We start from the raw sequence: 58,065 nt of genomic DNA on the forward strand, positions 1-58,065 counted from the left end.
AACATTTGATTAAAATACGTGAGAGACGAATATACATGAATGAGACATACTCGACATACAAATCAGAAAGGAAATTTAATTAAAATTGTATTAACACTAAATGAGAATTTTTGAAAATATTGAACTTTCGTTCTACTGTTAAAAGCTTAAAATTCCTCCATTTCGTTAATTATTGAATGAGGATTTTTAGAAATATTGAATTTCCGCTCTGTACAGCTAAAAGCTTTAAATCTCTTTTTCCCCCATCCATAAAATGTTCCCGCAGAATGAAAATATCCCCATTTGATGTATTATAAAGAGATTCGGTTATGATACCTATTGAATGATTATAAATAGATTTTATATCGAAAAAATTGATTTTAGGACGCCATATTATATATCTCTTTAATTTTCCATTTTACTTCTGTTTATTTTACTTCCGTTCACTCAGTTAAAATTATAGTCCCTAAAGATTCACTTTATCCTTACTCTGTGAACACCTTATAATACTAAATTTACATAGTATACGTACTATGCAATTTTACAATTAGGTAGCGTTACGGATGTCGCCTCGTCTTTCGAGTCGTATTTCACTTTATTCGAGGATAAATTTCACCAAATGTGGAGGATACGTTCTGTTTGGCCATTTAACAAACGCGAACACTCCGTTCGGAAAAAGTTACAGATTTATTAGAGAGAATACGATGATATATGTTCCCTATCCGTACGTGACTTCGTTAAACTTACTTATTTCCAACTTCTACGAAGAGATTACGTTCTTTGAGAGGAAGAATCGTATCGTATTTGGTTTGAAACACTATTCTTTGATCTTTAAGTAAAATTTGATAGCATATTAGAATCCGCAGAATCCATTTAAAATTCAGCTCTAAATATATCACATCAACGACTTTTATTGTGAATATATGAAATAATGAAAAATAGCATTTTTCACGTCTTTATGTTAAGTCTGGAAATATCTTTCCAGAAAAGAGGACATATTTGAATAAAAATTGAAATCTAATTACTACGAGTAAAAGAATGATAGTCAGCTTTTTAACTTATAGATATCCAATAGCGAATCGCTTGGATATAGTAATGAGACAAAGAATATTTTTGCTCCAAGGTTATACGTCCCATAAATTTTTCCATGATGAAAACGAACAGCCGAAATGAAGTTTTCCAAGAGTAATTTATCGAAGGATAAAAAGCGTTTCCTTCTAAAAATTCTTACAGTGAAATTTATGAATGGCCGATATTAAGTCATTCGCTCGCGATTAATTAAATGATTCCAAGTTGATTTCTCAACGACACTTTCGCTGCGAAATGAACGAGTAAAAAGTACAATTTCGTCAGACAGCTTCATTAGCTAACCGGACAGAAATTTTTAATATCTGTAATTATCCAGGTACAACCTTGATCTTTTTACAAAATAATAACATTGAAGAAATTTTGTAAAATTACAGACTAAAAGAGACAGCAATAAAAGCTGGTATACCGACATTCAAGTTTTCAACTATTCTTAACTGAATTATACAAAAATTTTTTTATAAACGAAATTTATGAAAATTCGAAAATAAAATAAGTTTTTCGTCGTTGTTTGGCTAAAGCAAACAATCGGAAATTGACGTTCACCGCATTTTAAATACATCGCGTGTAATATTTCGTTTGATCTCGTGCTGCGTTTTACCGGTAATTATTGCTCACATATACGACTGTCACGCAATCGAAATCTCTCCGTCCAACTCGTAACTATTCGAGCCTTGTAACGTTTTACACTTCGTCATAACGCCTGGCTGCTCAAATAGCGCGTATGTCAATCAAAATTTATGCAATACCAAGACTATTTATTTCTAGCAGTTCTATCGAGCTTCTATTACTGCTTCCGTAGAATTTTATTGCTTTAACACTACGTATCTTTAACGTCTGTTAAAAAGGAGAATCGATCCTTAATGACGCAATGAAAAACGTAAGTCTCACAATGAAATTGCGGATGTTTACGCACTTGTCGAGAAAAAGATGTAAAAATGTGAAAAATGAACAGCATATGCAAAAATACGCGGAATATTCAAAATAAAGTATTCGTTATGATACTAATAAATGAAGCAAATCTACAGTTAAATTCAATTTTCCTATTCATTCTTGCGCATAAAATACGAACGTATATCCGCAATTTATTTCTAATTAATATCAATAAATTTCTAATTATTTGATGTAGTAATTAGCGCACGATGTAATTGCAAAATCATATGTATGTATTATGAAATTCGGGGGAATTAAATGATAAATTAAATCAAATGTTTGAGAGATAGAAGTTAATTAATGACATACAGTATGTCTTGAATTGGTGTGTAATAAGAGAACATTTTTGAACATTACGCGTATATAATGACTGTCAGAAGACGAATACTGATTAACATTTAACGGTTGTTCCGGAATTCTGGAGCACCGCAGACGTTATGAATATTCTCATAATTTCACTCTCGAGTAACAGCTGACGTTAAGTAGTCTCAATAATTCTCAATTAGGTGGAATTTAATATATAATTATGACTTGCAGGATGAAATTTAGAACTTTTATTTTAAGATATCTCAGAATCTTGCTACTCAAAATATTTCTTACACATACAAACTATAATCTCCGATATGAAATGAAAAAAAAGAATAACATAAGAATAACAATGAAATATTTGGATGAAATTCTAGAATATATTAAATTCATATATGCGACAAGAGTTGTACGATAAAAACGTCAGAAGAGAAGATTGTGCAACGAGATTTATCCAGGTGTTTCAACCTTAAAATTCGCAGTAATTCATATAAAGTTTTCTTAACAAGCCGCTTTACGTAACGCTGGAGCAACGAGCTGTTAGGGGCAATTTTTAACATGCCTATTAAACAAGAGTACGTCTTTTACGTTTACTGAGAAAAAGTCTCCATTACTTCCACTTCTCTAATCGTACGTTTCAAGATTTATACTTCACTTTATGCCGCTATGGTCGCCGGATATCGGATGTTCCAATGAATTGTGGAAAATTGTTCGTACAAAAAAGGTTAGAGCTAAGCTCGTTTCACGGAGGATATGACTAGTATGAACGACTGAGATTTTTATCGCTGATCTAATTTATAGGACGAATATGATTTCTCAAGTCTTAGTCGTCATTTTATTTCTCGGATCCATTTCTTCATAATTTTTAACATACAACGTATAAGAATGATCATCGATTTAATAATTATCATCCTTCTTTTTCAAGTCTTTAATACGAAATTTATTTTTCTTAATTTAATTTAGTAATCTATTCCATATTTCAAACTCGTTTCCAAAGCTGGAAATTATAATTTCAATTTCAGGTTCTTGACTGACGCAAACCCAAATATATTTTCGATTCAACTGGAATACTCGTTCTGTGCTAAAAACTCGTATATACGATCAATATTACAGTGTTATATTATCAGATATTTTCGCGAATTTTTGAACTGATTTATTTGAAATATTTTAATATACATTCGACATTTTACCGATAGGAAGCGAAAAAGATACTTATTGTTAACTATTACTGTAAGAAAGTATAACATAACATAGTACACTATGCTAAGTACTTAGCACGGTTTTTATCACGATAAGTATCTGAGCTGGAGAAGATTAATATTCCAGTAGCGCATAAAGAAGTATGTAAAAGGCTGCGAACAATCTGTAACTGTATTTGCAAAACAATCGTGTCACATAATGTTAGACCTCGTTGACTCATGAGAAACTTCTCTCTCTCGGCTCTTTTTTCTTTCCTTGCCACTTAGGACAAAACTAGAATCAAGATCCAGTTACGAGAAATACCGCATATAGAAGTATCATGAACAATAACAAGTTCATACATATTCATGAATAATGATATCCCATAACACGTTTCTAATCCTAAATATCCCAGCGTCGAACTTTGATCAATTATAAAAATCAGCCGTTATATTTCTTCTCATCTATAATAAAATATCGTGCGTGAGTCCGTTAATGCGTGCTGTCAAAGAAACGAAAGAAAAAAAAGTAAAGAAGCGAGCCGTTATTTTTATATACACGGCCAGAGAGAATGTCAGACAAACAGTACGACGAACTTAGTGAGAATATTTCAAGGGAAAGGTAGAATGATTCCATGATTCTTAATGCCAAGGTATATTCGCGACGCAAGTCGATAATACTGTAATGGCATTATTGCGAGATGCACGCACGAAGAAAAACTTATTCTAACTAACTTTTGATTTCGACAGATTATCCGCTATAAACTTTACACGTTTATGTAACTTTCTGCAATGTTAAATAAATATAAATATTATCAACACTTTGTTTTATGATGTCAATTTATACTTTCGTCGTATGCATATGATTTCAATTCAACGAAGGCAAATTTGTATTTACTTCAGGTTTGAGCTAGAATTTTAACGTCAATTTTTGAAATTTCCGATTATTAATAGATAATGCGTATTTCATGCAAATTCATGTTTTTATTAAAAAGGAATGATTCCTAAATAGTAATGTGTTTTACATACTAAGTAGTGTAACGAACACTGTAGTGGAATTCAGTTAAAAATAAAGTTGATATTTTACATTTGAAAGTTGAAATTTTCGTAAAATTCTGCCCATGAAATTCTCCTATTAATTCAATACATCTTTCTTAAAGTATATTTTTCTGTGAATATTTTCTACAAACCTGTGTTTTCAAGGATCAATTGATTCAATAAAAGGAAAGAAAAAATAAACCGATACAATCTGCTTTACTTTCTACATAATATGTCGAAATAATATGCATTATTCATGAGTATTCGCAAATTTAACGTTGCTTCTCTGATTTTAGTTAAGAGATACCACGCGTAATATGAATCTGTCAGTTCAATTATCGGCTTATTTGATAATTTAACGTCTTAAAATCGAGCAAGCTTAACTACTATAAGTTATTCTTCCATCAAAAATTACCTCTGAACCTGTGGTGCAAAATTAATGAAACCGAACTTAGTTTCTATCAATTCTTGCAAATGTAATTCAGACATATTGCTATATTATTATGCATTTAAAAAATTGACGATTCTAGTTACAACGGATTAGAAATAGTGGTAATTGGAACGACGAGTTAACTCGTCTTTTCCAGGTGAACAGGTTACTTGTAATGCCTGTCTTGCGTTTGAAAAATTGACAACCAGTGAATCGTGTATTTTCCCACTCGATTGTGCTTCTTGGAAACAGAAGAAGCGGTGTGTTTTAACGACTCTGTTTACTGTGAGTTAGGCCAGCATTGTACAACGCATGTTGTTCACAGAAAATCTTTAGTATCCAAAATGTCAGATATTTTGTAATGCATGAAAACAACACATGAAGATTGTTCAGTGAAAGGAGCAAGATCTTCAATTAAAATTACGAAATACTTTCCAAAATTTCAACCTTGAATTTCAACGACGATTGTGGTTACATTATCATGCTTTTATCTTTTTAGAAAGATTTTTAATTTAATTTTTAATTTTCAATGTATATGGTGTGTTAAATATCAAGAGATCAAAAAATAGTTGAAAATATCATAATGTCAAAATATCAAAGAATAAAAATCAAGTATCAAAATATATTGAAAGAAAAGATTCTAAATTAGTAGACAATGCAATTCACTCTCAGAATAAGAATAATCTTCGAAAGTTGTTAGTTCGATTTACTCAATTTGGTGTACCTACGTAATTTCGTCTTGATTTTATTCTTCGTTAGAGACAGATGTTTCACATAACGTACGTATAATTAGATTCAAACTTCAGATATAGGTATACATTCCTCCTGATTATCTTGTCTTGTCGTTCTTTTCAACGTTACGCAATGCACGCGACTTCGTTTCGCCGGTAGGGCATTGTTTAATGAAAAATGTGAAAGAACGGAACTTGCGATTATAATTAACGTCTTACGACGTTTTAGAGAAAAAAAGACTTGTTCGCCTTCTCCTGTCAGACAATCAGCGCAACCGTCGACTTTTCACCTAATTCTCACTTCGCAAAATTTCATAAATTATTCCTTTAAGATTTTAAATGAAAACTCTACATTATCAGCTATTAAATGACAGAACTGAATCAGTTAAAATAAATGCAATGTATCAAACTAATACATGTGGAGCATATAAGACATAACACTTTACAGATTAACAATTATTTATTATAGATTACATTTATTATAGAAAACAAATATAACTCGTTCTGACTCAAATAGGATAAATGAATACGTTAGAGAAGATTCAAATTAATTGTTTCATTCAGTCCAAATTACTTTTGCGGTATAATTCCATAACATGTTAAAACTAACGCTTACTTTGTCGATGAATAAAGTTTATGTTCAATAAGTATCAATAATACATCATTTATTTGTTACTTGTATTTAGTATTAAGAACAATAACTTTAATAAGATCAAGAAGACTATTAAGATGTATTTTTCTGTTGTAAAAAGTATATTTTTTCATTGTCAAACTTTCCTCCGTTTTAAGCATACGTATACTTTTTCATCATATTCAAGTTACCAACTTGTAACAAAATATCACGAATTATACACTAAATACAGTCTCATCAATATCAAATATAGTATCAAAGTTGGATAAACTAAAAAATGTGGATTTTCTCAAGAAATACATAACCATTGAACAAAAATTCCACTCTTTCATTCTGTCGCTCGATAATAATTGATCTTCCATTCACATTCAATACTCACCTCTGGAAAGCCCTTTAATATCCTTTGGAGTCAAGTTTCACTTCGGTTGCGACACTGAGGATCCTCGGCGTGTTTATGCTCACGATACGCACGGGAGGAACAGGATCGTGGTTCACGGTGCCACGATCAACAGCAGACTAGCCCGATACCATTCTCCATCCAGGTTGTAATATTCGACAACTTCCACCACTTTCTTGCCTTCCCTTCTGCCATGGTACCAGCTTATGGAAATGATCCGAGCGGTCGCTACCATCTCGCCGTTTTCATGGCGCTGAGAATTGGAGAACACGGTACGAATAGCTTTTACAATTTCAAGAAGCGTAGGAACGCCTAGGTAAGCGACAGTATTTTGTTTTATTGCTGATAAAATAATTTATTTATTTTTGATTCGTGAACAAAAATAAGATTATAAATAAATCGCACATTTATCAGGTGGTATGGCAGGTATTTCAGAAGGTTCACAGTTTAAAATAATTCAGTCCTGTATTACAAGAACGACGAAACTGTCGAAGCAGGATTTCAAAGAATTACAAAAATAATTCTTGATTATTATATAAATAATTATCTTGTAAGCTACCAAATAGTTTTCTTTTGGTTTTTCGAAAGACTCGTTTGAGTTGCACTACTTTCGAAAGATACGCGCGAAATATCGTTACGCAATAAACCGTATCGATTAATCTTTATTAGATAAATATAATATTTTAACATTTTTAAAAAGTACCTTACATTTTTTTTTATCTTTTTAAACGTACTTGTCGAATTTCTACAAAGATCGCAACGTTTATTACGTTTCGTTCAATCACACTGCGTCAGTTAAAATGTATACATCCAAAGCTTTAATTAATTGAAATTCCAATTACGTAACGGGACTAACTTTTAATTGACAATTACGTGTTGGTACGTACAAAATCGCAATTTACTTGGTTCCATTTGGCATTTATGAACAGTTTCAATTTACCGAATCAAAGAACAAGGGTTTAACATTGTTATATTATAATTATATAATAATGTACATTTCACACAAATTTATTAAATATCTTTCGTTCGTTGTGTTTTTATTAGAATGTAATGACAGCGTTTTAAAAGAAAGTAATTGCCGTGTTCGCGGATATGTAAGACGGGAAATTTAATGACAGCATATTAATGACTGAACGGAAATATATATTCTTCAGTTTACGTTCCTTGCCGTTCTTTCGTGCTTTATTTCGGCTCGCACTTTCAAGGAGATTAGCCATTCGATGATATTTATTATAATGATATATCATTTAGTAGATTTACTACTATCATAATTATATTACATGTATATCATATTGTATCATTATAGTAACTATTAAATACTATTAGATGCGTATGTTTATAGAAATTTATATTTTTACGAATAATACGAAAAAAAACAGAACCTCAGAAAATATTTGTTTTATTCACTAAATATTATAAAGTATATTGTACTTTGAATATTTTGTATACTTTTGTATTCTGTGCGTTTTAATATCCCTAAATTCCCCAAAAATCCACCATCTGATAATAAAATGTTTATATAAAAGTGTATCTGTGTGTTGCAAAATTTATACAAAATTATTACCTTGTATAGATTGTTTCGTTCTCTCAGTGATTTTCTGTTCGTAATCTTCTATAAATAGGAAATTAAAAAATCACTGTTGAACTTTACAACTTAATTTCTTAAAAACAAATGTTGGACTACGTTATACATATAATACCGTCATATTGACTGTGACGTTATTTAGTGGATTTCCCATTACTAGTTTCGTACGACCATATTCGACGTACGTGTAATCCTGAAGACCAATGTCACCGTTTCCAGCACCGTAACTAGGCAGATTATAAAAGGACCGAATAGTAGGTTCCTCGTTTGCATAAATTAGCTCAGGTGTCCTCGATTCTTTTTCCTGGTAGTGAAATTAAAAAACCGGTTTAACTTGCGTCGAACAATTGGACTACGTTAAATCGTTATATAGTAGAGTACATCTGTCTCTTTGAAATTACCTACCAGTTTCATCGACGTTTTTCACGGAAAAAAGACAGAATATTTTTAATTCAAATTTGTATACTACTCGAAAATAGTCTAGTTTTGTGTTAGAAAGTATTTTAGTTAGATTTTAAGTATTAGTATTCTAAGCATTATACAATTTTTAGGATTCTAAATGTTAGAGATACATTAAGATTATTTTTAAAAGATACAAACCTGTTATGGTTTTAAATTCGATGAAGCTGTTTCTGTTTGATTCGTAGGCAAAATCTGGTCATATGTTTCTTCTTCTAAGATATGTGAATTATGCACATCATTCACATTATTTACAACATTTTTCAGAAAAATGTTGCTTGATTCAATCCCCGAAGATTTTGATTCGTTATAGTATTTGTTAGTTTCATCAACAATAACTTGTTCACTATTTAAGAAAGACGTGTTTAGTGAACTTTCATCGAAATTCAATTCTGTTTCTTCTGTATCGAAAGTATCATTCTCCTCATTCATCATTTCCATCAGGGTTTGTACGTAAGGTAAGAGGCTTTCTCTGTTCAGTTCAAGGAAAAGATTTAAATTCATTTCTTCGTTGTTTGTATTGTCGATTTGTGGGAATGATAACTGCGATTGGACATCGTTCGACTGATCTGAATAACTGAAAGGTTGAATGTTATCTGAAATAAATGTTATTTTATTGAATCTGACAAATCTTTCAATCGAATGTTGATTAACTTCTTACTGCTAATTTCGTAATTATATAATCAATTTTGTAATTAATTATCAATGGACTTAATAAGGCAATTGTTAATATAACAAAATGTCAAAATATATTATTAAATAAACATAAACTTAATTTACAATTTTTAACAAACTCGATTGTGAGAATTCAAGTTTATCTGACTTTTAAAAATTCGATTTGAGCTTTGAAATAAAAAATCGTAGTTATTTTTGTAGATTCTCGAATAACGCAGTTTAACTTCCAGTTCGCAATAGAAGTAGGAAAATAATGGGCATTATACCCGTAACGAATCTATAAAATTCCATCTCTGCTACAAGCAAGGCCACCTACTATGTATTCATTCTAGCGTAAAGATATTATAATAATTTGTGCAATATTGTGAAAAAACTTTACGATTTGTTGTTGATGGTAAAATAAATTTCAGCGAAGGAATTTATTGCAACGAGGAATATATCGCAAGGGACGAAGGGAACATACCTAATTTATTAAAGAACGTCTTAACACTTGGTTCGATCATGTCTGTGAAATTTCCATAGTCATCATTAGGGAAAGAAAATTGATTTGCATTCTCTTCAGCATTTTTATTCCTAAATGTATCCTCATTATTTTCACTATGAATTATCGAACTCCACTCGAAGTCTCCATCGTGTTTTTCATTTCGTGGAGCTTTAGGTAAATTCTGAAAAGATGAAGCTTGTTAGTGAAATTTATTCCAATAAAAAAAGAATGGGAAATAATATAGCGTTGAAGTTGTAGAAATTACTAAATTAAGCGGAAGAAACTATTTAATCGTTTGTATCTTTTTTAATTGTCTACTCGTACGTATCACGAGTATGAAACAATTTTCTTTCGAGAAAAACTTTCTCTCAGTTCTACCAAAGCTTTAGAAAACTTACTTCTTTGCGATATTCTTCGATAGGTTTTTCATCAAAAGTCTGTGACACATTTTCAATCGGGAAGAACTGCATAGAGTTAAGAAACTTAAGAAACTTCTCCAACAAATCAACAGGAATGTCATCAAAGTGTTGCGCCTTGACCATCAACCTTTTGTCTTCCGAAAGACCAATAGAATCTTCAACAGAGTGTGTTTCTTCTTTAGGTGAAGTCTTTTCAAAATTTTTGTGCAGTCCAGTCCACAAAGACGATAGCTCGTCTCTGGTTGATGATAAATTCATCTGTTTCTCTGGAACATTCTTCAAAAGCAGCTCTGATATTAATAAAAACAATTATGTAGAAATATTTTAAAATTAATTTATAATTAAAATACTTATTGCTTTTTCTTCTTTTAATAAGTAAATTCAATTGATTTTAATCAATTTTTCATTTAAATGTAATTGTTTTATTCGTGAAATTAAATTTACAACTATAATATAACATAAAAAATATACATAAATATAAATATGCATACAGAATATCTAATTAATTAAACGAAAATTAATTTTTTCTCAGTATCGGTTTATATATTCAAAAAAATTCATGTTAGCATATTGTATGTATAAAAATAAGATAAAAATAAAGCAAAAGTTTATGCGAATAATTTGATAAAAATAAAACTCACGAAAGAGGAAAAATTGTCCCGTACATCAGATACTTTTCCATTTTCTGAAATTGTTCCGTGATGATGTCGTATACTGGGATTATAATCGATAATCGGAGAATTGGTTAATTCCTTCATATTTTTCACAGGAACCACAAGATACTGTTGATCGTAAGCATTTTCGATTTTCTGTGGCCGCGACGATAAAAATTGATTTCCCACGTAAGGGGGATATTTCAGAAGATAATTGAAAAATGGCGAAGGGCTAGATTCCCTTACATTATTCAGCAGAGCAGCTTCTAAAGCTGCGTACGGCGGTAACAGGATTCTGCTTGGTACAAGAATCTTCTCTAAAATATGCGTCAAATTTCTTTCTCTCAGAAAAGACTCAATTTCCTCTATCCCTTTTTTATCGTCAAATGGCAACATATTCTGAAATAATTAATTTCATAAATCATAATTAGTTTTTCCTTATTCACGATTTCTCTGTGGATTTTTATGCATTTATGAAAAATTTCTAGATGCACAAAATGACATAAAATGTATCAGACATGCAAAACATAGTATCCTTTATAATATTTAAAATAAATTTTTTTTTCATTGTAATCTGCGTATGTGCAATCTATCATGCAATGATATAATCAGTACAGACTCTGATGACATAAATTAACCCGAATTTGAGTACACCCAGTGATGTATCACTATGATATTATTTAGCTTATATTGCTAAATCTCTATGGTAGATGTAAAAAGTGATGTCCCTTTAATCTTTCGCATTCTTCTATGATGTCCAATAATTTTGTGTCCAGGTAGTTGGTAATTCTTCGGCTGTTGTTGATATAACCTGCTGTGTCTGACGATTTCTTTCTTTACAGCGAGTATATCGGGTTTTTATTTATTGGTTCGTTCGAAATGTACCATTCCGCATAGGAAATGTATGTCAGTATTTATATTTAATAAAACAATTTTCTATCCAAGTTGCAGTTCTTTAATTATATTCCTAAAAAGTTATATTCCTATGAATTTGCATAAATATCCACAGTCCAGTTACGATAAATCTGACGATTAACTGGAATTCATATTACGGAACCAACGAGACAGAAGAGAAGATTCTCGTTGTTATCTTTTTCTTCGTTTAATTAGCTACGACATAATAAATCGCCACTTAAAGAGTTAGTTTGCTTAATTTTGCTATTCGACTCTTTTTCACCCTCCATTTCACTCGATAATTCCCTCTCACTATTATTACGAACATTTATCTCACCTTCCATGTACATACATATTGCATCGCACAAATCACATTTACCCTAAATGAACTTATGCAACACAATTTAAATAATCCATCTGCGCAATAAACGCAAATTGCATACTTGCGGCCTTGCAAAGCATGAATAACGGTAAAAGATTTGCCCATTTCGCCACACTTCCGATCAAAATTCCATCGTGTGCTTACCATCGTACCGCGAACTGAGTATAGATTTTCTGTCAATGTAGTAGGTCGTTCTTGTCCCGGAAGTATCGGTCCCATGGCATCCAGATTGCCGTGTGATGCTTGGAGCCATTTTCGCAACTCTTTGCCACGCGACGACAGAATTTCCTCTAGCCAGTCACCGTACGCACCAGAACCGAGTATTTCCTTGATAGATTGAAGCCAATCTTGAAATTGCTGGAAATAGCGGATGCTGGAGTGCTTTTATCGGGAACCGTGAAGGGCTTGAGAAACAAGTTTGGTTGAATTCCGTGGAAAGATTTTAGTAGCTTCGATGCTCACGTCCAAATAAATAAAGATATTTAACTCTTTATATTTTATTGATTTTTTATTATTATTATCATTATCACTCAAAGTAAAAAATGTTTAGCTTTTACAAGCGTTCATTTTTACTGTAAATATCGCGAGTGAAAATCAAATTTATAATGGGATTAATATATTATTTAAACAAGTTTTAATTTTTACTTAATTTGATTTTGAACGTTACCTTGAAATCTTCCTGTTCTTCGACACTTTCTCTCCACAGTTCTATCGCGTCCAATTCAGTTTTCGATTTTAGATGATTTAACCATGAGACAGGGATTCTATACCTCGCATTTCGTATTCAAATAATTGATTTTAGTTTGTTTATAGAAAAGTTTAAATATAATTTGTATAATTTAATAATTATTTAAGATATGATATTCACCCTCTTCTTTCAACTCCATTTTCTTGATCCGATTTTGTTAGTATCTGAAGAAATATTAGTCATTTCTATTATCGAACGATAAAGACCACAACAAAAATTAATAAATTACTAGGGAAGTTTTGAGTTTTATTTAAAGTTTACGCGAAGTCGAAATTTGTACATTTCACTCGTAGAATTAAGGAACGTTAATGAAAATTATGTGATTACGAGAGAAAAGATAATTATGCAGATCACATTTATAATATTAGAAACAAGATTTCTAATTCCTAATTGATAATCATTTGTTAAGTGGAAAAACGTGTCACCTCGTCATTTAAGCTGCTCCTATCTTGTATGTAACAATTTATTTATCGTTTCGTTCCTATTAAAAATAAATGACAAAAGTAAATTTTCACATTTTCATGGAACGAAATTAAGTAAATTCAGTTTATCTATATTAATTGTGAATTCAGTCATTATAGAAGAACCTGGTTAAAACGCAATTCAATTAATATTTAATAACTTAGTTAAGCCTAAGTTAATATTTCCATAAAATGTAGAAACGCGGTTCCATTTGACAATGTATAAAAATAATTCTATTCTATTTAGGAAGAAATGTACCTCGCTATCATTCCGAGGGTCTCCGTCCTCGTTCTTCAGAGATCTTCTTGAGAAAGATGAAGCAGAATCATTCGCTGCTGGCACATGTACCTCATGGCAAGTTCTTTTAATATTACAGTCGTCTGTCTCGCAAGATCCTACAATTTCTGCGGAACAGGTTTGCCTTTGTGGGCATATCCATCCACGACAACGTTCATTTGCCATTTCGTTTTCTGGAAAATGACGAAGAAAAACAAAAGATCTTTACAAATTTCCTTCACATGAAACACAAAATTCTGTGAACTCTACCTTTTGGCATTATGCAATCCGGTGTGTGTTTACAAAGTGGAATCGAACAGTTACCCTCTGGTCTTCGTAAGAAACATTCGTATTCTGATGAACAACCGAGATTTCGACACCTTACGAATAAATGCTGCACTTCTACGAAAACAATCATTTGCATCTTATTAAAAAGGATAATAGATTTTCGTTTGACAAAATTTTCACTATGAATGAAAAATCATATAACTCTTATTTTATTATTATTATTAAATTTATTACTATTATTGACATATATATACATACTATATAATATATTACGACTATTTATGACAGAAAAACTAAAATGTACTAAATATATAAAAATCTTGAAGTCTGTGTGACTTGTCATCATCACAATGACTTAAAAGACAAGAACCTTTGTTCTTCATGCAGCTTTTTATTAATTTACAAGGAGGATTCGCACAGAACGATTCCCGGAGAATGCAGTGGTTTCCTTGAGGACATTTGAACCCGGCGCAAGAAGCGGGACCTTCGTAGTACTCTTTTTGGGTTACGCATCTTGCTATCTGTTGCTCGCACTCTGAATAAAATGCAATTCATTATCTACTAATCCACAGTAAAGAACTTTTAATGAAGCAACGAAGATATCGATAGTCTTTCTTTTGTTTTTTAAATTAAAAAAAAATAAATTATTGTAATGCTCACTTTCGTCCCAGTGACAACGACGAACTTTCAACATGCACACGTAACCATTGGTGCAGTGCACAGTATCGCAGGTGGAGGGTCCTCTTAGAGATTCTTAAAAGCCACACGTGTAATGTCGATAATTATATAAGGAGGAATATAGCATATTTTTAATAAAAAAAGAAGCAGTAGAAAATACATAAAATTGTGGAATGAGAAGATTCGTAAATAAATTTTGAAATAGGATATTCTCAAACAAATTATATTTTAAAACAAATCCACCACTAGTCCCAAGCAAATAACGTTTTAAATAAAATCTACTACTAGATATTGCGCAGAGAGTTTCAGCTAGAAGAGATCGAGACGAAGATAACTCGCAGAGAAAATCTTTCGTTTTTGAAACGTGAATCGTCTCACTGAGAATGAAAATTCCACGAAATAGTTCGCTTTTCAGAACGGTCCGCAATATATATGTTCATACGTTCGACCAAAAAAGATGTGCACCAGACAGGAATTTCATTTCTCCTTTGTGTCGAGCAATTCAAAACTTACTGTATTCCTGTTCACAGCAATAGTTTAACGCAAGATGTTGAATTTCCTACTTAAACAATTGTTCGATAAAATAGAAAATTGCATCGATGCGATTAATTATATTCTTTGTACGGTTTATCTCGCCACGTAATTCAATTTCGACAAGTACCATCCAGGCACTTACCTGTTCGAGATCTCGCGCAGTATAGCATACTGGGACACGGAGGGTCTTTACATCGAAATTTTCGATGTACGCAGACGTCATCCCCGCCGCAATGTAAATACGCGCATCCTCCGAGATTGGTATCATCTGTAGTTACTGTAATCAGGCACAGAATGGATTACTTTCTGAAGAATATACACGTTTCCAGAGATAACGCACGCAATAACTCTGTAACTATAATATTCTTTTTAACATTCTATGCACTAGCAATTTCATTTTACGTTACTATGCGATAGCTGTTTAACAAAAACAGTATTCTTTATAGAATTCATAATACTTGTTGTATTATTTAATTTAGTTCTCCAGCCATGTGCAATGTCGAAATCGCATTCTACTTATTCTATTAGTTTCGGCGGACCATGCTATTATCGTATCGCGTTATTTGTGTTGCATATTAGAAGTCTTATGACGAACCTGCGATTTTGTATAGAAAAGTATGAAAATCGCCCTCGGTTGGAGGGTTAAATAGAACAGTGTTAGATTATAAATATGATATTGCATAATTTGATGGATAAGAGATTTTGAACAAGTAGATGCTTATAAAAATGATAAAATTGATAGACGCGGCTAGCCGGGGGATGAAAGTTAATAATATAGAAGCGTAATAAAATCACATTATCATATTTCTGCGATGAAGGACGTTCTAAACTTGTTCGTTTTTGTCGCTACTATTAGTATATGAGATTTAATGAATTATTTTAAAATGCACCTACCTTCGCCTTTAAAACCATGAAGATAAACCTCTGTGGTCAATAGCAACAGAGGAAATAATATAAAGTACATAAACACGACACATTTCATTTCCATAGTGATAGGAACATGATAGCGAACGTTGTTCGATAGTGACTGCACCTGAAGTAAAGTAAAGCAGCTGACGCAATTGATATGGAAAAATCGTGTTTCGATATAAGCTGAGTAACTGGAGACCGTACGGAACAATCGGTCAGGAATGTACTTACTCGATATACGTGGGCATAATAGCAAGCGTTTATCTATCCACAAAATACTCAGGCGTTTTACAATTGTTTAAGTAAAGATTTAAAAAAATTTCATAAAATATTTAGGTGCTTTAAAAGATATATATATATATGTCATATTTATGGCAATTTTATTAGGGTATAACTGTTCTTCAGGTCTAATTCTGTTAATCTGTTAATCTGCGATACTAGAATTTTCTGAAATCTTAAAATATCAATATTGCAAGTGGATTTCAAAAGAAGCAATATCAATTTTTCCTGAAGGTGTTGAGAACGCGAACCTTCAGATCTCAAGGACGTGGGAAAATTCTTAGGGTAACAGAACGAGCAAGGAAGCTCTCTACCTTCAGGACATTCTAAGTTATAATCTGTCGAACCACCGAAATGAGCTAAGGAGCAGAACTTCCATTGGTCGTGAAATTTCGCTCAAGGCACTCGAAGATTGTGAGATTTCAACCTCCTCAATTCTAAGATCTACTGCTTTAGAGTTAAAGTCGCGACACCTTTTGAATCGCTTTATTTTATTTGCTTATTATTACTGTATTTGATTGTAAATAAATATTGTATTTAATACTAAATTACCAGTAGATATTACTACCGTATTTAATAATATATTATTACACTAGCATGAAATAATTTATTTAGAACGATTATAAATTACTAGGTTTCGAATTGAAGTGAAAAGCTGTATGTAAATTTTTAAATGTTACAGTTATGGATTTGTTCCACTATAATTACGATATCGAGAAATACTCAAACGATATCGTTTAGAATTTTGAATTGCTTACTGGAATTTTCACGTATAAATTTTCATGACCACCGTAGAGTTATGGAAAATATTCGACTATTTATTTATTACAATATAGGATGTTTTCAGTAGGTATAACATTACATAGGTCTAGTATATTGGGAAGCATATAAATTATGCAAGGTTAAATAATTAAGATAATACAGATACACATTATCTTGCCTATAACAGGAACAATTACTTTGTTCTTCGTTTACGTTAGTTTCTAATCGCATGTATGTTCGTAACTATTGTACATAGTAAGCTCGTCTTATATTAATTGAAGCATAAAATAATAAGAAATATTAGATATTTATTCAGAAGTAAATTATAACCGAAGATGAATATAAAATTTTAAGATATTGAAATTTTTTCAAATGCGCGCTTTTATGTAGTTTATAATACGCTATATTTATAGAACTATTAAATAGACGAAGAAACTAATTTTTCATATTATGTACATTATAAAGTATTTTTTTAATAAAAAAAGCCTTAACAGAAGCAAGAATAGCGCGAATAGTGGGATAGAAATTGACGTATCAATCGATAGTATCCCTTATCTTAAACAAGTTTTTCGAAGAAAGTTCTACAAGATATAACTACATAATATTCTTAATTATATTAATTACCGAACAAGTTTTATGTTTCATACCTAAATGTACTCCTTTCTTCTATTAACCCTATACATACCTTATACCGTTACATTATATATGTACATTTTCCAATCGAATCTATTAAAGCCATACTCAAGCGCGTCAAGCTACACAGCCTAGATATCGTTTCAATAAAATCGTATGTTGAGAACGAAAATAATTTCACCTTCCCATCAATCAACGTTACATCAATAAATTACATTTAATCGTTCAATCGGTACAAATTTCTATTCATCATGCATAAAACATCTAGTCAATCTTACATAACGGCGCTTCAATCATGGCTGCAATTACTTAATTCATTTTCTTATTTAATTAATTCATAGTCATGAATACACATTTGCCACTTTCCTTTGATTATCAGAATTAATTACTTGTCTATTCGATTTCTCCATATTACAGATGAGAATTAAAAATCGTTCACTTGATATTTACTTCAATATAATATTCACAAAATAATAATTCGATGAAATTACTAGTAGTAGGTATTTATCAACCTAAACACACAATCCACTTAATTTTTTCAGAACGATTATTTCACCATAAATCTCGCTTTTGATACACTACACCACCAATAAGGATCAAGAGATCCTTTACCCGATTCATTTTCACATAAAAATATAATATTAACGATAAGTTTCGATAATCGACTGAAAGACACTACTATCCTGCATCGAACTTCTCAAAAACGATCACCTAACAATCCATCGATTCTCTACAGAAAATCTTGCAATTCCATTCAATACATTAATCACCACTAACAAGAATAAAAAACATAAAATTATCAATTTTTAGCTTTCAAAAAATAAAAGTCAAAAGATAATCCTTTTCCGAAAGATCATTTGACAATATCTTCGCAACATCTTCCAATTTATTTTGTATTCACAGATTATGTATGAATTACGAAAAAGTCTTCTTTCGTTATTTTAACGCGAACTATTTCGTTTTGGAGGGTAAAGTAATTCCTTGGTTCGTAGCCAAAAGCAGCGAACTGTTATCGCACGTTACGTAGTGCTTTTAACTCGTAGTTGCAACAATCCGGCCAGTGCACTCGTGAATCCGGCATTGTAATCCAATGTGACTTCCGTGTATACGTAATCCTCTCGATGATCGTGAAACTTGTCCGCCTCGTCGGGGCCGGAGACCAGGGCACCATAAAGGATTTGAGGGTTTGGTGCGTCCTTGTCGAATTCGGGCCATCCACAAACGGCTGGTCTGTCGGGGCAGGATGACGCAGCATGATGTGGCTGCTTCGGTGGATTTCGACCCCAACCGACCACGTAACTCCTGCCTAATAGGGGTGGAAAGAGTTTTGCTTTAATTGCCATGCGAGAAACGAAGAAATTAGGGTAACTATACAGGATGTTGGAAAAAGTGAGTGCGATACTTGAAGGTTTTATTATAGTACTCGTGGAGAGAAGTAAAAAGTATGTAATCAGTAAATATATTGTATATGTACACTACTGACCATAAGCATGTATTTGGATTCTTCGTAATGTTAATTTAAGTTCAACGTTTCCCACTATCTTTATTCTTCAATTATTTTATTACAAATCTATTAATTTATCCGTGTAGTGTAGTATAATGTAATGTAATCGTGTCTTGCAACGTAGAATACTAAATAAAGTAAAATTTGTTAAAGTTTTACAATAATTGTAACGAATAGGTATCTTAATCAGGCTGACCTTCTCAGGTTTATACGACCCGAAATGGATGTTATATTTCAATAGATATTATTAAAATACGTATAATTTTCAAATGTTTGATTTTATTATTCAATTTAATGTTTGTACCTTTAGTGTATTCCATACTTTTTATGAAGAAAACAATTTAAGAAAGAAACGATATCTTAAGCGATACAAAAGCGAAGAGGAGGTGAGGAGGAGAGCAAGGTTAATACTCACGTTATACTATAGTATATATATAGATCTCAAAAACAATTCTTTCAATGTAAAATCAATTTTCATTATTTATTAGCGTTCGATATAAAAAACAAACGTTTGAGAATAAAGTTTTATCATGATAATTCGTAAAATCATATTTTACTCGGGACCTGTTCCTTTGAATCAGCCTATACAATTTCCAATAGAGCCATATCGTATTATAGCAAGCTTACCGCCTCCTCCCAACATATAGTAAATTTGTTGTTCGGCAAATTCACGATATTCCTGGGGATCGCCGATACCGGGTGAGTCAGCCGCCTCCAGGCAAACGAACGCTACGTTCGCAGCGTGGCAGAGGGTGCCGAACTTGTCGATGTACAGCAATCCCTTCGGCGTGCGTTTTTGCTGGCGCACCGAGAAGTCGCAGAAAGCACGAGCCGCGTTCTGATATTCCGGCTGCCCTGTCATCTGTGCCAATAAAACCTGCCAAAATTTTGACTTTAATTCATATCATCCCGATACAAGTAACTTTTCGCGTTTTAATTTTACTTTGATTTTCATGATATTTTCTAGTAAATTATCTTGCTGAAGATTTTTTAGAAGAAATTAATTGTTTGTAATCTTTCTACGGATTTATTGGTATTTTTAGGAATCTAATTTGAGAAACGGAACCTAGACGGAAATTTGGTTCGTCTGCTAGGTATATTGTAAATTGCAAATTAACTTTTTCTGGTCGAAGTCCGGATATTTTCCGGCATTGTAATGCGGGGGGAGACAAATATCCTCAGAAATTACAGCCGGAAAGTTATAGTTATAAGAAAAATATAAAAAAAAAAGTATTCAATGAATATGCATCTCTTCTTTTCTATCATTTTTCAGTATTTAATCAGGCGAATGAATTTACCTGAACGCCCGCGACCTTCTTGTTGTAAAAGAATTCGTTCGGTCTCTCTTTGAGATGGAAATGCTGGTAATGATGTTCGGCATCCTCGAGATATATTGTGTCGTTCGTTGCCTTGAACAGCCACACCGCCGCCCAAGCCAATTCGTCACCATAATCCGTGCTCTCGTAATACTGAGCTGCTCCACGGATCGCTTCGTGATAAAGCCCTCGATATTCATTAGCAAACTTGTACAATTCCTTGGCGTGTTTCAAACATTTAGCACTGTATTCTGAATCGTGATTGCGAAATACCATACTGGATGCTGCGAGGGCAGCAGCGGTTTCACCTGCTAGATCGGATCCTACAAAAATAGTTATAGTAATAAAATAATAGAATGTAGATAAGATAATAGTAAAAATAAGAATAATAATGGTAATTATTATAATAAACAGTATAATTATAATTGATGATAATAATAAATGAAAACAAATAGAACTACGCATGGAGGAAATTGTTAAATAATACGAAGTACAGAAGTGAATCATCAAGCATTCTCTTTATTATGTTGTTCGAATAAGTTTTTTCGCAGGTCGAGAACTTTCTCAAATTCTACAATAAAAAGAAACCTATGAATGTTACAGAGCGTATATGGACCTGGTGAGAGCCGTAAGAGAAAAGAAACGGAAATCGGCTTTCTCAAATACACTGGAAAGAGAATAGCAGAAAGTATGAAATGAACGTACGAAGAGATTACTTGACTTTTCAAATCAAAGGAATTCATAATAGAAGTAATAATTATTTTACGTTAAATAACATTTGTCGTGCTGATTACTAATTCTTGAAAAGAATATTTAAGAAATTGTTCTTACACTTGTTTATAAAAACAAAACATTTTCCACAGTATTGCAATTCTTTGACAAAGGCTCTTCTAATTTGATGAAACGAATACTTTGTTCGATATCATACATTGCTTTGCAGATGAACGCTGCCTAGTTAAGAAATATTTCTCTACGTTTCGCTGCCAAACAAGTTAAATATATAGGAGAAACGCAAAACTCGCAATATACGTATGTTTGACGAAAGTTTTACGCGAAATTATGAGCTTTCGGGAATTTCACGTTGGGTTTTGGCTCGAAACTACGTATGAACTGCCGCGAAATTTACTCATCATATTGCTTGTTCGTTCGAAGTTGATAGCATGTAGTAGGTACATCTGCAATACATGGGATTGTAGGCAGATTTTCTGCGAAAGGGAACTTTGACTAGAATTATCAGTTGCAGTTCTCAAAAACTAGGCTATCGTTCCCCCAAATAAATAATTCAATTTATAGAATTGTATGTGTTATACATACTACAACAATATAGTGTTGTAGTAGCATGTACTATAATATAGTTATAATATAGATGATATTCGCACGGTATTGTAGTTAATAAAAAAATAAAAGATATTACTTAATGGACGTTTGTAAATGAATTTGTAAATATAACAAAAACCTGGTGACAGAATTTTTCACGATCGATCTAATATTGTTATTATTAATATTAGATGTTATGATATCATACCTGGGTGTTCCGGGTCAATTTTGTAGGCAGGTCTGGTGGTATTCAGTTCTTCTGGTCTCCCCCAAAACGTGTGATCTAATGAGAAATCACCGACTTGCCCGTAAAAGACATATTCGCTTACATGGCACTTGATGAAGTAGTCTGTAGCCCATTTGATGGCTTTACGAAGTTCGTCGAGTTGGCCAGCCGCGTTGTAAGCTTCTGGCCAACTGACGGCGCCCCAAGCCAGAAGGGTAGTTGTCGAAGCCATAGTAAAGCCGAACTTCACGAAATCACCAGCTAAAAATATTTCGAATTATTACATTCTAACGTACTATGTCTTTATCAGGTATTTTTGTTACAACTTTTTAATGATTCAACGTACATATTTTTCTTCGGTTTATTAATCAAGATGATTGTATTCTAGAATATCGAAAAACAACTTGCAAATGGATGTGTAATATATCTTTTATAAAATGTATAGATATTTTAGTATATGTATAATTATTTATAGAGATAAACGTATAAAGATCAGTGGTAAAAATAATTTGCTAAACTAAAGAATTAAATCTACAAGTACGCTCACGTGTATACGCCTGTTAAGTGGCTAATAAAGCTTCCAGTCAATTATAATCCCTATTTTTGTTAGAAAATGATAAGAACATATTTACTCTCAAAATCAAATTAACGATGTTGAATTTTGAAATTGCTCTTCTAGAAAAAATTAAGAAAAATGCGACTTTCTTTTTACCTACAGTCTTCCTACATTAATAAATATTACTCGTGATATTACTTGAAAATATAATCCTAACAAAAAAGGAAAAAGATGTACAAGCACTTTCATATATCAATATAACAACAGCAAATTTACACAATCACGATATCGCGTAGGTAGAAAATTTTATCTACAGAACTTCATTTCTAGTAAGTATATTTTCCACTGATCATTTTATCGTTGCCTGAGCGATGCAATCATTCCTATATACTATGTAGTTCAATATACCATACTATATACTGTTTTCAACTACCATCATAATAGCCTCCGGTCAAATCTTCTCCGTTCAGTCCTCGATCGTCGAGCGCCGAGTCCTCTCTCCATGGGATTCGATTGTTCTCCGGCAGCTTTCCCGATCGTTGTGCCTCGTAAAACAAAAGCGAAAGCTCCAGCACACGAGCGTAATCGTTCTCGTCCTCGATGGGTTTCACGTAGTACGGTGGGTTCGCGTTTATCGTATCGATGAAGGCTATCGATGCTATCGCCAGGGTCTGTAACGTGAATCACTCATTGAATTAAGTTTTTCGCGTAACTATTGAGGTGAGTTCATAGCACACGTGATCGTTCATCAGAATGAACGAGAATGTATGTATTTTTTTATTTTTATCAATGATAATATTCTCCTTTACATCGTTGTTGTTTCTTATTTTCCTTATTTAGTAAGGATTCTGTCTTTTCGAAAAGGATAAAAAAATTTTCCTTCGATAATCCTACGAATTCCGCGAACGTCTTGTAAGTTCTCGAAGTTAGAGGTTCTTATCAAATTTAACGAAAGTGACATATTCTCGACACTATAGAGTTATGTCGAAACCACAAAGTATGACTGCGATAAATCCGCAAGGCACGTACACGTGTTGTACGTGACGGACTTTCGTAAAGGCCACCTAAGAAGCGACAGCTAAACTTTCGTTATGACCTTAGGTAGTCGATAGAAGCGAAGCCACTCCTCTTTCCGATTCTATCGCGGAAGAATACTCAATTTTTATCGCAGACAGAAGTTCTCCGATGGGAAAACATAAATTCACTCGGCTATCATATTTTATCGTGTTCAAATAATTATAATATTCGAAGCTCCAAATCTGCTTTTTTTCATTTTTATTTAATACTTAGGCAAGATAATTTTAAATGTTATTCCTTAACTGTATGTTTATTGAAAATTAGTCCATTTCTAATACAATTATATAAAAAGTTTCGAGATGTATACGAAAGAATTCCTAGTATCGCCCCGAAGCAGCGAGAATATTCGATAAAAAATCTTCATTTTAAAACACATTATGTACATCCATTCATATCTTTTACCTTAAAAATGTTCTTAGAAAAATTTATTATGGCACAACCTAATATAAGAAGAAATACTACAATATTTTATTGGTCGAACGAACAACTCTAAACCGAGCATTTTTAAACTTATCACAGGTTTAAGAAGGTCCAGCAGCGTAAAAGAGACATCGATAAACGTCGATATCATTCCGTGACATCGATCGCGAATAAAACTCCGTGTTCATATCGGCGATATCGGTCGATTTGTACGTGAAATGAATTTGGAACCGCGTTTGGTGCGACGTGTACTTCGTAGAGTCCGGCGTTACATTCTTTCTAAGAAATTCTCAAGGTTCGTCGACCATGTAATATCTGTATGACAAACGCCAATACCCTTTGCAAACACGAAGCTTATTGTAAACTCGTGTTCTCGCATTTTTACCACTACGGCCGACGACGAAATTTGTCCACACGCAGCTCGCTGCTACGCGGACTTTAATATTTGCGATCTTACGCGGGGATTTCGTTGCAAACATGAAACGTAGTACCAGCGTCCGTTGGTACATGCGAGTTTCTGCAGTTTCTGTGTAATAGAAAAAGTCGACGAACTGAAGGTTTTCTCTTTTTGCTACGTTGAAAATTATTTTCACTGAAAGTTTCTTTCTTATACCATGTAAAAAATTACAGAAAGAAATTAACAGATGTGAAAAATTACTTTTACTAGAAGTTCGTTTGTTTCGCTACGTAGAAAATTATAGAAAAAAATGAATTTTATGTATATTTAAAGTAACGTGCAAAAATCTTAAACCACTTACAAAATAGAACCGTTTTGCTCTTACGAAGAGAGATTGGTATGATTTAAGAATTATCGATTAACACAAAAGATTAAAGATAATTAATAGTAATTAATAAAAATGGAAAAGAAATTTTTTCTTTTTTCACATCTGGTTGTTAGCAACGCCAATATGAGCAGAGATAGACACTTAGCAGTTAGATTTTTCAAAATATCGATATCTCTTTCAGGAAGGAGAAAACGATTGAAACTTGATCTTTATTACAGAGATCTTCACTCGAAGTTCTTTTGATCTGGTGTTTATCGCGAAAAAATTTAATCTGAAACAATTAATATTTAAAGTGACCGTCTTTGACTTTGCGAGCTTTCAGAAATTCATTTACAAATGTGGTGGTTGTCTTATGATATTCAAGCCACTGAATCGCAGGGAAGGTGAATTAATCAAATCGATCGATACTTTCTTTAATTAGACGATTTATTTATGCGAGAGTAATCCCGTTCGAAGGTCGATCCCATCAGACAGTAAGAATGCAGACTCGCGTGATGGTAATACACGTCTGCCTAGTAAGACATGGGGACCGGAAGTCGATGTCCCGGCTGCTACTTCCGGCCACACGAAGGAGTCTACAGCTCGTCAATGTCAGATCCAAGGAGGGAAAATTCAATTTCATCGTATCGAAATGTCATTTGATATAAAATTGGAAATGGATATTGAACATTTTCAGAGACGTGTAATATAATATGCATAATGTAAAAAGTATAGTAAGTTATTTACACTTTACACGTTTCTCATCCATTTCTTTTACAACTGATGATATTTAATTCTTTTTAAATGTATTATTTTTATACCATGCTATATTATATTTGGATATTTCTATACTATAAAATATTTAACAGTTTAATATTATGTTTATGTCGTACGTATATTTATATATCTATACTAGAGCTTTAAAAGTGCTTACGTTTAGGAAAAGGAGGAATCATACGTTCATCGATGTTTACTTTGCAATTTACTATTCTATCGTAAAGTTATTTTTAGAGTAAAAATCACGTTATCATCTTCAAAGATGTAATAATGTAAAATAAATTAATAAAACGAAAGTTCAATGGCAACTAGTTTGTCGAAATTGAGAGTGAGCGTGTTGTGTTCGATGAAACGAACGTGGAGTTTTTCGGCGTTTGATTTCGCGTGAGTTAATTCGAACGCGTTGCATCGCGTCTGAAGCAACAATAAGTATTCAAAACGACGTCTCGCGTCGGCATTTTGTTCGATGAGCAAGCACATATGTAAGTGTGTGTACGTATGAATCGAAAAGACATGACGTAACACGTGACGATAGAATGGAATCTTACGTGTATTTGATACGAAGCGATAAGAAATACATACATATAAAATTAGTAACGCTCTTATAATTCCATGACTTACAATTAAAAGTGATATAAGTAGCTATGTATACATATATATATATTTTTTCCATATTAATTATTATCTACTGTAATATATATCAAAATATTTAATTGTTAACATTGCAATATTATAATAATCCGTTAATGTAATTACTCTACTATTGTGTGCTATTAGTTATGGTATTGCTATATTGGTAATAATCTTGTTACTGTCAATTTATCTTTTAATCTTTTGTATCTTACCTTCCTTCCTTATATCTTATAATTATATTTTAATATAATTAATATAATCTTCCTTTTAATAAAATTAATATAAAATAAATATAATCTTTCATTATACGTGATATTATGCGCTAATATAATAACTATAATTTATACGTGACAAAGTCAAATTATTCGGTACAAAACTCATATGAGGAACAATAGATCAATTTTTCAGGACGAGTGGTTGCAAACATGCTGATATTATAAACGTTATGAAATGACTGATGTTGTACAACAACACGTGTCATAAATTAATTTGTTATTTGAAGTTTCTGGATATAATCCGTGTCAATCATCTTATCTTTACGTTCATCCGATTTTATCTCTGATCCAAAATTTGACACTATGAAAATGAAACGTATATCACCTGATAAAAAGAGGAACGGTTCATTGGAAAAGAAAGGTACGTGCCAAATTTTTTGTAGCCACTATAGAAATTAGGTAGTTTGACGTCTGTTATCATAATGAAGAATGATCACTCACCGCAACATAGATGACAAACGCGTTCAGTTCCATTCTCGATTTTTCTCCCACAATTATTTCTGTGGGACAACGGACAACTGTTAATCACCTTTTCGCGGCGTTTGCCAACATCGATGTAAAACGTATTTCGGGATGTTGCATGTCGATTATTCACGTGCACCTCTTCATCAATAATTTCCACTTCTGTGAAATCGTTTCTTTAATCACAAAAGCGTTTCTTTCCTTGTTCCGATCTTGAAGAGTTCTTAACGATTTGATCAACGTTTGTAGTTAATATTTTTCTAGCATCGTTCACAAAGTGGAGGAATTACTTGATTGATTATCTTGACTTTGAATAAAATCATCCACTGATTCTGTAATATGTGAGAAAACGACTTAGTAAATTGAAAATAACTTGCAATTTTATTGGATTCTTTGAGAAATCTTTCATTAGTAATTACTGCTTTAGAAGCTCACAAATTTTCTGATTTCTACGTTATATCAGAATAAACCTAAATATCTTCCTTTTTGTCTTTGAACTTTACGCAAGAATAAATTACCTTTCCTCTTTGCTGACAGCCAAGTTGCAATTGTTTAATTTATGTGTTCACAACTTTGTTACATTTTGTACTTAATATTTTATTAGAATCTCTAAGAAACATATCATATATCTGATGTTTCGAGGAATTGGATCACAATTATCGTCACAGAGACATCAAATTACAGCGCGAATTATATTGTGCAACCACAAACGTGCTGTATTTACTGCGATGTTTTTAATTTATTATTTGATCTTAAATGTACGAACAAAATTACTTTATTATTCTAGAATTGATCTCATATAATATGAAGAATGTGACTTATACATATTTTATGTTCTATCCCTGCAATCCTCATATTAAGACATACTATTAAAAGAAGCATTTTTAATACCTTTTAAATCATACTTTTATCTCCTTTCCATTCTTCGTTTAATTTATTCACCATTTCCTTAAAACTCAGACATTAAAATAACATTTTAAATATTCTTCACGAATTTTAGATATTCATGCAAAATTTCATAAATATCTTACAAAAATCCTGCACAGTATTTAAATAGTTTCTATGAGAAAATTCACATCGTAGAGTTATATTTTCTCTCGTCTTTTCAAACATTTCTAACGAATCTTTTACTCAAGAAGCGATGATGTATTAAACGGCCGCCGTTTCTCTCGTTACGTTTTTCCTCAGTTATGTAAGAACCAATCGATGCGATCAGGATGTTTAAAACGCTTCTTTAACCATAAAACATAAGGAAGATAATCGTTTCCAAGCAAGAAAGAACGATTTTTATATCACGCACGGCGCGCGGAATTTTTACTGTTGTGTTATCAAGAATTTTCAAAACGAGTAAATCATATTACGTTCGCGAACGAGAGATCATTGAAGAGGAAAATTCATGAACCAAGTATTATCTTCTTTTTGTAGCTGGTTTTATTAACGATTCGCTTAAGAAGGTTGCTCTTTGTACTATTGGCATATATACAGAGCTAAGAATATTCCATCTAGTAATTCTGTGTTTGGTTTATCGAGTTTCTTAAAGTTTTCCTTAGGCGAAAATTGCCTTTACTTAAATTGCAACATAAGCATGAATTCCACTTTTGAATTAATTTGTGGGGACGTCAAAAATCTTTCGATGTGACGCGTGTTCTTGTAATAGTTTTGATCTTTTTATCTAAAGTTCTTTTTGCTCTATATTAAAATATTTCTTTTCAAACACACACGAAGTGGCTTAAAAATAAAGCGAATTGTGGTCAAAAAATAAATAACATCAAACAGACCGAGAAAGTAAACAAATATATTTACATCGTGTTTTCTTTACTACGATCTTCATGTATGCTTCTATTTTTGGATAAACGTAGTGATCACGTTCGCACGACACCATTGTCTTAAAAACTGTTATCTGTTCGTGGAAAAGCGCGTCTGACATATTCGTATGGATTCCACAAAGGGACCGACGTTAATTTCGCGATAAAGAAGAACGTACGAGCCGAAGATTCGGATTGTTCGTCCGTGCGCGTTATTTGCATTCCACCAGAGGGATTTCTTGGTAAAACGATCTCACAGAGGTACCCTGGAAGCCGAGCGCACAGGAAGTTTGGAAAGTCGACGTTTACTGTCGACGCTAAATATTTTGTCTGCGTGCTTTCCGACGACGACGATTCATAAAATATATGGCACGAAGTATAGCACTCGTTATACTTACTCGTAGTACTCGTTACTCGTAATATTTAACGAGTGAAAGATATTGCTTAATAATGTTCGTATTAATGTTTGCACTAATGTTCTATTTTTCCTATTGTTTTCATAAAACTTTAAATTCTTATAAACATGCACAGTCTATCAACTACTTGTTTAGTTGAAACTGTTTCTTTTTTTCCTAACAATTTGACAAATCCATAATTATTTCTTTAGTAATATTGTATCTCGCTCGTTAAACTAGCATGCGTGAAAATTCAAACGGAAATGAACGAGAAAGGAGCAAGAAGCGAAATTCTTGATTTAATTGACAAGTACATCAACCGACAGCTTCAGTTCAATACGAAATAATGATCGGTTGTATACTCTCGTTATGACAACTTGTACAGCAATTATGGACGCGTTCCATCCGTTAGCAAAGTGGCAAACAACCAAAAGGAAATTCCGCTTCGTTACCGAAACTTCCTACGAATAGCTTCTATGGTTTAATAAAAAAAAAAAGTTCTTTTGTAGGAAGGGGAATAAACAATCCCCCATCTCTAAGCGGTGCTTCGAGGAAAAAGTGTTTTAAAATAAGATTCCAGAAGCGAAATATTTAACGATAATTCTAATAATAAACTTCAATGATTCAATGGTATTCCAATGCACTTGTTACATTTAGCAGGCAACATCCAACTGCACGAAGTTCTTTTTAGCTGTCGATTTCGTGTGAGTCATCGAAATCATGCATATTGCATATAAATTATAAATACGTATGAAAGATACTTCGATGGTTGTCAAGTCGACATTTTCAATGCAGACGAAGACGTTGTTTACCACTGACTCATTTAACGCGTTTTCTATTAAGAATATTAAATGCCAAAGGGCGGTCAAACATATCGCCTAATCGCGAAAATGAAGATGAAAGTGGTACCGATACATAGACATTATTTTTGATAGTTTATAATACTTTAAATTTATGTGCATAAGGCTTTTTTTACTAATTGTTATTTTGCCCTAATTTGTATATTTTTGAAGATATATTCATTGAAATATATCGTATTTCATTCATATATCGTATTCAATCACGAATATTTAATAATGCAATTAATGTAATTAAGCCATTTATTATAAATTGAAAAGAAATTCAGATTAAAATCAGTTTATTTCAGATATCTTTTATAATTCTTGCAGAAAGTTGATTATAAGATAATTTTACTTTTTCCATCCTTTTTTCTATGAACGGTATAAATAATATTGCAAAAAATTCATTATATTAATCATATTTCTCTGTAAAAGGAAAATTCGATGGACATTTAAATCTAAATCCCGAATATAGGATTAGGAAAGGAGAAAAGAAGATGCAATATTTAAAAAGAAATTCTGAATTATGCAGGCGAAGAATAGGAAAAGAAATAACTTTTCGAAAACCTCAATTAATTCGCAGATTACTATCCAATCGTTTGGAAAGCATTTCACATATCGTAGATACTCGTTTATATCTCCTACCAAAGCTCGTTAACGAACAGAGCAGTGTATCTTTAAATGAAAAACGCATGAAATGAATAAACATTCATTATCGTAATTACCCGTAATTTAATCTTGATTAGATGAAATGACTTTCTCAATTGAATCTCACCTTTCTTTTCTTCAACACCTTTAAGCAGTGACAATCCACTTTTTACATTCTGCTATTGTTTACAAAATCCTGCCCTGTTCAAGTAAATTTCCACAATATTCAGAGAAATCACAAAATTCTTTATCGCGAAACAGATTGTTCGCTGTTTCGATACTCCAGCTGCGATTCACTTCGACTTTTGAACTACACTATGCATTTAACGAGGTGAACGCACTTGTCAGTCAGAAAGTTCATGAACCGAGAGTTTGAAAGAATCCAGCGTTTGATGATCGCGTTTCGATCGATTCGTCGACTGATCGATTATGTGTCTGACTGACTGACTTACTGACTGACTGACTGACCAACGATTGTGACTTGCCGACGATCTTCCAACCGCGAACAGGTGGGGAAGGAAGTGGGGGTGATCCCTCGGAGAACGAAAGTACTTGTCTCGCGTTTAATTGTTTGAGAGCGATTGGTGTATCGAGGAAAGACCGCAGACAGTGGAAAGACGAGAAAGTGCGAGAAATTGTATCTTCTGTTGCGATAAGCAAAATATAGAAACACGTTCAATCGTAAAAATTTCTGTTTGAAATCAAAGTAATCGTTTCATATTTACTGTGAACAATTGCGTGGCGAGGAAAGAATTTGTAGAACGTACAGATAGGATATGTAGGAATGTATCGAATAAAAATAAAGTTATTCTTGGCCTAAGATATAAACATCATCGTCTGACGCAATTGTTTCGAAGATAATAAATAATGTAAATAAAAAGAATTATATCTTCGTTGGTACACGAAGAATGTAACACAGATATATAGAAGTGATATATAGAAATAATACGAATAAACAAGTCCTTTTTCCTTTAGATCAACGTATAGCATTTTAGTGATATGCCAATCGTAAGAGAATTGATATGACTTGTAACCTACGGTCATTTCTACGAATCAGTCAGAATGTTGAAAAAGCCTGAGAATGGAGTATTGGATCGATCCACGTTACGTTCGATTACTGAAATATCCTAATTACATCAGAGTAACGAGTATACGAAAACGGAAACTCGTGCGATTTAAAGACTTCGTTTCGGAGCTGTAATTAGTCGGTCACTTTCTTTTTTAGTCAATTTTCTTCCCTTTTTTGACTGTCTCTCATCGACGAACGGGCAAAATTAATTGAAATCTCTGGACGAGATTGTAATTCGATGCTTGGACCGACAAAAACTGACAAGTTGGAAAAGGGAATTGTTCGGTGCGGCTATTTCAGTGTTTTCTCAATTTTCATCCTGGAAATCTGCAGTTTCACCGTTGTCCTCGTTTCCATTTTTTCTTTTTCAATTGTTTAAATTTAACGAGCTTCCAGCTTCAAACGCGACAGCGTCACTTTTTCACAAGGGTTTGATGAAACATTTTTGTTCATTCTCTGAAAAATTCCAGAAATTATATTTTCTCTGTTTTCATATCCAATACAAATATATTATTGAATAAAAGGAAAGCTTTCAAGATGTTTTAAAATTTAGACAAATTGGTTTATACTCTGCGAAAGGACAAAGAAGATAAAAAAGAATTGATCTCCATCGTTTTCAGAATTTTATGTATAACAATTTGTGTCTTTTATTTCCGCTACATTGTCACGTACAATACGCAGTAAGAACTGAGAATATATTTTTCCACGTATGATTGATTATAACGAATTATGATTATCCTAACAAATTATTGTACACACGTATATCTTATTTTACTATTTATACAAATCAGTTTAAAAAACGCAATATAATTTGTCAAATTATTTTAAGGTCAATTATAAAATCTATTTTATAATTACATATTTTATTTAAAAATGAAATATATTTATATATTCTTCAACTGTCTATTGTAAACCCGCTATACAATCATGATTAAATAATTCTAAGGTATGAATAATTCTAATAAATCCAACGAAACACGAGTATTAATTAATCGAAATTACTAATTTACATACGCGATTAATTCATACAAACCATAAATCTATGTATAAAGCAGAATCAAAATAAGATATTAATCTGTGTATACTCAATTTCGTCCTTAACTATTTTACAGGATATTGCTACAAATCATATTTAATAAAGTCGTATAAAAGTATAAATTACGTATTCTATACGTATACTACATTCTTACTGGAAATTTACAATCACATATTGCGTGATAGGTTCATATACATATATATTGCTTGTCAATTAGACGAAATATTTTGTAATAATATTTATACAATTGTATTTTATGAGCACACTTAGTTGCGAGTTTCTATATTTGAGTATTTACGTTACTAACAAGTATCGATGTTAACGTGTAAAAGTGAAGAGAAAAGAAATTTTCAATTTAATCGAAAGCTAAATGATTAGAAGAACGGCGGAAAATTAACTTTTTACTCGTTTCAGATATTTAAAATAAATTCTTTCGAATATTCACTAGAGTAAACTTTAAAAAAGGAAGATAAAAGGAAGAAGTCTTTTTTCATTCATTTCTTACGCTATGCTTCGCGTGCGTTGAAACATAAAAGAAAAGTATAGAAACGCTATATCTGTTTCCTAAGTTAACTCCACAATTGAAACCTTACGCGCACGTTTATACTTTATATAAAAACAATATGTATGTATACTATAATAGTATTCCTTTCGTACTAAAATTATGGGGTAATTGTGAGAGAGATATTTCCTCACGTCCATTAGTTTTTAAAGGTATACACATTATCGTACATTGCACATGAACCGAGCCTATTTTCCACAATGTGGGACATGGTGTAGTGTTGAAAAGAAGGTACTTTCAAAAATCGAAAGTACTACGCTCTACGTATGCAGTCTAACCTACTTTCGACGCGGCAATTACAATGAAATAAACGAATTACCCTACGGATAATCACCTGTACAATTATATCGCGTTTGAAACGAAACTCTACGCCTATTTTAATGTTATACTTACAGGATGTCTTTTTCGTAATTTCTCGGAAGAAAAATCATCTACATTATGTGAGTTGATATTAATTACCAGATAAAAATAAATACGTGTAAACTTTACATGTTTCACTTGCGTTTTATTTAAATTTTAATTTTTGTTCGAATAAAATAAATATTATTTATCTTATGTCGCTTTTTCCTGTAGTGAAACGAAGTTAGATTTTCTAAATCATAAGTAGTTATTATATTCATAAATAATTATTGATTTGATAATCTTAAATTCAAAAAAGAATCAAGAAGATATGAAGGAAAAGGTGAAAGCATGGATATACTCCAAAATTTGTCTAACTTTTCAATTAATGTTTACTTTCCTCCGTCTGATTATTCTATTCTTACTATTAAAATAATTACAGCATCGCTTTCCCCATTTCATCACTGATAATCGATGAAACATTAAATCTGTTTTGTTCCAAATGTATAATAAATTTTGCGAATTTCAGGCAAAATCTGTTAGTCTATTTCTATGTACTTCTTTTCAATTGGCTAAATATAATGATAAATGATTCTCTTATTATTTCTAAAAAAATATATTTCCTTATAAATAATAAATCTATGATATAGTCGATATACTTGAAAAAGTTACTACAATTAAGGACTATTGAAACATTTGTATCTAATAAAATAATATTTTATTCATCACATGAAAAAAGATATAGAAAAATATGCAATGTAAGCATCATCAACATTACTTTAAAGCTTTACAACCTGCTCGATAACTGTATGTATATCTCCATTATGTACGAGATCGATATAAACAAAAATTCTATTAAATAGAACTTATTCAACTGCAAAGAACCACATCTATTCTACTATAACTAATACTCAGCTCTCAATTAGATCAATCAATTCCTATTAATAATTTTTCACCGTCGAATTTGTGCAAGAACGACGGTATATCCATCGAAATCTATCAAACGTCTAATGAATCAATTTCTAGTCAGGAAAATCTTTTAGGAGATTCGATATACATATGCATAGACAAATAATTGAAAACTGTATATCGAAAATATACATATTAGTAACATGATGTTTCTTGTTGATGAACGTCATGACGTGGATGCACATATTGTCTCTTCCCTTTCTTCGAACTCATTTTCTTCGTGTTAGCACCAGGATGGTGGTTGGTGAAGTTGTCACGGATCGACAATTGGATGAGTTGTAGGTTTAATCGATCACCAGTTGTCGGAATGATCCATCCAAACCGAACAAATCATCGTGAGTCTTTGGTTTTCCTGGCCGAAGCGCCTCGTTTGCTTTCACTAATTCCTGCTCCGCGAACCAAGGGCCGTATTCTTCTAATTTCTTCACCCAGGTTTCTAAAAAACAAACAAACGATGACTTTTGCTTGATCACTGGAGATCGATAAAATAAATTTAATGATATATTCGACGGTACGATTTATTATCTGACACGTTCACAGACGTGTTTATGTTGAAACGTTGCAACAGGTGTTCCTGTATTGTATACATGAGATAATAGAAAAATGCAGAATAATCCACGTAAAGTGGTATTACATTTTTAGTAAAATATATGGACGTTTTTTATTTGACCTTTCCAGTTTGAGCAATCGTATGAAATATTTAGATCATTTCTCGTAATACCGATTCCACCACGAACCTCTGATCGGGTTGCGTTATTATTCGATAAGTAGAAAAATTTGAAAAGGTTGTTTTCGTTACTAGTAGATAGCGGATACATATACGAATTCCTATGTCTTTATGTAATTAATTAAAATGATAGAAATTATGCAGAAACTTATTTGATCTATGAAACGTTACAATAAATACAATACTTTGGATATTTTGCGTATTTTTGCATATCATGTACGTTCTATTTTCAACCTCCGTTTCATTTATGCAATTTTGAATTATAAATGCATAAATATCCGTAATCTAATTACGAAGCTCTCAGTTGCCATACCCTGAGAAAGATAATTGTCATCGTACCATGAATTGCTTGAATTGGTCCAGCATCGCCGCCGTATTCGGTTGGTAGTATCTCCCTGGGAATATAATCGTACAAAGTCTTCAAATCGCTGTGCATGAAGATTCTATTGCGAATTTTCTCCTTAATGAATGGCTTCACGAAATTGACGATAGTGTCGACCAGCGGGCTAACATTCACCACATGCACCTCCTTTAACTTCACCGGGTAGGCTTCTTGAACACAGACCAGGAACTTCTTCACGATAGCTGGTGTGAATTTTGCGAAATGGGCTGGCGTCGCGACACTGGCATCTAGTACATATACATCTCCAGCCACACCAACTAATTCTTCTTTCAGACGCACATCGCCGATCATCAGAACCAGTTTCATCACTTCGGCTACGTTTGGAGTTGGTAAGTCCTTATCGATTCCTCGCATGATTATCACTCGTCGTCCGTTTTCCGTCAAACCCGCCAATGGAGGCACCTGACTGGGAAGGTAATAGTTTCTTGAAATATATATTTATTTCAAATTATCGCAGCTTTAGAGTTTATAGATCTGATTATACACATTTATAAATCATCGACGCAATATCGAAATATTTCGCTTGGGTAAAAGAAAATTAACCTGGCGAAAGAGCATTATTCGAAGAACTCGGTTTTTTAATTTATCGTTGTTATTATTTTTGATTATCTAATTACAGAATGAATACAATCGAACGAATAATTAAACTAGAATAATTAACTTTCTTCATCTTCCACGTACATGCTTGTTTAATATCAGGCATTTTCGACATTTTTTGAAAAAAGAAGAGCGAAAGCGAGTAACTGGACTAAAATAATTAATTTCTACGAACGCGCACTCAAATACTGGGAGAACAACGTCCTCTTCCCTTTTAATTCTTTCCTACGAAAATCGAGCTTAGCAACGAACAGTCGGGGTTTATTAAAACGAATCAGAACTTTTCTCGTTATACCATGTAAATTTGCCAGCGGAAAGTTTCTTATTTGGCTCACGGTGCGTGTTAATGGTGTCATGGAAATTACCCGTGCTCGTCGAATTAGAAAATTTTCTATTTCAAGGACACAATAACGTTGCTTACACAGTCACAAACCTTCTCAGATCTTCTCAGTTTTTCGAATATCACACGTAATATAGAATAAACTATAACTAAATGAACAAAATGAATAAATTAATACGCAATATATATACGATTATGCGGAAAATTATGAATATCATATAATTATGGAAAGAAGTTGCAACAATATTTCTCAGTAGTTCGTAGCAATGGAAAAAGAGCTTACATAATTTTAGTAATATCTCTCAATTCCGGTCTGGTGATGTCTCGGTTAGTAAAGAACTCCGGAATCGCGGTTCTCATCGTAAAATACATGTCCAGCTTTTTCTTGCACTTTTCCAAGGAAAACTTGGAGCCACGAAGAAACGTCATTAGCCTGTAATCGTCTGAAACGAAAAAAAGATGTCTTCTAAGCAATCATTGAATAATCATGATGTATGTTTACCATGTCGAATGTTTATTCAACATAGTAAAAATATATATGTCATAGTAATTATGTATAAATTATTAACTACTTTAATAAAAATCCACATAACCATCGTAATTAATTATTTTACATTTATGTTACGTTTTGAACTCTATATTTTATTTCTGTTTTAATTCGCTTGCTTCGAATCGATCAGTCGATATTTATCTTTTCTCTTTACATTACATACTTGATAATTAAAATCAAAAACAAGTAGGAGTGTTTCTTCCTTTCTTTTTAATTTTTTATGATTTTTCAATTATATCTTCCGTTTTTCTTTCTACTACTTGGCTCTTTCCATTAAATACGTCTATATTAAATATCGAACTGAGCACAAATCTTCGGATATGTCAATCCATCACGTTAACGAGAAGTATCGTTCGAACGCGATTACCATCGAACTCAGGTAAGTGCGGTTGTTTGGACAGCCATTCTTTGATGACTTCGACGTCTTTGTCACGTGTCGCGACATTTTCGTTCAGCTCCACGCGAATCTGCTTCGACATCTCCTCCGTCGGTTGAATCAGCAACATCTGAAAATCAATTTTGGTTAAAGTGGTACAAACTAATCTAAAGTAATTGTGAAAATTTATGTTTCTAGAATCCACAATCTTGTTTCCCTTATAAGAAGAAAGATCATAATATTAATTCTAATTTTTGCAGACAGTGAAAAATTAATATTTCATACGTTCGAATAAATAATATCCAGGCTTCGTCAAATTTGTAGAATCACGTACCAATACATAAAATTGAAATATCCATTGCGATCGTATTAAACACGAAAGAAGATTATAAAAAATTTTGAACGATAAATATAAATATACGTATACGGAAATAAATAACAATAGCATAATACCTTCTAGTTTTTTGTAAAAATAAATTTTAAATATAAATAAAATCAAAAGGACGTTTGAATAATTGTTAGAAACAACATAAAACGATGATCTTGAATAAAACCACAACGACAAGTAATTAGGTATAACGAATGAGTTTCTAATGCGAGAAAATTCACTCCGATATCGGAAAATGACATAGTTGCTGCTACTCCTTGTTTCTATAATTTCTTATACGCGAGTTTGTTGCAACGTAATCGCACTGCAGTGGCGAAATAATCGATCTTTCTTACATTTTTGCCAAGGAAGTTAATTTATGGCAGATAACTAGATGTGACATCGTATGACAACTTTAAGTATGCTAATTGTGACATCCACCGTAGTCTTGCATGCGAAATGACCACTTGCGCAATTAATTGGAAAATGCATGTGTTTCCTGTACGGTCTCAACATTTTAACATTCAACGAATAATCAACGATGAAAATAATGTAACGAAATAAAAATGAAGGAAAAACGAAGGGATAACATTCCTTAATAATCAATCGAGCAAACCCTACAACTTATTCTAGTGAGCATAATTTGTCCAACAGAAATTCTGAGAACGTGAAACGTTTCATCGTTTAACTCTTCATCGAGACACCATATAATCTCATATATATTGTAAAGCCATGATATAAATATCATGTTTGGTAGAATAGTTGAAACGAGAAGGAAATCATCGTTCGGATGGCATACGTATATATAATAAACGTGATATTCTTCCCGTGGTACTGTTGCACGTGCAACAGGCAATGCACGCTGTAACGAGTTACGCAAATACTCGACATACACATCGTTCTTATGCGAGAAATTAATGTTGACCAGAAGCGGCTTGCCTAACGCTAAACTTTCTCTACCTCGTCACGGTTGACCGAAAGCAATCCGCGTGTTTCACTATTTCTTCTGAGAAAAAAAAAGTGATCGACAGCACTCGCTATTTGTTCCTCTGCTTCTTCTTCATCCTCTTTCATCAACTTACTCTGGATTAATTTCAAATTGAAGTCACGCGTGATCTTTGCGCAGCGTGTTATGAATATGAATTTGTTCGCCGTGCTACTTTGTAGGTAGATAGATCAACGTACTATGCTATTTCATTGTGAATATTTATTTCTAATTTGATAGCCAATCAAGAACTATGTTATTTAATGGTGAATTTTGAATATTAATTAGGCAACATATTCTTGTTTATTTTTTAAATTATAATAGATTATTAGGAAATTTAATATTGTCGAGGGTTATTTTAAAATTAACTACACATTATTTTATTTAATCTGCTCGTTCCCATGATCATGTGACTACATATTTAGGTCCCGTGAAATAGAATGTTATTTTCATTAAGATCTATGTAATGTAAATATCGTACTAATTTAAGAAAAGAAAAGAGAAATAAATTTGAATAAATTATGAAAATTTATGTATACAGATGACTGATGTAAATGATTCTAAGAAACGTGAATGTTTCAGAATATTCGTAAACGAATAACTATAAAGAAAAAAGGATATTAAGTAACGATATATGTAAATGTTTTTATTAAGATAGTTGACCACGGGTTTAGTTGTTTGATAATTGTAACTCGAAATATATAATCAAAATTATCAGTGGAACGTTGTTTGCCTACTAAGGACATATCTTAGATTATGGAAAGCGATTAGAAATCAGTGAAATTAATTATCAAATAATATTCATATAAATCCAATCAAGTTCCTTTTGTAAGATCATGAGACGGAAAAATAAAATATAATAATAAGATATTCGTGTAAATATGTTATAGAAGTATTAAATTAAAATATAACTATTACTGTAAAATAAGAGAAAAAAAAGCGTCTGTGACTCTCAATGCTATTTATCCATAAATATATTCGTAATTTGTTTTTGCTACATTTCTTTGAAATAGGGCATTGTGAATAAAATCACCAAAATTTTATTTTATCAAATTTAATTTAAAGAATTTCATTTTTCATTTAAAAACATGATATATTAAAAATCGATTGCTTCTATTGTTCAATTAAATAAAATAAAATGATAAGGAAATGAATCAACTGACAAAAACGTTGCAGAAATAAATACGTCTTTGCTTATGTATCAATGAATTACTTAAAGCTATTTTTAAAAGCTATTTTTACTCGCAAACAAAGCATTGAACAGTGACAAGAATAAAAATCCTTTTAAATCAATTTATTCGTCACGTTACATTGATACAATGTCACACGTTCAATGATACTATGAAAGGCTAACGATATCTTAGAATCTACAATGGATAAATAAAATGAATAAATAAATAAATAGCAAACAATCCACTCGTTTAAATGTTTAACTTGGAACTTTTTTACCTACTTTCTACATAGGTAAATGTTTAAATAAGAATTCGTGGATTAGTCAATTCTTGTATCATGGTGTTCCTTTAAAACAAAGACTAATACGAAAAATCGCACGTTCTGTACTTCTTATTTATTTCTAAACTGACAATTATATAATTTTCTCTTGCATGATAATAATTTTTAAGGAATTGTTTGATCCATTTTTGAATTTATCATATTAATGTATTTGTTTAAGAAATATTAAATAGAATATTTAGAACGAAATTTATTCAAGTAAATGACAGAAGAACAAAATTACAAGAAAAAGAAATTATAACTGACGTATCATAAATTATAAAATACAACAACATAAAATGTATGTATCGTAATTTTATTAGACAATAACTAGATATTTATTCTTTACGCGCATCGCTGTCGATATGATGGATGATTCTTGATAAATTATCAATAATAGTGTTTCCGTACAAGTTCCACATGAATAGTTTGATTCATATGCCAATGGAAGTATTTCAGTATGAGTCATACAACCGTTTAATAAACGGATAAATAGATATACAAATACTTTTTCTTAACGAGAGCACACTTTCGACGTACATTTACGAAATATGCGTGCGTTAAGAAAGAGGAATTACATAAAAATGAAATAGCTGTGTTTCGAAACCGTGATTCTACGAAATCTATTTCATGAAGTTTATACATGTAAAGTCTTTCACTTTTATTACAATAAAATTAGAAGATATTTATTATAATTGTAATTGTAAATACATATTACGAAAAATTTGCTACCATAAAGATTAACTTTATAAAATTTCTGTCCGTGGAATGTGAATCGCAATGTTTACAAATTTTATCGTTTGTAATCCATTTACTTTTTCCTTTTCAAAACGGTGCATTTTTAACAAATTCGGTTTAATAAATTTTATTTTAGGAAATTTATTCAAGGTTTACTCGCGTTAAAACGTCTGCTTGAAATTTACGTTTACAGAAATTACGTATACGAAACGTTTAAGGAATTTATATTACATTTTTGCTAAAGATTTATTTTAAATTTTGGCATTCTTTCCTAATTTATATTAATGATTTAAATTTGTACCGAGGATTTTGAACATTTTCAAATTTGATATCGAAGAAAATAGACTCCAAATCCTTATTTGCAATATAAACATTCTCTTCTATATTTACGAAATACGCTACGAAGAACCATGAAGACGTTTAATTTATCGTTACCTTGTATTATATACAAACACAATGTAAAATGACATCTGTGCAAATCAGCATGAATACATGTCCCGAGGATAAATTTATTCATTCCATGGAAGCAATTTTCAAATGCATACAAACCATCCATTTATATACAGACGTTATTTATTCTTTATGTAATCAAGTGAAAATACAACAAACATTTACGTTTATCACGAAATATTATCACACCTCTAAATCCAACATTAATCAAACTTCAAACTCTTCAATTTTCAAATCACAAGTCAGATTTAGAAATTTTTTTAAATCGATAGGAAAATTTCTGACACTAATATAAGCGGTGACTTTTAAATAATAAAGATACATAATAGTACGTGTACGTATAGTAATACGTAACAATATACCTAGTAATATATAATAATAGTTAAATATATGTATTATTATTAACTTTTAACAGATAATTTAAATTTGAACTTTGTTGGTATCATGAAGAGATAGCGGTATTTCTAATTTGTATACATTGGTTATATTCAAATACCGTTAGCACAAGTGAACCAAATGTGTCAGGATATTTATATAACGTTTATGTATATTCTAATTCTAATCTAAAAATAATATATTATAATTCTACCTTTATAAAAAATAAACTAAAAATTTTTAATAAAAAGTACTTCCAAAATTTCTTTTAACAAACCAACCTTTTCTAAAATTTGTTACAAAGAATTCAACCAATAATTTAAATTAGTTTGCTAATATCCCATTAGAGAGGCTACTACTACTATGAATAGAAAGGTGAAACTCTGAAAGCTAAATTCACGGTGATTTACATGGTCATCAGAATAGGATCGAACTCACTGGATGATTTAGTGGCATTATAGAAAAACAAGGATTTTTCATTTAAAGAGGCATTGTTGTGCAGTACAAAAACTATGTTACCAAAGACTGTCCTTGATAAAACCTGAAATTGGGTAACGATAGTTGGAAAGGCGAGTCGTGAATGTGGCAAAAAGTATAGAACGTATTGATCATATTCTACTGAGATTTACCGAGTCAACCTCCCGCTTCCTTTTGATCCTTGCTTCGTGGAATATTACAAATGCAAACAATTTTTGTTATAGGAGGCATACTGGTGCAATAACATTTAGCGACTTGGACGAAATTGTTGGTTGAATTTTATAATTCTTATGAAAGTTTAGTTTGTTAAAAAAAATGTTAACAGTTGAAATCTTCTAATGAAAAATGCAAGGATCTAGGTAGTTGCTTAAACGAATGAAAGCTTCAAATCATCAGAAATTTTCGAATAGATGTTTAAACAACGTCGTGGACTACGGTTGCTTGGAAAGAAGAAATGAAAGTTTGAAATTTAAAAATTGGAGATCAATATTGAGATAGTCGAAAACGCAGAGTATGTCGAGAAAGGAAGAAGAAAGTTGCTGAAAATCAGTAAGATCGCTTGTAATAAAATTGAAATATTTCTATAAGCAATATTGTTTGAGAAATGGAAATGGAAACTTTTGGATGTAAATATCGAAAATCTTCGATTCGTCTATATGACCATTTCATCCGTGGAAAAATTAAATGTTAATAAACGACGTTGAGAATTTTACTCTCTTTAATTTTCTTCTTCTCCTTGTCAGTGCATAAATAACCAAGCGAAACAATTACGGCTTCACATATGATCTAATTATAAGACGATAATGATCGGAATAAACGGAACAGGAAGATGATCGACTGGAAAAAGAAACGTACGTCTTCGACATTGGATCGAGATTCGCACAAATACCTGTCTTTTTTTCACTGACATTTATTCTTGTTGAAGTGATCACCACTTCTACGAAAATAGTTCTACGATGAAGGCAGACCATGAACAATAGACAGGTGACGTTGGCTTCGGGGTTTTCAGTTACAAGGTAACACTGCTAGTGTGCGGATCTGGACCAGCTCAAATTGTATTCCTACTTATTATTACACTTCTCTATTAAATTAAATATATATATTTTGTACCTTACACTTTATCCACGCGTTTTTCTCTCTTTATACATCTAGTAACCTCAACAATTCTAAACGATCTTTACATGCAAATGCTTATGTAATCTGGTTACACGTCTGATTGTTTGGGAATTAAAAACGGTAACATGTCGATCGTTTGAGACGCTAATATGAGTTAGATTCGTAACGAAGAACCATTATGGTGCGATGAATTTTGTTTGAGCCAAACGATGCGATGGTGTACGAAGTCAAAGGGAAAGCTTAAAACGTGATTTCGAAACGTGGAAGTTCTGTGCTACGTAAGCGGGAATCGCGATTATCGCAAAACTGCTGAAAATGTAAACTTCACTTTCGCAGAGAAACTACGCTTGCTTTCTCGTGGAACGATTTTGCGATAGGAAACTGAAATTGCTTTTCGATTCGTGCAGCTTTTAAATCTCTAGGCTAGTGTTTCGAAACTTTCGAATTACGTTTTAACTTCCATAGCTTTTTGTTCAAATTACACTCGACTTACGTTCAAAGTATACTCAAGGTACCTACGCTCCACTATATTTTTAAACGTCAAACCACTTTATCATTGGTACAAATTTTGTTATTGTTGTAGAATCTAAGGATATGTTAATATTAACAATTTTGGTATGAACGTATTTTTAGATACAAACACTTTTTAAATTGAAAAATTCTCAACCTTGGCTAATCCTAATTTTTACATAAAGCGCTCGAAACGCATTTGTGATTTTAATTTAGAATTTTAATTGAATTTAGTTTGAATCTTAATAAATGAATCTATTTCACAATTGACTTTTCTACTATTTATTTTTTAATTCACAAATCTTAATTACCTTTGATACCGCAGAAAAAGATCCCAATTCTTTCGTCCTTAATTTAGTTAATTTAATTAATGCAACTCGTAAAGTCCTCAGTATGTTCACTAAACTCACTCTCTGAGGATATAACAACTCATCGACGCTGTCGAAACTACCACTTTAACGAGAGAAAAGCAAAACCTCGAGAATAAGAAACGAGAATCACTTTCACTTTCAATCGACTGTATTTTTAAACTGCTCTTTACGCGATAAACACTGATAGAACTCTCATCTTTCATTCGTCATTTACATTACATTCGTCTTTAACATTAATTTCAAAATCAACTAATAATCTCAATGATCGTTCGATGTCAGTGAAAATCTTAGAAAGGTCAATAAACCATAGCCATAACTCAGATGCAGAACTACTCATTCAAATCGTATATCTTCGCGTCGTAAAAGAACATTAAAAAATGTTAACGTGCTCCATAACATCCAATGTGCTACTGAGAAGCCATACTGATAAACTCCATAAAGTAAAAAGTGAAGATATTACAAGCGTTAGTCTCTAAAATTCACATTTATATAATTTATCTTCAACAAATAACAGTTGGTTATACATATTTTTTTTCTCGAGAAGTCGAATAACAGCTACGTTTCTGATCGTTGAAATTGAAAAATTCGCAAAAGCGACATTAACGCTAGAACCGCTAGAGTACTGAAAACGACCGATTCGTAATTTCTCATAGAAATGTTGTAAATTTGCAACAGTATACATTGTTAGAAATTTGAATGATTTCTTATAAAATATATGAATAAAAGAGCTTGTGTTTCTCATTGCATTATACATTTTTTCCTATTTTCTACGCTTTAATTTCTTTGATATAAGTTCTATACCTTTATCGTCTAACGCCTAAATAAAACGCGTTAATCTGTTTGGCTTCTGAGAGGTCAACTGGCCTCAGTTGGCTTCAAAAAATGGAGGTTCGTAATAGGCTTTGCACCCTTACCTTGTCTAATAGCGACGAAACGTCGATCCTGAAGACAACGGTACAATGGAATCGTGAAGAACAATCGACGACAACGGTGATAACCAAGTACGGCCGGTCACGAAAAGAGAAATGCACGATACTCGTGTGGCGAACCGAAGAGATGGAGAACGGTCGATGGAGTGGGAACGATTACCTCTTGGACCGGTTCTCCTTTATATCGTGTGATGCCCCACTCTCGCTTTTCTCTCCACGAGTCACACAGAACGAAGAAAAGCCGACCACAATCGATACTTGGATGTCCTGCAAGATGGATATGCTGTTAGGAAAATAGAAAAATACCTTCAATTATCCTCCATTTTTTGGTATTTAGTGTATCAGGTTTAAAAATCCTCTTCTTTCGTTCGTTATGAAAATACAATAAGATTCTGTTTGTTGGAGAACAAATAATATTAGATTGTGACACATCGTTTCTCCTGGATTAAAGCCATGAACGTGTAAATTTTTACTTTCTCAATAGAGAAGCGGATTAATTTCTTTTGTGTTGTAACTTAATCAATCTTTTTGTGTACAAATTAAAATAATGGACAAACGATTTCTTCTGTTATTTAATTTTTATGTTACGCATTGATATAGTCGGAATTTATTCGTTTTTAATATGATAAGAATTTATTCCCATGAACTTTAATTTTTTATTCTAACTTTTATACTAAATTAAAGGAATTTAATTGGCACGAGGTCAGTTAATCCGACGTTATTTAAAATTTCGTTCAAATAAACGGAGTTTCGGTGCAATTACCTAGATAAATTCTCCTGAATTAATGCAAACGCCGTGGATTCGTTCGGTATAAAGTAAATTTATTTTGTTAACTAAATGTTAGGAACCAAATTAATCCTCCTGAAAGTACTAGCAATTCTAAGTCACTCACAGCGTGAGAAAGAGTAATTCCATTGACATGGAACTGAATATTTTTATCTTAAATAATTTGTACAGTCCTCGTCTTCAGTTTCCCTTTGTTCACTTTGAAATTTTTAGTTTTCTCGTCAATGTATTAAAAATGCATTAATTCTTTTCTTCAATAACGAATACTCTTTTATTCGTTTATAATCAGTTCTCCCATTTTTATAAAATTTACCTCTTTCTTTATAAACATTTCTTGTTATCCCTTTGAATAAACAATCTCCGTTGTACAATAACGCAACAGTTGTTTCTTCAGAAATATGCAAATGTCGGAGTTTCAGCAATCAACTGAATATACAGTTTAATATGCGATCAAACCAGATTTTCTTGGACGTAATAATGTTGGCCGACTAGCTCTTTTTCCAGTTTTTTCTGTTTCCTATACTTACTTTAATATGTATCTACATAGTTAATCTCTTTTTTTTTTCTTACATTGCTTACAGGATTTGTTGACATACGCTATCAAAATTTGAGCGTACCTGATGTATATTAAGCCTCGATAAACCTGATTGCCTTATGTAGATCTAGCACGGAATTTACAAGCGTAACAAAATATAAAAATAAATATCTCGCGGCTGTTGAAATTTGATTTAGTAACCCAGATATATTTTAAAAGTTTTTTCAAAATGTTAATCGAATGAAACGATGGCAATAGCATCGTAAGTAAGAATTGGTTTTTCATTATGGTTTTTCATTATTAATTACCATTAACAGATCATTTCTAACGCATTTTTATGTCAATATGTTATAACAGAATATTAGAAAAAATATTTATCGACGTTAATTACATAGTAATTAGAATTTATTCTTAAAAAATGTTAAATCTATACTATCCTTGTGTTTCACCCTCATATACATAAACATAAGTACAAAATATTATTATTCTTCCTTTTCTTGACGTTGCACTTTGTACACGTTTCAGACGAATTTTCAAAATTCCAATAAACATGTATTTCCTCCGAATGATTATAATAATCGATAATATATCTCACTATCTTTTTTAAAATATTTTTAAATAATACTATATAAAAATACATGTACTATCTGTGTTCTTTTGTTTGTTTGTTCAGTATTTTGTTTAGTATTCCATTCTTATCTATCATTTTATCGTCATAGTATTAGTACCACGTAATTTACATATGCTAATTATTGGTTTTCAAGTAAAAATTAGAAATGATTAATTAGCTGTAAGCTTTTCTTGTTGTAAATGCCGGAAGTTATATTTGTAGACGATTAATAACGTATAATTGCATTATTTATAAAACATATATGAATATTACTTAAGTTGTAGTTACTGAAGTATTATTCTTTTTTCTTAGAATCATTATAATAATAGTAACGTTCTACGATATTGAAAAGATTCTTTATTGAAGAAGATACAGTGTACAGCTAGGAAAATAGTGGCAAATCGGACAAAAACCAAAGATGATCATTTTTCTTATACATCCAAGTAGTAACATCAACGTAAGGTCAGTAAAGCAAAAAACATACGAACGCATGCTAAAGAAATTCTTTAACATTTTTAATACTGATGTAAACTACTTTAAATTTCATTTATAAACGTTCATTTTCATAAAATATTTTTAACATATTTGGAATTAGTAATATTCTTTTTATGATTTAATAAAACAAATATAGTAATTAGAATATCCTAGAAATTTGTGGTTTTCTGCAAATTAAAAAATAGCTAATACGTCGGAAAAAGATATGGAACCCAACGAAATGATTCAATAGTTGAAAAGAAAAAGGAAAGGAAAGTAATGGATAAGGAAAGCAACGTACGAATTTTAGAAACTTGAAATCGAATAATTACGTAATTTAAGACCAGGAAGTAACGTAGCTGCGTGTGGTGCATCGTTTTTTACCCTGATAGTCATCAAAATGGAATGCTTTCGAAATTCAACAGCGCTGTTATGTTACGTTATATATATATGTCCGTTATCCGAATAGTGTTATGGTTTTTTTTACATATTTTACATACTCTTTTAGTGTTATTAGGCTTATACCATGTATTGTGTCCGGAAACACTGAAATGTACGGATGGTGCAATAAATGTCACTACTACTACCAGTGTGCGTTATTAGGTCAATTAGAAATTATTGCTGCAATACACAAATTGTAAACGAAAATAGTCTCGTTATACATTTTAATTTCATGTAATTGGGTTATTGTGTTAATTATATTCAATTTATTTAATTATTACGTTTGCTTGGAAAATAACGATATTTTTTCAGTTTATTCCAATTCACTTTTTCTTCCTCTATTTTTATATTGTATTTTGAAATCCCCAACTAAGTACAAATTATTGGTTGGTAATAAAACTAAAAAACATTTGCTTTAGAAAACAGAATTACGTATATTATATTTTTAATTGCAATCGTAATATTAAGATTTTTCTTTCTGTTTTAATTGATTTGATCCAGAGTTTAAAAATTATATTAAACTTTCTCAAACTATATTTCAAACCCGTCTATTACGAACAATACGTGAAATGAAAGAACGTGTTTTAAAGCACTTTTTTATTTATAAAAGAATTCACAATTTTGATCGTGGCATAAATAATAAAAATACAATTCTTTTAAATCAATCAATTGCTACTTATATATCTTTATTTTATGTTTTGAAATGTTCCATGCTTTGTATATCTTGAAATTTGGAGAAAAATAAAATGCAGGAAAAAAACACACAAATGGAATACAAGAATATCTCAAAATTCAGATTAAATGTTTAAATGTAATAAGGCGATTATTTAATCCATGGACTTTGTTTCTCGTTATTCTTCATGCTTATGTAAAAGACATTCTTATCCGGGAATTGATTACTAACGAAAAATATCTAGCAAAAATATTAGAGAATAAAAGGAGTTTCTCTGGTATGACAACTTAATAAAATTTTTCACCATTCAAGACACTATTTCATATTCAGAATTAAAAATTTACAGCTTCATAAGGAGGAAACAAACTCAGAAATGAGGAAGATTTTAATATTGTTTGTTTTACCCGGAAATTTTTGACGCAGTTTCCATAAAAGAAAATTAAAAATTATCATCGATTATGAGATCAATGTAAAAGATCTTTTTTTTTAGGAGGTAAGGACTAATGCGCCAACCAACGAGACAATTATGCCAAAGATCGTGGTGATCTTCTCCGCAATTTTAAAGTTTGCTGAATTCGTATCTGATTCTGGTGATGCATCCCTTTCCTCGGTCTTTACTGTTTCCTCCTGCAAGCAAGTATTTATGAATGTTTCAGTATATACATATATATATTTCAGTTTCGATTAACAAAATGAATATATCGTAATTCTAAGTAAATCGTTTCTTTTTTTTACTTTAGAGCTGGCAGTGAGATTTAAAAAAAAATAAAAGAAGCGAATACTTAGTTTGAAATGCTATATAAATCATTAAATTGAAAATTAATTGGTTTATTCGTAATATACAATTCATGTAAAGTATTAAATTTGAAATGAATTAAAATTTATATGAAATAAATATAGACTTACAACGAATTTAAATACTTTACCTTGACATTTAAATCGACCACATTTTTAACTACTTCGTTCTGCTGAAAAAAAGAAGATAATATTAATTTGATAATAAGGCTAGGTGAAATAACTAACTACATAACGATTACGTTATTCATTGATAGGATTACAGAAATGTCGTTTATATAATGTCCACGCGACGCTTTTAATTACTCTGATTAATGAACACGGCAATTTCAATTCTATGTCGGGAGAAGTATACTTTTCGCTACTTTAAAGCTAATACGTATCTCCAAAAGAAGCGACTATTAGTTTGCAGTGTTATTCAAATCATCCGAATGAAGATAAATTGATATATTCGCAATATGCAATTTATGTGAAATAAATATTAAATTTGAAATGGATTAAAATTTATATAAGACGAATATCAGATTTCCAACGAATTAAACAACTTCGACTTCCAACGAACATCGAATTGTGTATACTTTACCTTGGTATTTAAGTCGGCAACATTTTTAACAACCTCGTTCTGCTGAAAGGAAGAAAACAGCGTTGATTCAATATTAAAGGTTGGTTATAATTTGAATTATTTTATATAATATTGAGATTATGTTCCATAATAATACGATTGCAAAAGTGACGTTTATATAATGCTCACGCGATGTTTTCAATTGTCCTGATTAATGAAAATGACGATTCTAACTTTATGTCGGATTTTCGTTTCAAAATCGGATTCGAATTAGGCGAATGATGTAGTTTCCTACTTAAAAAAATTATGTAATGGCCGATAACAATGATATTAGGATTTATTATCGTATATCGTGAACGATAATAAAAGAAAATTAATATAACATTGTGCACGCATGACTCAGATCTAGCAGTGAAAGTGCGTATTTTCCTTTCGCAAACTTATTTAATTCACAGCGTAACATACTGGTTAAAGTACTGTTTAGAAGACGAAGTATCGTTTTACCTTAACACTTGGAACTTCAGCTTTGTTACCGTTATCCTGCAACAAAATGTTTATTTTATTGTACAGTGAATTGCAACATTTGATTACCAACAAATACTCTTACGAATGCATAATTATTATAATTATACAATTATAACGTATAATGAATTAGCATTTATCGTAATTTATTTAATCCAGCGACTGGAAAAGTAGAAATAATTTGCTATCTGTATTATTAATACAGCAATGTAACTGATTTACATTACAGCTTGTGTTTGATTTATATTTACAAAGACTAAGACCAATCTAACTAATACTGGCTAATCTTCATTAATTTGTAACTTTGTTCTGAATAAAAGGAGCTTGTAATGATAAATCTAATTAAAAAGAAATCTTTGTCAACTCCTATCTGATATTATTGAGTTATAGTTATATTACAGTACTTTGACTTAGTTAATTTTAATTTATATTTTATGTTTTACGTAATATAAATATATAATTAAAATTATATAGAATGTCTTAAATGCAAAATAAAATGAAATAATTATTAACATTAAATAATCTAACTCAGACTGTCTTCATCATCTATGACCCAACGATGCCAGGTGTTGAGGTGTTATGTAATACTTAATTATAATTAATACATAGCAAATAATTTTGTAAAAATAAAAAAGGAATATATCTGTGTTGTCATAAAAATAACCTTAATAGATGGAAAAATTCCTGTTTCATGTTCTATACTGAATTCCCATTTATCAGTTTATGTTAAGTGGAACATTTACTACGGAATAGCAGTTCAAGAACGTATCCTATTACACGATATAACATGTACCTATCATGCAAATTTATATTGCAAATCAGAGTTTGTTATGAAAAAAAGTATACAAAAAATGACAAGGCGAATTTCAAAGAAAGAATCCTAGTTTTCTTTAGAAAAATAATTCTTCACCATTTAAGGATTTTTTTAATTCTATTTTGTTATATATTAATTACGTCTACACCATGAAAACTACTTATATTATGATAATTAATTTATGACTACGAACTAATTAAATTCCACCGTAGTAATTAATAATTCGTTCGATTTCCAAGTAAACGAGAAAGTTTTTCACAACTACAAATTAACTCAATATTTACATAAATCACGCTTATTTACAATTATGATTATATTAATTATCGTAGCCTACAAGTACGTGACTCAACTTTAACTGTATTCTTTTATTGTTAACGATTGTATTCCATCGACGTCAACCTCGTCCTCGAGGCATATACAGAGATATATACGAGATATAGTTTCAAGTATCAGTCCCTCCGTCATATTACTTTTCCCATTCGTATATTTTTTCGATACGAATCATATTTGATATTCAGCCGGGAATAATATTTAAAAAAGCTGGTAATTTGAAACGTGGGTGTTACGGTTAAAATTACCTTGACAGAAATGTCAAGTTAATAAAGTAACAGGTCATATTTCGTATGTTGAATAAAAATTTGATGAGTAAATGAATTTCCATGTTATTTATTTCTCCATAACGTCATGCCACTTAAAAGTTTTATATCCATGTGTCTATATTATTTCGATTGTCTTCGAATCTAAATATTGTTAAATTATTGTTTTAGTATTATAGCACTTGATACATCTATCTTTCTAGTTTAATACTATACATCTACACCTACGAATTTTTTTATGATTAACAGCTTAACATAGCAATTTATACGATTATTATAAATTAGATTATTATTATATGATCGAAGATCAAAAAATTGAGCGCCATTCACCGATTCGAACGTATCTTTACATACTGTCACATATCGATTGCATACCTGCAGAATGTATGTTAGAAACATTTTTCTGATATATCTTATACCCGGAAAGGTCATGATTAATTTCAGCCTGTGTCAGAATCATGAATTTGAATTACATGTAACAAAATGTCCATACGAAATCGATCCTTTCGTGGAATTCAACATTTGTATTTATATTCTATTATTATGTATATATATTATCCTATGTATTCTATTTTTAAAACATCATTTGACAATTTTTGTCCTCAATTAAGAATTTTTTGACGTAAATATGCAATCGTTTTATTTCGTCCTAACAATTTAACGAAGTTAGATGTATGTAGAAACGCATAAAAGGATATTATACGCTTAAAATAATCTCTGTATTACACGCAATAGTTTTACAAGATACTTCGAGGATCATATTTCAAATAAGATAATATGATGAGCGAAACTATAGGTATTTGACAGAAGCACAAAAAGATTTTCTATTTTCCGTGAATAAGGTATTCTAATTTATTAATCATATTACTAAGTACGTATACAGACATCTAATTTGTCATTGGTTAAATAAAATTTAATTAATCGTTTACACGCTAATTAATTTGTTAGGTTTCGTTTTATTTCATCGAAAAAGCATTGTTTCCGAATATCGAACGAATTCCTATTTTCTGAAATTCATTCACCATCACGGGAATTGTTAATTCGACAAAAGCGAACGTTATTACTACGACTATCATGATATTCCTCTTACTACACTGTTTTCTCAGGTTCAATGCCTAGGTTACTATCGAAGAACGCTATTTATACTCGGAAGTGGTTTGTATCAAGTATTCTTGGACAGTTTGAAACTGTCGTCATACCGGTGAATTCGATTCTAACTTTCAACGAACAGTTCACCTCTGTCTCTATCCTTCATTTATTATTATGTACTATCCTTATCGTTCATTTATGATAAACGAGGTAATAGTCAATGCTACTAATCATACTACTCGTTACTCGTTATCATATTACAGTGTCATCTGTTTCATTTTCTTAAATATTTGATCCTTTGATTATTATTCCGACGCTGATTCTAATGTAACGTATCAATCTCTCGATCTCTAACGTATCAACAAACTAACAACTAGAATTTGTAATATGCTAATATTTCTTGCATAATTTTGCAATAAATTATTTTTGTGCCAGAAAAGATCAACATTGTCTCACCGATTTTTTAGCAGTATCTCGAGACGTTCTTCTCAGCACGGCCACGTTATGTGGTATGATCTTCAACTGAGCAACAGGAGGCGAGTTAGCATCATGTCGACGATTTCTGCAGCCGGAGTCCTGACAGCCATTGGCAATGATATGTTTAACGGCAGTTGGAACGTCCCAAATTGTCATGGCCTCGCGAATCATTTTGGCGGATGGTCCTTGTGCAAAGAATGGTACAGGTTTGCCGTCGTGAGGGCAGGCTCCTATTACCACGAGCAGCGTATCCTGCGATGCCTTTTATCATCATTTTATTAACATTAATCGATGAGAACGAATTTTTAAAACGATATAGAGAAGTAAAACAAAGCAGAATGATTTTAAAATAAAAAATCTAAGAACAAGTGAAAAAGTTGAGATTGTTGTGAATGTAAGTACTTTGAAAAAGTACTCTTCGTTTAATAGTACACTAACGATATTCCAGTACAAGACAGGAAATCCTCGTATATCGTAATTAATCCTGGCAGCAGCGAAAGCGTTAACGAGTTATCCTTGTTAAGGAAATACCAAATGACTTTCTCAACTCGATACCATCCGCTTATCGCGAAAACAAAAATTATTATAGAAAAGAAAAAAAGAGTTCGTTTTCCCTTTCATATCTTTTATCAAGCATAAATTTTTAACCGCGGTAAACATTTTTAAACGAAATTATTACACAAAATACGAGTATTATTTCTGCTATTTTTTCGTACATATGTTGTCTCGAAAAAACTAAGCGTACAATTACTTTTCTGATCTATCCTAGATCATCTGTATTTGATAATAGCAACAGATAAGACATACTATGTACTGGGAAATTAAATTGCATGAATCAAAAGCATTACAGATTCCTGCAAAATTATTTACTTCGCGCTGTAGAAACTCCAATGCTGAATCGAGCTCGCTGGCAGACACCGAAGCAACCAATATGAAACCTTTCTCGTTTTCAACCGACTTTAGCTCCTCGACCATGTCCACGAAATTGGATCGAAGAAGATGCGATTTGCGAGAGGAAATAGGGTCCTCTGAGGCAGCGACGTTTCTACCGAGAGATTCCAGCAACGACCGAAACAGAACGAGTCTTATTTTGGAGAACATATCGAACACGTTCCACGCAGCTTCATCTATATTGTATATAGCGATTGGAAAATATATATATTGCAAAATTGATGCTCAGTCACAACATTTTTTTCATACTGTCAGATTGATGCATACGAGAAAAATTATTTTTTTGAAATTTGATTTTGACAATTAAATTTTCAACCGATTTAAGAAGAAAAAATTTATTATAAATTGCACCCACATATTCAAAAGATTTGTAATTGAAATATGGAAACCTCGTTATTGGTAGCATCGATAATAAAAAATATTTAATAACAAAAAAGTCTTCCTGAAAATAGGGAATATTAGCAATTTGAAAGATTCACATGTTACGTTACACGTTATTAAATATTTTATTAAATACTGTCTTATATTTATACAATTAAAACACTCACCGTCTTCTCGAGCGTTTTGTGGAGGCATCAAAGGAGGGACTCGATCGATCGGTTTTCCTAAGTCGATAATATGCCAGTCACCACGAATTTCCGGCTTCGCTTTATGAATTTCCGGTTTCATGTTAATCTCATCAATTTCGTCGAAGTCTCTTGAGAACCCTACCGATTCTTCGAATCCGAACAACGATGGAATAGTGAAGTTCGCGTTGGATAACGTTCCTGTTTACAAAAAAAATGTTGTTACTAGCAAAAGAATATTGTTGAATAACATAAAATATAAAAATATAAACGAATTATTATTTATGCTGAACATTTCGCTAAACATTTTGCCAAATATTTTTTCTGAAGACATAAAATTTCAAATAAATACATCGAGAGGCAACGAGACTATATTAAAAGGGTGATGTTGCTGCAAACTGACTATTTTTGTTGAAATAAAGCTTATAAGCGCGTTGCGGATAATCATTGGCTTTTCCTCGTTATATCTATATACAATTATTAATTTACATGTATAAAAAGTAACACAATATAAATTTACAAAGTACGGCGTTATATAAATTTTGAAGCTCTAAACCTGTAGTCATTCCCTTAACATCTCGAGTCCAAAGCAACAATGTTACAATGTTTGAACGTAGGAAGTGTTCGCAATCGCGTTTCTTGTCCCTATTGCCAGGAATTAGTGCATCGTCCAAAGAGAATCTTGCCTTGTCTGCTTGGATATTGTTACAACTCTAAAATAAATTTCAATTTTTCAATCAACTCTATCATTGATTTGAACAACACGCTTTTGCTCGCCAATTGTTGTCTTTGGTTTTTCTATTTCATTGACGTTAACTTGAACATTTGATTCCTGAATTAAACGATGTTCGTTATTGCTAATTAGTAAAATTCCCGTATAAAAGACAAAATAAATTGACAAGTTTGTAAACTCGTTCACACAATTTTGCTATACTTGATTTTATCCTATAGAATTCCTCTCATCTCACACATACTCGAAATTTAAGCACGTGATGTGTCCTTGCTTATTTATTTAATTATTTACCGATCCAATTATCGGACAGGAAATCATACCTGAAGCATCCCTTCAACGGAGAAGAGACGCGAAGCCTTGAAACTCTTCCAGAAATCTTCCTGATTTTGGCCCGGATCAGCGATAATCACGACGACGTTCCGTGGAGGAGAACTTGAAATCGTTTCGATAGCCATTGCTTCTTTTACAAAATTAGCGTCCTTGGTTTTCGGGAAACGCGTGTCTCTTTCAATATTCTCCATGGCAAAACCGAATCCTTTCTCGCGCGTCGTATCCGCAGGACTCGTTTGGTCGATGGTCCTCGTTGACAACTTTGTGTCCGAAATTTGCAAGCCTTTGTCGGTACCAGTCACTTCCGTTTTCGTACTGGAGACGTGATCCACCGTAACCTTCTGCTCGGTTTCCGGTGATGATACCACGTTCCAGGTAGTTGGAATATTTGCTAAAAAAGACACGATTTCAGTACAAGATAGCTGTATGAAGTAATTTGGAAATATAATTTTACTGTGTAAAATTGGAGAAAGAAATTCATGTTTGTCGGATGTTTACTATCGACAATGATTATTTTACAAAAGATAAATATTTTGTACGTTACCTGAGCGTTCCGGGTTAAATCCAGAACAAGACAGCGTCATCGACATCGCTGCGCCCAATAAAACCGTCAAGAAATGTTCTTGCAACATTTTGCTTCTTAAAACGAGAGATTTATATTTGATAAAAGCAGTAAGTTGTACATATTATATCCAGCAATAAAACTGATTCGTAATACCAGACGTTGAAACTACAAAGTTTGTCATACCTCGCAAAATTTCAGCAGAAAATACCTCCAACTTGAATAAGAAAATGTAAGATGATGTTCAATTCGATGTATTTCAGACTTTCAAAATATAATATAAACCGTATTTTCAGTTGAAAAATCCACAAACGATGGATATGTCCGTTCGCTTCTAACAAAAGAAAACGTCTATGATCGACGGTTGTAGAATGAACAAAATACGGTGCTCGAGTAAATAAAAGAGTACTGACTTTCGACCAGACGTTTGTTTTTCAAGGCGCTGGAAACGGCTCCTCCACGATTAATAGTTTTTCTTACGCTGTTTATTATTATAATTGTTATTATGATGATATTGTTACGGATACATATTTATTGTCATATTATTTACTTATAACACTCTTCTTCTCCACTGATACTTCTGTTTAAAAAGAAAATTCTCATAAATAAATTTAAAATGTTTAGACATATCGTATTGAAAATATGTTAAATAACATGTACCTACAAATGTATATAAAATAAACATTGTTTTGATGAACATTCATAGATTTGAATAAACTGATATCTAAATAATTCAGACTTAATAATGTGATCAAAACGTAATACATTAGACCATCTTTGCAGCTTTTTGATATAATATTTCCAAGTACATGCGCATGTATGTAATTTACTTAGAATTAATCTTCGCTCCGCTTCCGGCATTGATGTCTCTGAAATTTCTTCTTTAGACGGTGGAACATAATTCACAGGAAAGATATACATATTTCAA

The 58,065-nt window shown here is 31.7% G+C and overlaps 4 protein-coding genes across 11 annotated transcripts; all 4 read right to left on the minus strand.

Annotated features, from left to right (window-relative positions):
• Positions 1-8,893: 8,893 nt before the first annotated feature.
• On the minus strand, positions 8,894-16,299 carry LOC126915909 (uncharacterized). Of its 4 annotated transcripts, none has more exons than XM_050721051.1 (13): positions 16,141-16,299; positions 15,389-15,523; positions 14,695-14,787; positions 14,405-14,569; positions 14,017-14,148; positions 13,729-13,940; positions 13,129-13,172; positions 12,928-13,030; positions 12,405-12,617; positions 10,973-11,383; positions 10,311-10,619; positions 9,892-10,093; positions 8,894-9,349 (listed from the first exon to the last, which is right to left on the minus strand). In XM_050721051.1, exons 1-13 carry the CDS (start codon positions 16,232-16,234, stop codon positions 8,898-8,900), a joined length of 2,565 nt encoding a protein of 854 aa, XP_050577008.1. In that variant the 5' UTR covers positions 16,235-16,299; the 3' UTR covers positions 8,894-8,897. The 4 variants fall into 4 exon arrangements, with proteins under 4 accessions (XP_050577008.1, XP_050577010.1, XP_050577012.1 ...); XM_050721053.1 differs by having other exon boundaries at positions 8,895-9,349; positions 12,928-13,024; XM_050721055.1 differs by having other exon boundaries at positions 8,895-9,349; positions 12,405-12,587.
• A 932-nt stretch (positions 16,300-17,231) lies between these two features.
• On the minus strand, positions 17,232-31,351 carry LOC126915911 (endoglucanase E-4-like). Its single transcript, XM_050721060.1, has 7 exons — positions 30,971-31,351; positions 27,136-27,488; positions 23,182-23,419; positions 22,175-22,453; positions 20,632-20,972; positions 19,961-20,210; positions 17,232-19,135 (listed from the first exon to the last, which is right to left on the minus strand). Exons 2-7 carry the CDS (start codon positions 27,166-27,168, stop codon positions 18,849-18,851), a joined length of 1,428 nt encoding a protein of 475 aa, XP_050577017.1. The 5' UTR covers positions 27,169-27,488; positions 30,971-31,351; the 3' UTR covers positions 17,232-18,848.
• A 3,193-nt stretch (positions 31,352-34,544) lies between these two features.
• Positions 34,545-45,762, minus strand: LOC126915912 (alpha-tocopherol transfer protein-like). 2 transcript variants are annotated; one of them, XM_050721061.1, is made up of 5 exons: positions 45,606-45,762; positions 37,803-37,941; positions 37,169-37,328; positions 35,885-36,354; positions 34,545-35,254 (listed from the first exon to the last, which is right to left on the minus strand). In XM_050721061.1, the coding sequence occupies exons 2-5, from the start codon at positions 37,939-37,941 to the stop codon at positions 35,103-35,105; spliced, it is 921 nt and encodes a 306-aa protein (XP_050577018.1). In that variant the 5' UTR covers positions 45,606-45,762; the 3' UTR covers positions 34,545-35,102. The 2 variants fall into 2 exon arrangements, with proteins under 2 accessions (XP_050577018.1, XP_050577019.1); XM_050721062.1 differs by lacking the exon at positions 45,606-45,762 and adding an exon at positions 44,632-45,169.
• A 3,304-nt stretch (positions 45,763-49,066) lies between these two features.
• LOC126915910 (uncharacterized) lies at positions 49,067-57,738 on the minus strand. Of its 4 annotated transcripts, none has more exons than XM_050721059.1 (10): positions 57,120-57,738; positions 56,566-56,966; positions 56,069-56,225; positions 55,495-55,713; positions 54,866-55,122; positions 53,975-54,256; positions 51,002-51,037; positions 50,519-50,557; positions 50,067-50,105; positions 49,067-49,767 (listed from the first exon to the last, which is right to left on the minus strand). In XM_050721059.1, the coding sequence occupies exons 1-10, from the start codon at positions 57,205-57,207 to the stop codon at positions 49,627-49,629; spliced, it is 1,659 nt and encodes a 552-aa protein (XP_050577016.1). In that variant the 5' UTR covers positions 57,208-57,738; the 3' UTR covers positions 49,067-49,626. The 4 variants fall into 4 exon arrangements, with proteins under 4 accessions (XP_050577016.1, XP_050577014.1, XP_050577015.1 ...); XM_050721057.1 differs by having other exon boundaries at positions 50,067-50,108; XM_050721058.1 differs by having other exon boundaries at positions 50,519-50,560.
• Between the last annotated feature and the right edge of the window lie 327 nt (positions 57,739-58,065).

This window comes from Bombus affinis, chromosome 4 (assembly GCF_024516045.1).
Source record: "Bombus affinis isolate iyBomAffi1 chromosome 4, iyBomAffi1.2, whole genome shotgun sequence".
Taxonomy (NCBI): domain Eukaryota; kingdom Metazoa; phylum Arthropoda; class Insecta; order Hymenoptera; family Apidae; genus Bombus; species Bombus affinis.

Bases quoted from the DNA above. Each gene is read 5' to 3' on its own strand.
- LOC126915912 (XM_050721061.1), bottom strand. From the start codon at position 37,941: ATGTTGCTGATTCAACCGACGGAGGAGATGTCGAAGCAGATTCGCGTG. The intron at 37,329-37,802 runs GTAATCGCGTTC...TTTTCGTTTCAG, and splicing joins GCACTTACCTGAGTTCGATG to ACGATTACAGGCTAATGACG. The intron at 35,255-35,884 runs GTACGATGACAA...TTTGTTTTTTAG, and splicing joins ACCAATTCAAGCAATTCATG to AAACCTGGGTGAAGAAATTA.
- LOC126915910 (XM_050721056.1), bottom strand. From the start codon at position 57,207: ATGTTGCAAGAACATTTCTTGACGGTTTTATTGGGCGCAGCGATGTCG. The intron at 56,226-56,565 runs GTATGATTTCCT...AATTTATTTTAG, and splicing joins CCGTTGAAGGGATGCTTCAG to AGTTGTAACAATATCCAAGC. The intron at 50,109-50,518 runs GTAAAGTATACA...TCTTTTTTTCAG, and splicing joins TTGCCGACTTAAATACCAAG to CAGAACGAAGTAGTTAAAAA.
- LOC126915911 (XM_050721060.1), bottom strand. From the start codon at position 27,168: ATGGAACTGAACGCGTTTGTCATCTATGTTGCG. The intron at 23,420-27,135 runs GTGAGTGATCAT...TTCACGTTACAG, and splicing joins CGTTTGTCATCTATGTTGCG to ACCCTGGCGATAGCATCGAT. The intron at 20,973-22,174 runs GTATGATATCAT...CTATTTTTGTAG, and splicing joins AATTGACCCGGAACACCCAG to GATCCGATCTAGCAGGTGAA.
- LOC126915909 (XM_050721051.1), bottom strand. From the start codon at position 16,234: ATGGAAATGAAATGTGTCGTGTTTATGTACTTTATATTATTTCCTCTG. The intron at 14,149-14,404 runs GTTCTTGTCTTT...TTGTTTTCGTAG, and splicing joins AAGCTGCATGAAGAACAAAG to AAGTGCAGCATTTATTCGTA. The intron at 9,350-9,891 runs GTATGTTCCCTT...CATTTATTTCAG, and splicing joins GACGTTCTTTAATAAATTAG to ATAACATTCAACCTTTCAGT.